At 46.8% G+C, this 72,089-nt stretch overlaps 1 protein-coding gene across 2 annotated transcripts; it reads left to right on the top strand.

The window, feature by feature from the left end:
* The first annotated feature begins 51,281 nt into the window (after window positions 1-51,281).
* Window positions 51,282-56,138, top strand: LOC125517972. 2 transcript variants are annotated; one of them, XM_048682934.1, is made up of 5 exons: window positions 51,282-51,521; window positions 52,765-52,908; window positions 53,011-53,070; window positions 53,204-53,254; window positions 53,503-56,138. In XM_048682934.1, the coding sequence occupies exons 2-5, from the start codon at window positions 52,780-52,782 to the stop codon at window positions 53,596-53,598; spliced, it is 336 nt and encodes a 111-aa protein (XP_048538891.1). In that variant the 5' UTR covers window positions 51,282-51,521; window positions 52,765-52,779; the 3' UTR covers window positions 53,599-56,138. The 2 variants fall into 2 exon arrangements, with proteins under 2 accessions (XP_048538891.1, XP_048538892.1); XM_048682935.1 differs by having other exon boundaries at window positions 51,283-52,908; window positions 55,572-56,060.
* The last annotated feature ends 15,951 nt before the right edge of the window (window positions 56,139-72,089 follow it).

The raw sequence follows: 72,089 nt of genomic DNA, 5'->3' as shown, positions 1-72,089 counted from the left end.
GGTATCTAATGATTGTTAGAATAGATATTATGAGTATAACCTCATGATTGCTATATGTTACTCTCATTTCCAGGATTTTTATAACAACGCATGTTATTGCTTAGAGTTGATATGATAACTGTAGTAAGTGCTATGGTAGAATATGAGTAGGCCCTGTCATATCTGTTTTCCTCTCATTGTTACATGATGTTGGAACCATGATATATTGCTAGAATATGAAAGCCATTGGCTTATTTTTTTTACTTGGGGTATGATTATGACCACGACATTGCAATTCTTTGTCTATGATATGTGTCACTGTTATAATAATCTTAATTCCACACACACTCTGAACATGATTGTTTATTTTTGTCATTTTGGTCTCCAATTTGAATTGTTGCAGCAGACGCAAATGCATTGGCCTTCATGATTCTAGCACCTGGAATCATACGAGCCGATGGGTGGTGGTTTATCGCTCGTTCAGCTGACGGTGGTCATTTGATGCTCATTTGCACATACCAAATTGACCAAACCATTTCATCAAACCACATGCAGTACAATGCCTGGGGCGTTTGTGACATTGATGGCTATGGCTGCTTCGTGTTCGAGAAAGATCCCAGCTCCGTTGGGCCAGGCGTATTCAACTGGAGGCGGGTTTGCAGCCTCGGCAACCATTCCATGTTCCTCAGGCTCAATTATCCGATCATCCAACCAATCATCGATCATATCACCAGTGATGATTACCATGCTATGCAAATTCCATTCGCCAGGGGGGACTATGTTTACACATCATACCATGGGTTTCATGAATCACCATATCCAGAGATTCGTCGACACAGCTTGTTGCGAGATAGTCTTCAGTGTGTGAAAGGCATCAAGCTTCCATGCGATGGATGGCTTTTGCAAACCCGACATGCGGCGATGTGGTTCATGCCAACAACAAATATGCACAACTTGATTCGTACTAATATGTAGACTGAGCCATGTATTCTGCTGCTGTAGCACGACCCGCTTTTGTTGGATATTATGTACTGTTGTTAGTTTGAAGCACTCCTCTGGTTTGAAGGACAGATACCTTTCTGGGATCAAGTGCATCCTAACTCACCTGCGCGGGATGTACTGATAATGATGATGGAGATGTTGTGACACTAAATATATCACTTAGGCTTCAAGTGCGTACTTGTTAGGTAAACCCATGGTTAAAATGTGACACTAAATACGACTAGTAAGTAGTACAGTAGCAGTACTAGTATATGTCGATCAAATTATTCATCATGTCCACACATTGAATTGACGTGACAACACATTGCGCGTGAGGTGACACAAGAATCCCGGTGGCGTGTTAGGGTATTCTGGACTTCAAATTTGGAGTACCACTTATCTGTCGAAATCTTTCATCATTCACTTAAAACAGTCGATTGATCATACATTGAGTACCATATAACTGGAATTAACCGATGCAAGTCGAAGAAGGATTGGACGGTGGTGCCGGCTGGTGTCAAGTTCGATCCCACGGATCAGGAGCTGATCGAGCACCTTGAGGCCAAAGTGAGTGCTGATGGCGCGAGATCTCACCCTCTCATCAATTTGTTCATACCAACCATCGACAGCGAGCACGGCATATGCTACACCCATCCTGAGAAACTTCCAGGTAAGACACCGATCGGCCGTCTACTTGCACAAACATTTTCCTTTGTTTATAGCTTTATTTTTCTTTTTAGACGTAGACCTGGTGAAGCAATTACAATTTGACAGTTAATAAAAAGTGAAACAAGTGACTGCAACATGCCAAAGATGTTATGAAAATGCCAACTACGTACACTAAAACCTGTATTCGACAATACTGCAAGTATCACACTGAGTGGCCTAAGCAAGTATTTCTTCCAGCGTAATTCCAGGGCGTTCAAAAGGGGCACGTGGACGCGTCGCAAGATACAGTCGGAGTGCGGCATGCACGCGATGTGGCACAACACCGGCAATACCTTGCCGGTGATGGTCAACGACCGACAGACGGGCAGCAAAAAGGTTTTGGTGTTGCACACCAACAAGAACTTCGACCAGCAGAGGACCAACTGGGTGATGCACCAGTACCACCTTGGGGACCTGGAGCAAGAGAAGGAACGGGAGCTGGTCCTCTACAAGATTTTCTACCAGACGAACACTAGGGCCAGGAGTAAAACGATTATAAGTTAGTTTGGTATTGGTACTTGTACTACCTTGTCGTCCACAAGTTGGTATTGTTGTTAACGATCTTTTGGTATGAACTTGGCATTTGCTTCCAACCATCATGCCGAGGGTCGACGTGGATATAAAGTTGAATCATTTGTTTTCGAAATGAATTTTCAGGCACCTGATTTTAATTTGATGGGTAGCATAAGCACCTGTCGTTCGAATTCCCAGTTCTCCTAATTTTTGAAACAAGTGCATGCTCTTATTATCATGATGAAAAAACAATATTCCAGCTGCATCCCAGTTATCAATCTGTACTTGCAGAATTCTCTCATTTATTGAGCACGTATATTGTTTTTTCAGGTCGAGCAAGTTTCAACTGGGCTGTAGACTGCCCAGGCTTGGTTTTGTTTTTAACAGGCCCAGCCAATGACGACAAACGGGCACAAAGATCCAGCAGGTATCTACTGGCCTCTGGCCCGCCAGAGTTAGTTATATTTTGTCTTACAACATCTGGAGGCACTTTTTTTACTGAATCAAACACACAGCCCCGTTCTATTTTCCTCTTGAAACGCATGTCCTATATCCGTTTTCTAATCTCTACCCATAGTTTTACTAGTTCAAATACACGTATCATTATATTTAAAATACATAAAATTCATTTTTCACATTTACATCCTTATTTTTGTTGTTGTTTTCCCTCCCGGCGCTGATTTTTTTACCATTGGTTTTCCCTTAAACCAACTCAATTGTCCCACGTCTTATTTTCTTACAAAAACAAAACGATTTTTTTGGCAAATCAATAAGTTCTTAAAAAAATGTTTATCATTTCGGGATTACAAAAGTTCGGACTCCACCAAAATATGCAAAATAAGGTTGAACTTTTTGACCGTAGTCCTGGGCAGAAAATGGGTTGTAATAAATTACTTAAGAATTAGCAAATGGGCTGCAAATTATTAAAAAATACAAATGGGCTCTATGTTGCCTACCACAGATTTGGAGGCTGACTTGTGGGCCTACTAAGTTCATGCGAACACAAGGTTTATCAAAAAAGAAACTTAGTCAACAATCGACTCTACCAGCGTCGGACCGTTAGATGTCAATCTAACGGCAATCGTGCTTCTTCAGTCTCTGATCTTCCTACCCCAGCCGCCCAAACCAGCGCCATTGGAACCGCCTGCTCCCGCCTCCCGTGGCCGGCTGTGCTGTCGGGCAGGCCTCACGGCCCCATCATATACTCGCATCCCTGGCCTGTCTATCCCTCTACTCACCCACAACTCCTGTTATTTTCCGGCGACGGCAGCCGAACCAGTCAACCCTCGTACTCTCCACCGCGTGGGCAGCCATTGTCGTGTCTTCCCCGCCTCTGTGCCGTTCCCTTCGTAGGCCTCGCCGTCATCCACCGCCCTGGTGCTCTCAGCGCGGCCTGGTCAACGCGACATCCATCAGAAGTAGATTGTACATGGAGAGGCTGACAACTGGGTCCACAGCCGCACACAAGGAAATGCCTCCTTATTACGCGCAAAATAATGATTCCTCCACCTGACATCAAGGACCCGCCGGAAGGGCCTCTATATTTCGCGAAAAAAACATTCCCTCCACTGACAGATCGGACCCACCAACTATATCTTTGCACGCAAGGAAGTGCCTCCTTATTGCGCACAAAAAATGAATACCCCCCTGCCAGCTGGGACCCACCATAGTGGGAGGCTGACTTGTGGGCCTACTAAGTTCATGGGGACGAAGGGCTTTGTCAACTTAGTCAATATGAACGATTCTAGCTCCAGTGACCGTACGATGTCCATCCAACGGCCTTAGTGCTTCTTCAACCTCTGGTCTTCTTGCTCCAGCCGCCCAAAGCAGCGCCGGTCGTGCCGCCTGCTCCTGCCTCCCATGGCCGGCTATGCTGCTGCGAAGGCCTCACCGCCCCCATACTACTCCCACCGCTGGCCAGGCCATCCCTCCACTCACCCACACCTCATGTTATTCTGCGGCGACGGCAGCCTCACACCGCAGCCGAACCAGTGAACCCTCGTACTCCTCTCCGCATGGGCATCCACTGCCGCGTCTTCCCCGGCTCTGCCTCGTTCCATTCCTAGGCCTCGCCATCGTCCACCTCCTTGGTGCTCTTGGCGCGGCGTGGTCAATGTGGTCAACGACCAACTTCCATCGGAAGAGTATTGTACGTGGAGAGGCTGACAGCTGGGTCCACAGCCACAGCCCAGTTTTTTTGTGATTTGCCAAGTAAGTCGCTTTCTCAGGCCTGTTGGGCTGCAAATCTTTCAAAACGAGGAGAGCTTCATTCGGCTGGCCGAGAAAATGTCCTATCAGTAATGAGAAATGGGTTGTACATTTTTAAAACACATCAAACCGGCAATTAGTTTCAAATTTCTTTTTCTCATTTCGAGATTTTAAATTGAATTGATTTTTATGCGTGGATAATTTGTCAGATTTTATATTGATGTACATTTATTTTTAAAATCAGTTTGAATGTGACTCGAAATTACGAGATTAAAAACAGTTCGGACCGCACCGAAATATACAAAATTTCGTATAATTTTTTAAGTGTGGCCACAATATGGGCTGTAATGCTAACAAAAAGAATATGGGCTCCAATAAAAACCTTAAGAATTAGCAAATGGGCTGTAAGTTATTAGAAATAATGGCAGATGGGCTTTATGATGTTTTCCACATATTTGAGGCTTTCCTAAAAAAAGGTTGACGCACAAGCAGTGACTGTTGGATGTCCATCCCACGGCCGTCATGCTTCTTCAATCTTTGTTCTTCCTACTCCAGCCGCTCAAACAAGCGCCAGCGGGACTGCCTGCTCTCTCCTCCCCACGGCCGGCTGTGCTTCTATGCAGGCCTCACCGCCCCACTGTACTCCCATCGCTGGCCTAGCCATCCCTCTACTCAACCACACCTGCTGTTATTCTCCGGCGACAGCAGACGAACCAGTAAACCCTCGTACAGTCGTACTCCCCTCCGCGTGGGAAACAACTGCCGAGTCTTCCCTGCCTCCATGTCATTCCCTTCCTAGGCCTCGTCGTCGTCCACCGCCCTGGTGCTCTTGGCGCGGCTTGGTCAACGTGGTCAACGACCAACATGCATCTGAAGTGGACTATACGGGAGAGGCTGCCAGCTGGGTCCACGGCCGCACGCAAGGAAATGCCTCCTTATTACGCACAAAATAATGATTCCTCCACCTGACATCTGGGACCCACCGAAACGGCCTCTGTATTTCACGAAAAAAACATTACAACCGCTGACTGCTTGGACCCACCAGCTATATCTTCGCACGCAAGGAAGTGCCTCCTTATTACGCACAAAAAAATGAGTACTCCCCCTGCTATCTGGGACCCAGTATAGTGGCAGGCTGACTTGTGGGCCTACTAAGTTGATGGGGACGGAGGGCTTTCTCAACTTAGTCAATATGCACGATTCTAGCTCCAGTGACCGTACGATGTCCATCCAACGGCCGTAGTGCTTCTTCAACCTCTGGTCTTCTTGCTCCAGCCGCCCAAACCAGCGCCGATCGTGCCTCGTGCTCCTACCTCCCGTGGCCGGCTGCGATGCGGCGGAGGCCTCACCGCCTCCTACTACTCCCACCGCTGGCCAGGCCATCCCTCTACTCACCCACACCTCCTGTTATTGTGAGACGGCGGCCTCACACCGCAGCCGAATGAGTGAACCCTCGTACTCTACGCGTGGGCATCCACTACCGCGTCTTCCCTGGATCCGCGTCGTCCCCTTCCTAGGCCTCGCCGTCGTCCACCGCCCTGGTGCTCTCGGCGCGGCGTGGTCAACGTGGTCAAGGAACGGCTTCCATCGGACGTGGACTGTACGTGGAGAGGCTGACAGCTGGGTCCACGGCCGCAGCAAGGAAGTGCCTCCTTATTATGCGCAAAATAATTATTCCTCCACCTGACAGCGGGGACCCACCGGACGGGCCACCGTATTTCACGAAAAAAACATTCCCCTTGACTGCTGGGACCCACCACCTACATGTTCACACTCAAGGAAGTGCATCCGGGCAAAAAAACGATTCGCCCCCTGACTATTGGGACCCACCAGCTACATCTTCGCAGGCAAGGAAGTGCCTGACAGTCGGAACCCACCTGGTCGAAGCGTACGTAGCGTTGTCATTCTGGTCGCGAACGTGTACGTACATACTAGTCAATGTAGAGGCGCGCACATGTCGTAGTAGAGGTGCGCACGTAGCATGTACACATACGTACAGCGGCCAGTGTGCACGAAAGAAAATACGGCCACGTACGTACTAATGCCTACTCGCGCATACGTACGGCTAGGGCTCGTGTACATGGCTGGGTCGGCATGGAGAAACAACGTCGTCGTCGTGTTCATGGGGAGCCAACCGGCTGGGTCGGAACAGAATGCGTCGTCGTGTTCATCGGGAGGGCTTGGACGGAACAGCCAATGGAAACGAGGCCTGGCGTACCGCAGAACAGAGGAAACAGCCTTGTGTTTGAACGGCCACGTTCGAAATGGGATCCTGTTCATCGGGAGGGGTCTAGCGTACCACAAAATGGAGGAAACAGACCTCCTATGGTCGAAACGGGGGTCATGTTGATCGGGAGGGGTGTGGCGTACCGCAAAACGGAGGAAATGGACTTGTGTTGGAGCGCTACGGTCGAAACGGGGGTCCTGTTCATCGGGAGGGGTGTGGCATACCGCAAAACGGGGCTCCACGGGATACTGTTCATCTACACCGTCGACCCCCTCCAGCCTCCACGGGCTACTGTTCATCCACCGTCGACCTCCTCCAGCCTCCACCTGCGACTGTTCATCCACGGGCTCCTGTTCATCCAGCCTCCACCGCGCGCTACTCCACCGGTTACTGTTCAATGATACGTCTCCGTCGTATCTACTTTTCCAAACACTTTTGCCCTTGTTTTGGACTCTAACTTGTATGATTTGAATGGAACTAACCCGAACTGACGCTGTTTTCAGCTGAATTGCCATGATGTTGTTTTATGTGCAGAAAACAAAAGCTCTCGGAATGACCTGAAACTCCATGGAATACCTTACAATAAATAATAAAAAAATCCTCGCCAAAGATGAAGACCAGGGGGCCCACACCCTATCCACGAGGGTGGGGGCGCCCCGCCCCCCCCCTAGGGTGTTCCCCCCTACCTCGTGGGCCTCCTGGACACCTTCCGAGGCCAACTCCAACTCTATATATTGGCTTTCGGGGAGAAAAAAATAGAGGAGAAGAAATCATCGCGTTTTACGATACGGAGCCGCCGCCAAGCCCTAAAACCTCTCGGGAGGGCTGATCTGGAGTCTGTTCGGGGCTCCGGAGAGGGGGATTCATTGCCGTCGTCATCATCAACCATCCTCCATCACCAATTTCATGATGCTCACCGCCGTGCGTGAGTAATTCCATCGTAGGCTTGTTGGATGGTGATGGGTTGCATGAGATTTATCATGTAATCGAGTTATTTTTGTTAGGGTTTGATCCCTAGTATCCATTATGTTCTAAGATTGATGTTGCTATGACTTTGCTATGCTTAATGCTTGTCACTAGGGCCCGAGTGCCATGATTTCAGATCTGAACCTATTATGTTTTCATGAATATATCTGAGTTCTTGATCCTATCTTGCAAGTCTATAGTCACCTACTATGTGTTATGATCCGGCAACCCCGAAGTGACAATAATCAGGACCACTCCCGGTGATGACCATAGTTTGAGGAGTTCATGTATTCACTATGTGCTAATGCTTTGTTCCGGTACTCTATTAAAAGGAGGCCTTAATATCCCTTAGTTTCCAATAGGACCCCGCTGCCACGGGAGGGTAGGACAAAAGATGGCATGCAAGTTCTTTTCCATAAGCACGTATGACTATATTCGGTATACATGCCTACATTACATTGTTGAATTGGAGCTAGTTCTGTGTCACTCTATGTTATGACTGTTACATGATGAACCGCATCTGGCATAATTATCCATCATTGATCCGATGCCTATGAGCTTTCCATATACTGGTTTACGCTTATTTACTCTCCCGTTGCTACTGTTACAATCACTACAAAATACCAAAAATATTACTTTGCTTTCGTTACTCTTTTGTTACCGTTACCACCACTATCATATTACTTTGCTACTAAACACTTTGATGCAGATACTAAGTTTCCAGGTGTGGTTGAATTGACAACTCAGCTGCTAATACTTGAGAATATTCTTTGGCTCCCCTTGTGTCGAATCAATAAATTTGGGTTGAATACTCTACCCTCGAAAGCTGTTGCGATCCCCTATACTTATGGATTATCATTCAACCAGCCCTCTCCACGGGCTCCTGTTCAACCACCCCTCCGTGGGCTACTGTTCATCCAGCCCTCCACCGTCTACTATTCATCCTGCCCTCCACGGGGTCTTGTTCATCCTGCCCCAACCGGCTCGATCGATCGGGGTCCTGTTCATCCAGAGGCAACACCACAGGGTCCTGTTCATCCACCCCCACCGGGAACTGTTCATCCAACCCCCCAGCAATGCTCACTATTCATCCAGAGGCAGCATCGATCGGCTTCAGTTAGCAGCAGTAGCGAAGCAATCGCTCGAGCGGGTTCAGTTAACAGCCATCGATCGATCGCTCGGGTTCAGTAACGCATAGCCTGCAGTGCAATTGCTCGGGTTCAGTTAGAGCCCAACGCCTCGCACCCACACGCGTGCATGTATGAGAGAAACGCGCATCGCTCGACCCCGACCACCCACCCTAACCGGGAGCACCCTGATATTTTCCTCGCCCTCGCTTCTACCACGGTTTTTTCCGTCATGGACGGCCCAAAGAATGTCATGCAGCTGCGTCTCCGGTCTGCCTAGGACGAAAAGCCCATTTTCTGCATGATATTTTGTCATAGAAGTAGGACCCCACCACATCGATGATGATACCGTGTTTTGTCACAATTATCATCATAGAAGTGTCATAAGTATGACGGAATTTTTTTTCGTTCGGCCCAACATGTCATGAATGTGTCTTTTTTTGTAGTGTTTGGGGTTGCCGGATCATAACACATAGTAGGTGACTATAACTCGCAATATCGGCTCAAGAACACAAATATATTGATGAAAACATAAAGGGTTCAGATCCGAGTTCATGTCACTCGGGCCCTAGGGACAAGCATTAAGCATAGCAAAGTCATAGCAATAGCAATCTTAGAACATAGTGGATACTAAGGATCAAACCCTAACAAAACTAACTCGATTACATGATAAATCTAATCCAACCCTTCACCGTCCAGCAAGCCTACGATGGAATTACTCACGCACGGCGGTGAGCATCATGAAATTGGTGATGGAGGATGGTTGATGATGACGACGGCGACGGATTCCCCTCTTCGGAGCCCCGAACGGACTCAAGATTAGCCCTCCCGAGAGAGTTTAGGGCTTGGCGACGGCTCCGTATCGTAGAATGCAATGAATCCTTCTCTCTGATATTTCTCCCCGATCGTGAATATATGGAGTTGGAGTTTAGGTCGGTGGAGCACAAGGGGGCCCACGAGGCAGGGGGCGCGCCCCCCACACTCGTGGATAGGGTGTGGGCCCCCTAGCCTTGATTCTTTCGCCAGTATTTTTATATATTCCAAAATAATTCTCCGTCGATTTTCAGGTCATTTCGAGAACTTTTATTTCTGCACAAAAATAACACCATGGCAATTCTGCTGAAAACAACGTCAGTCCGGGTTAGTTCCATTCAAATCATGCAAGTTAGAGTCCAAAACAAGGGCAAAAATGTTTGGAAAAGTAGATATGATGGAGACGTATCAACTACACCTTCAACCAAACGCATCCTAAGACAGTGTCACAGTTTGTACCTAGTATCTTAAATTGTTGCCATCTCATCAGCGGTGTCGTTAGAAAATTATTTGGCACCGCTTCAGCAGTTTGTGCAGCCAACTTTGGTCCACACTGTTGGATTCCAGGTTCCGGCAAAACCCTTGAGGTTCGAACTCTTGGGTGCGCATGAAGATCTCTCCTCCCCCTAGCTCACACCCTCACCATGATCTCAAAGCTCAGCGCGTCGAACTCATAGAACAAGAGACACAAGATTTATACTGGTTCAGCCCACCGATGTGGTGTAATACCCTACTACGGTGTGGTGTGGTGGATTGCCTCTTGGGCTGAGGATGAACAGTTACAAGGGAAGAACAGCCTCCTGAGGAGAGGTGCTCTTGTGCTTGGTGTGCTTGTGTGGACGAGGATGATCTGAATAGCCCAAGATCAATTTCCTCCTACTATGGTGGCTAGTCCTATTTATAGAGGCCCTGGTCCTCTTCCCAAATGTAGGTGGGAAGGGATCCAACAACGGCCAAATTTGAAGGGAGACAACTAGTACAAGTTCTCCTGACTAAAGGTGGTCTTCGCCTGCCAAAGGCTCTGGTGGTGACGCCATCTTGGGCTCCACGGTGACCTCCGTCCTGTCGTCCTGCTGGTCTTGGTCTAGTTGCACTGATGTGGAAACCTTTGCCTGATGCCTTGGGACTCCTCGCCTGCGCTTGCCTCTTTAGCACCAAAGAGGAAACGAGGACACTGTGCGCGCTGGCGCCCGCCTGGCCTCGGTCGTCATGGCTTGCATCACAGAAACCTCGCGAGGTGCCCCTCGCATTGATCTCTCCGCCCCTCGCGAGCCAGCCTGGTGAGGCCACCCCCGAGGAGGTCTTGCATCGTCCACCTCGCGAGGCTTGTCCCCTCGCAAGGGTCTTGAGCGTTGGTTGATGAACATGGGTCGTACGGGGCCGCTGGTGGTGCCACGCCATGGGCCGCAGGCAGGCAAGTCTAGGGACCCCCGTTCCCAGGATGCCGACAGTAGCCCCCGGGGCTAAGGCACGCTCGGGCTTGGCTTCGAGGCGAAGCCAAGGGGCAAGCACGGAGCCCCGCGGGCCCCAACAGACTGCGGCCTCGGTTGATGCATGGCAATTGATGGGACGTTGGTGTCTCCGCTTCCCCGCGCCGCCTTGGTATCCGCCTGGCGAGCGCAATGGCTGTCCTATCGACAGAAGCTTGGGACGCAGGCCAGGCCACCGTTCCTCCCCATTCGTTGAACCCGCTGGCGAGCTTCGGGCGAACCTTGTCCATGGCCTCCTGGTTGAGCACCAACGATCGACCGACGGCAGGCTCAATGGCCGGAGGTGGTCCGGCTGAGGACAGGGACTTCTTAACCTTCTCCGTTCGGTTCGGGACGACCTGGTTCCCGAAGGCCGGCCTACTTCCTCCTTTCTCCGCCTTCTTCAATGCCGTGCTCTCCCACTATCAGATCCATATGATGCACCTAGATCCCCAATCCATTGCCCTTCTTGCCGTCTTTGCCTTCGTCTGCGAGGCCATGGTGGGCATTGCCCCCTCCGTGGCCCTCCTACGCCATTGCTTCTCGCTGCACCTGACCGACCCTCGGCAGTGCTCGGGGTGCCTGAGCTTCTAGGCTGTGGCAGCGACGGCCGGCTCAGGGATTGACATTGAACTCCTATCGTCCGCAAGCGGGTTTCGGACTCGGTGGGTGTATGTGGATGTCGGAGTGCTCAACCCCTTGCTCTCACCTCCGTCGGGGCCCACCGTCCCCAGCTCCGGCTGGGGCCACAAGAGGCTCGCTGACCCGTGCCTCGCCTTCGCCCGGCTCCGGCTGAAGAGGCTGAAAGGCCTCGGCATAACTGCACCCATGGTGATGAAGGAGTTCATCCGGCGCCACGTCGCTCCACTTTAGCGCCATTCCCGTCCGATGTGGGACCTGTCTGGCAGCACGGACCGCATGAGGCTACAAGAGTCCAGGCTTCCCCTTGAGGCGCGATGAACGGTGCTCGAGGTCCTGACAGGCGATCCTTCACCCAGCCGACATGCCGCTGGAAGGTTGTCTTTTGTACTGCTGCTCGAACAGGGTGGAGTTCTCGAAGCAGATGCCCCCTTTCGATTAGTGGGGGCTGCGTCCGACCGGCCTTGAAGGGCCCTGCGAGAACCATGTCCCTGTGATTCCCCTCCTTGCCGCTAGCGCCGAGCTCATGCCGAGAGTGGATGTGGGGGGGGCGAACGCTTCTGGAGGCTGGAGGCGCGGCTGCTGAAGCGCCGACACCGTTCGAGGCTCCCAAGGCGTCATCCCCTCGAGCTCGTGACTTCCGCCTTGAGGTGACGGTTGAGGGGGCGACACGATCCCCAGCTCCTGAGGCCGAAGCTCCTGAGGCCTCAGCAGGTCATCATGAGGCGGAGCCCGAGGGCTCCCTCAGCCCAGCACTCCCGAGGTCGTCTACTCGGCTGCCTCACCAGCCGCGCCCTACACTGGTTGCCACATACGAGGCTTCGGCCGGCTCCGCCTGGACTTCGATGCGCTCCGCAAAAGGAAGGGGTCTCCAATCTACAGTGGTGATGCCTTCCGGCCATTAAAGCAGAGGAAGTACATTGCCATGGACGAGTGAGTACCTTATCCTTTTAGTTTCTTGGGTGCCATCTTCCCTCCTAATCATGGCTTCTCAGGCCCCCTTTCACCAGGATGACGAGGTCTTCTGAAGAGCAACCTCCTCCTACCTCGCACCCCTCATTGACTCTGAGCGTCCACGCCGGCCTGCCATGCTTGGTGCAAGATCGGCGGGGGAGACGGGCGCGTCGGTCTGGCGCCTTGATCCTGCGCTCCTGCTGCCCTTCCTTCGCGGCCCGGTCCGGAGTGCGGGAAGTGTGCCAAGGGCTCCACCCTTGGTTATGGACGGCGGCTGGGTGACCTCGATCCTGGCTTCTTCTTTGAGCAACGAGCCTCCGCCCATCCGGGCCCCTACGGAGGTCGGGACGGTGACTGGGGAAGCACCAGCCCCCAGCCCCCTGCTGGAAGGGAGTGAGCCGCTTCGGATCCCTTCGGCAACCCTCGCCGTGGGGGACGGACCTGGTCACGTGCTTAAGTTTGTGCACGACCGGGGTGTCGTCCGCCACGAGCTCTTTGAGGACGCAATGGGCACGCTGAGCCGACTCGGCGGAGAACTCGTGGATGTTAATGCGCGCCTTGAGGCCGAGGGTCTCCGGCTGGTGGAGGAGTGGCACCAACTGAAAGTGGCTATCAACCTTGGGTGCCTTCAGCATGAGCACGCCAATGCGAGGGCCGAGGCATCCCTGGCAACCTCGCGCGAGGCTAGCGCCCGAGCCTTGGAGGAGGCCAGAGGAGCGCGGGCGGGAGCTCCAGGCCTTGAACGCTTCCTTGGAGCAGCAGGTGGAGGTGCGCAGAGCTGCCTTGGCGTCGATGAAGGGTGCATCGTCCGATGAGGAGGAGATCTCGAGGCATGAGGAAGCATTGTTGCTGGAGGCCACGGAGCGCAGCCTCGAGCTCGAGTGGCTGGAGACGAGGGAGCGCCAGGTCACCCAAGCAGAGGATGTTGTCGGCGCGCGAGGCCAAGGCCCAGGAGGAGGTCGACCGCTGGGTGGCTGAGGCTCGTGCGGACCTTGTTGGCAGGTACGACCTAAAGCTGAAACTCGTGGAAGCCGGAGCTGTGGGTAGGACCACTGCCCTCAGGTCAGGGCTGGCTGAGGTGAAACAGCGCGAGAAAGCCGTCGTGGCTGCCCTGATCTCGGTGTAGGCTGAGCTAGCCTCCGCCCGTATCGAGCTGCTCTCCCTTCAGTAGTGGGTTGGCAGCGCCGAGTCCTTCGCGCAGCAGAGCAGGGAGGAGGCGCTTCGCTAGCAAACGCTACTGCACGAGCATGTTCCCATGCTTCGGGACCTTAGGACGAGAGCCAATCAGGCGCTTGGTACTATCTGCGATGAGCACACTCCCCACCCACACGCTGAGGACTATGCCGGCCATCTTTGCTTCTTCACCTACGTCGTGACGCGCCTGGAGAGCCGAGCTGAAAGGGCTTGCGAGCTTGTGGACAAAAAGAGCCGGGGCCTCCTCGGGCGCGCATTCGCTCACGTCTTCAGCCACCTTCTGAACACCAATCCTGACTTCAATTTTGACGCTGCCATTGCCCCAGTGCATGAGGTCATCTGGGACAACCTAGCACGCTGGGTGGACGACAATGTGGATGCCCTTATTAGGGCCTTTGCTTCCGATGACGACGCGGTGGTGGCTGCAGCGGATGAGGGCGACGTGGTTGATGGCGGTGGCGACGACGCCGACAGCCTGTCCGGGAGCGTTTCAGGAGATGAGGCGAGCGACATGTCCGACTGAGCCCGTGCTCCCTTATTTTGAACCTGAACGCAAAAAGCTTGGGTATTGCCCCTCATGATGTAAGAGCATTTTGTGGAGGGGGAGCCCCTCATGTAAATAGACCACCACTTGATTCCCTAGGCTAGGCTAAAAGTGTGCTTTTGTGAGCTTGTGACACCCCTTGCGGGCTTGCGGCTGTAACTTACTTTCGTTCAGTTGAGCTTCAAACTGGTTTGGCGGTTACGGATGTGCATTCCTTGGGAAGGGAGCCCCTCATGAGGTTTTGGTTTCCCGAGGGGTCCTTCGGTCCACCTAAGAGGGCCTCGCGAGAAGTGAGTGCTAGTAATGGCGAGGTGCGCGCGTAGAGTGTGCACGCCGCCGCCAGCCGCCGCTCGCGAGGCGCTAGGAAGGGGGGGAAATAGCAGATGCAAATCCCAAACAAAACACGAATCCAGAAAGTCACGAAATCAACACGAATGATAAAGGAGGCCCCCCTCCCCCCCCCCGACTGCTAATGGAAACACGACTTCAAGTTCAAGATCGAAAACTGCAAGTCTGAGCTACAGAAAAGGGAGCAAAAGCAAATGGCCGCGTCCTGCACCTATAGAGTCTTCTTGTCTTCCCACCAGCGCGGAGCTAAGTGCTTTCACTAGCTGTGAGCATAGTCATTGGGGGACAGTGTCAAAGGCCAGTGTGGAGCATGGTGCTTCCAGTCTGGGGCGTGTACAGCCCCACTCTGAGGCCCGAGGGAGGCACTTCGGAGACTCTAGGGCGTGTACAGCCCCACTCATTATTACGTGAGAGTGTCACGAGCGGAGACCTTCACAGGCGTGAGCCTTGCTTCATATCGCCAGACGAGGGCCCCGCCTTGCGCCGCCCTCGACCACCGTTGGGGCGTCCGGAAACCAGGACGATGACAAGGGGCAAAGGGGACGCTAGTGGCGCCCTCGGCGACCACGGGCCCTCTGCCGGGGGAAGGCTCGCCAGCGCCTCCCCGGCAGAGGGCTACCTCCGGGCGACGCCTTGCTCCGTGCGATGCGGGGAGGGGCCTTGCTCCCAGCTCCTCCCACACAGCCCCCAGTGCGCTTCTCCTGGTGGAAGGGGGGCTGTCGTGCTGGGGCCGTCGTCCATCGCTGTGACTTGATTCACTTGCGACCCATGGTTAGCGTAAGCCTGCTCCTAAGAGATTAGTGGTACCTTGTAGCTGTCGTCGCCGGCGTGGTCGGCGAGGCCCCCGGGTGGCTCCTGGAAAGCCTCAACTTCCAGCGTCTCCTCCTCCCACCCCGGCTCGAGGAACAAGCTGAGGTCATCTTTCGGCGTGTACTCCTGGTCCATCATGCGGGGCACATAAGCTTCCGGAGCCGTCGCCCCGGAAACCTCACTGAAGTGCCCCACGCAATACATCGCCCGGCCCGGCGTGCTGCTCTGAGGATGGTAGGGTGGCATCCTGCCAGGACCGTGGGTGGCAACACTCACGCCTGCGCCCATCGGGGAAGGCGCAGGAGCGGTCGGGTGTCCGGCACCGCTGGTCGCACCAATACCGACGAAACCTCCTGGTGCGCCTGGGGGCGCGCGGGCGCGTCGAGGCCCACCGTGCGTTCCTGCCGCAGCCTGAGGCGTAAGCACGGAGCAGAAAGGCGGCGTACCCCTGGCTGTGGCGTCCAATAGCTCGGCAACGCGCTCCAGCAACGCATCTCGACCGCTCTGCATCAGTCGGCATCGCAGCAGCTCCTGCGCCACTGTGAGCGCGGCCCTCATGTCCGCTTGTTCCTGTTGGGTGTGCGGTGTTGTCACTGCAGCATAGCTTGAGGCCCTTGCAGCGGCCCACGCGCGCCGCGTGGTACGGGTGGATGGCATCGGACCGCGCCAACCGCGCCCCGCAGTGTTTGGAGGCGTGCGTACCGCCTGAAGCGAGGAGTTGAGGTCTTCTTGGGCGCTCGACGCCGCCCGGGCTGGCCAAGCCGCTCGGCGGTCGATGTCGGCCCTCAGGTCACCAAACATCGGCGCCGTAGAGTACTGGCAGGTCTACTGATGGAGGAGAGGCTTCGGCGCACCCCTACCCGGCGCGCCAAATGTTGGATTTCGGGTTCCGGCAAAACCCTTGAGGTTCACCCATGTCTTCCCAAATGTTCTACTTGGCACAAACACTAATTAAAACGTAAAACCACATCTAACCAGAGGCTAGATGAATTATTTATTACTAAACAGGAACAAAAAGCAAGAAACAAAAATAAAATTGGGTTGCCTCCCAACAAGCGCTATCGTTTAACACCCCTAGCTAGGCATGATGATTTCAATGATGCTCACATAAAAGAAAAGAATTGAAACATAAAGAGAGCATCATGAAGAATATGACTAGCACATTTGAATCTAACCCACTTCCTATGCCTAGGGATTTTGTGAGCACATAATTTATAGGAACAAGAATCAACTAGCATAGGAAGGCAAAACAAGTATAACTTCAAAACTTTAAGCACATAAAGAGGAAACTTGATATTATTGCAACTCCTACAAGCATATATTCCTCCCTCATAATAATTTTCAGTAGCATCATGAATGAATCCAACAATATAACCATCACATAAAGCATTCTTTTCATGATCTACAAGCATAGAATTTTTTCTACTCTCCTCATAAGCAAAATTCTTCTCATTTGGAATAGTGGGATCACTAATTCCTAAAGTTGACACTCTTCCAAACCCGCTTTAGATGATAGTATTATTCATACTCCGAAGATATAAGTGAAGTTCATGGAGTATTCTAAAATTAATATAGACTAACCAATATCCAAGCACAAAATATATAAGTGAAGCACATGAAGCATTCTATAAAACCATACTCAAAAGATTTAAGTGAAGCACAAAGAGCATTCTATAAGGTCATACTCAAAAGATATAAGTGAAGCACATGAATAATTCTATAAATCAATGAAGGGACATCTCATACTAGCATGGTTCTTAAAGAAAAATAAAAACACAAAGGGCACAAATCATGTGAACAAAACAAAAACTGAGGTATACCGATAATTGTTGAAGAAGAAACATGGGATGTCAACCGGGGGCATCCCCAAGCTTAGATGCTTGAGTATACTTGGAATATTTACTTGGTGTTCCTTGGTCATCCCCAATCTTGAACTCTTGTCTCTCTTTATTCTTCTCATATTAATAGCTCCTCGATCTTCGAACACTTCATCCACACAAAAGTTTAACAAAAACTTTGTGAGATCCGTTAGTATAATAAAGCAAGTCGCTACCTTTAGGTACTGTTGCAAACTTATTACAATTTCATATTAGAACTATATCTACTGTATTCCAACTTCACCATGGTTCATACTCCCCGATACTACCCATAGATTCATCAAAATAAGCGAACAACACATAGAAAACATAATCTGTCAAAAATAGGACAGTCTGTAGTAACCTGGAAGTTTAGTAAACTTATGTAACTCCAAAAAAAATCTAAAAATATACGAAAATTTAGAAAATTTGTACAGAAGTAATGTGCAAAAAGTTTCAGACCCATTTGACTTTCCAGTAAAAAATGTAAATTCACGCACTACAGCCAAAGTTTCTGTTTTTGTACTGCACATAGTAAACAAGCAATCTAATCATCCTAAAACCAAAGCTTGGCACATTAGTTTTATAATAAAATGGATATATACAAGGGAATAATTATTTTCAGAGAAGCTTCCATGAAATTTTTTACATTGTTTCCATGAGCATGAACACAAGTGCTCAAGGTCAACCCTCACTTCTTCAATGCATAATCTTCCAATCACTTCTCTTATTGAAAAAACTTTTTAGGCATGAAAGGCATGTAAATTTTTTGTATTTTCATTCTTTTAATTTTTTTATATGTTTCACCCACAGCTAAACAGAAACAAGAAGGAAAAACAAAATCTACTTAGTGAAGAAAGCAAACAAGCACACACGAGAATATCAACCCCACGCTATTGCTCCTCGGCAACAGCGCCAGAAAAGAGCTTGATAATCCCCTAGTGAAGGGAATCATCGTAGCAATTCCCAAAGGTGGAAGTTATAAGTATGGAGTGTCGAACCCACAAGGATCTAAAGGTAAGATCAATATTCTCTCAAGTCCTATCTGCCACTGATATGACTCTACGTACACCGAACGTTTGCTTCCAACTAGAAACGAGAAATAAAACTACGTTGTGGGTATGAAGAGGATAACTTTGCATGATATCGGAGAGCTAAAACATAAAAGTAGGTGTTGTTATCATAAAGTTAGAATATATTACTAAATATTATAAATAGTGAGTGTGGAATAATTATGGGTCGTTGTGCGGAATTATCCTAGGCAATTGTTAACAAGACCGGTAGTCGTCGTTGCAATTTCATATGAGGGAGAGGCATAAGCTAACATACATTCTCTTCTTGGATCATATGCACTTATGATTGGAACTCTAGCAAGCATCCGCAACTACTAAAGATCACTAAGGTAAAACCCAACCATAGCATTAAAGCATCAAGTCCCCTTTATCCCATACGCTACAACCCCCTTACTCGGGTTTATGCTTCTGTCACTCAAGTAACCCACTATAAGTGAATCATGAACGTATTGCAACAACCTACAGCGGGAATCCCTCACGCTTGCATGACACGGAGGGCACAATAGGACAGCACCAAAATAAAACATACAACTCATACCAATTTAGATCATCAATCAACCCAAAGACAAAGGATATCTACTCAAAACATCATAGGATGGCAACACATCATTGGATCATAATATGTGGAATGAAGCACCATGTTCAAGTAGGGATTACAGCGGGGGGGATTTTTGTTTTTGTCACTCTAGATTTTGCCAATTTTCCTTATGCCACTCTAGAATTTGACATTTCACTTTCGCCACTCTTAGTTTTTGACAATTATCACAATTAACATTCCGGTGGCAAAAGCAAAATTTTCAGAGTGGCAATTGTGATAATTTTCTAAAGCTAGGACTGGAAAAAATGAAATAAAATTATTTCACTTTTGCCACATAATGGTAATTGTGATAATTGTCAAAAACCAAGAGTGGAAAAGGTGAAATGTCAAAATCTAGAGTGGCATAAGGAAAATTGGCAAAACCTAGAGTGGCAAAAACAATTTTTCCCTTACAGCAGGGTGCGGGAGAGTGGACCACGTAAAATATATGAGGATGGTGATGATGATGGTGATGTTGATGAAGACGATCACCACGGCGATGATTCCCCTCCCGATGGCACTCCGGCACCACCGAGAGAGAGGAGGAGAGTCCTCCTCCATGGCCTCCCCCTGGATGGGGCGAGGTTCTCCCTCTGGTCTTTGGCCTTCATGGCGATGATGGCCCCTCCGGGATCCTCCTCCATGGCCTCCGGTCATGATGGCCCCCTCCGGCAGTGTGTCGGAGAGGGCCTAGATTGATTTCTCGTGGCTACAGAGGCTTGCGGCGGCGTAACTTCTGATCTAGGTTATTTTCTGGAGGTTTATGTATTTATAGGAATTTTTTGCGTCGGTTTCACGTCAGGGGGTCTCCGAGTCGTCCACGAGATAGGGGGGCGCGCCCAGGGGGGTTGGGTGCGCCCTCCACCCTCGTGGACGGCTCGGGACTCTTGTGGTCCATCTCTGATGCTCCGTGGGCTTCTTCTAGTCCATAAAAAATCATCAAAAATTGGCACGTCAATTGGACTCCGTTTGGTATTCCTTTTTTTGTAAAACTCAAAAACAAGGAAAAAACAGAAACTGGCACTGGGCTCTAGGTTAATAGTTTAGTCCCAAAAATCATATAAAATAGCATATAAATGCATATAAAACATCTAAGATGGGTAATATAATAGCATGAATACTTCATAAATTATAGATACGTTGGAGACGTATCAAGCGGCATCAACAAGCCGTGGTACAAATTTTGTCCCATTTGGGGCAGGTTTGGGTATATGCTTCTCACAAACCGGAGCTTCTCACAACAAGCATGATGGTTTTTGATAGGGAACATCCCACCTTTGGGGACGAAACAATATCCATTGCCTCTTATTGCTTTCAAATTTTTTTCTCATGTCAACATAGAACACCAGGAGTGTTGTGTGAATTTTTGTGATTTTTCGGGGTTCGTTTGGACATTTTTATGCACTAACTGAGTTTTCAATGCTTTTATTTGCATAATTCTAATTTGAACTACATGCACATGCTCCAGTGCATATAAATTGGTTGAAAAAACAAATTTGTGTCCTTGGGTGCATGCTTAGGTCCCATGCAAGAAATGGGAATGAATTTCAAACACCAGGGCACCGTTGATTGCCGGCAAAACATTGAGATGCCTGGTTTTCAAATTCTAGTAAATCCAAAACTCGTCTGAAATTCATGAAACTTGGCATGCTATCATGGAGCGGCATCAACATGTCGTGGTACAAATTTTGTCCCATTTGGGGCAGGTTTGGGTATATGCTTCTCACAAACTGGAGCTTCTCACAACAAGCATGATGGTTTTCGGTAGGGAATGTCCCACCTTTGGGGACGAAACGATATCCATTGCCTCTTATTGCTTTCAATTTTTTTCCGTGTCAACATAGAACAATAGGAGTGTTGTGTGATTTTTTGTGATTTTTCGGGGTTCGTTTGGACATTTTTATGCATTAACTGAGTTTTCAATGCATTTATGTGCATAGTTTAAATTTGAACTACATGCACATGCTCCAGTGCATATAAATTGGTTGAAAAATCAAATCTGTGTCCTTGGGTGCATGCTTAGGTCCCATGCAAGAAATGGGAATGAATTTCAAACACCAGGGCACCGTTGATTGCCGGCAAAACATTGAGATGCCTGGTTTTCAAATTCTAGTAAATCCAAAACTCGTCTGAAATTCATGAAACTTGGCATGCTATCATGGAGCGGCATCAACATGTCGTGGTACAAATTTTGTCCCATTTGGGGCAGGTTTGGGTATATGCTTCTCACAAACTGGAGCTTCTCACAACAAGCATGATGGTTTTCGGTAGGGAATGTCCCACCTTTGGGGACGAAACGATATCCATTGCCTCTTATTGCTTTCAATTTTTTTCCGTGTCAACATAGAACAATAGGAGTGTTGTGTGATTTTTTGTGATTTTTCGGGGTTCGTTTGGACATTTTTATGCATTAACTGAGTTTTCAATGCATTTATGTGCATAGTTTAAATTTGAACTACATGCACATGCTCCAGTGCATATAAATTGGTTGAAAAATCAAATCTGTGTCCTTGGGTGCATGCTTAGGTCCCATGCAAGAAATGGGAATGAATTTCAAACACCAGGGCACCGTTGATTGCCGGCAAAACATTGAGATGCCTGGTTTTTAAATTCTAGTAAATCCAAAATTCTGTTAACCATCGACATGACGCACGTGTCTTGGTTTTAATGACTGTAGGAGGTGCCGTGCGGACAGCTGCTTGACCTTGACTGAACGGGAGGCGTGCGAGCGCCGTCCAGTGCGCAAGATGACCAAGAGGCGTGCAAGCTGTCCTCGAGTGCGCATGCTCACCGGGAAGCGTGCGAGCTGTACACTGCGCAGGCTCACTGGGAAGCGAGCCCATTGACTTCCATGGTCGCCCGCCTTCTCGCATCCTCTCCATTAATGGTGCCCAAGCCGTAGTTTAATTCACCTTTCAAATATAAAACAATCATCGCAAACGTTTTAGTTAGAACATCCATATGCAAACCGATAACTTCCCCACGAAGCGAAGAGAAAATGTGCCAAGCAGGATTTCTGCAGTTCTTGATCGCAAATGTTTTAGATAGAACACCCGTATGACAAGTGAGAGCAGCACAGGATTTGTGCATCCCTTCAACGCAAACGGTTGTTTTGGATGACCCATGTGCAACCACGTACAAACAATTTGGTAAGATTTGTCAATCCTTGTAACACTGCAATTTGTCAAAATATGAAACTAAAAATCACTAGCAGTATCTAATTTTTGCAACTAAAATTTAGTAATTAAGCATAGATTTCATTCATAGAGTAAGCAGTCGTTCCTAATTTATACAAACAGTTCAACTTGACAGCTGAACTGACCAAACTTTTCCCAATTGTTGCCAACCACGTACTGAAATAGCTACTTCAACTATATATACTAGCTAATTTTAAGTACGTTGTACAGTTCCACCATATCTATAGTCAGATGAACTGAACAAAATAACCCCTAAATACTACTACCACTACTACTACTACGGAGGGGCTTTGTACTACTTCCGGCTGCCTCTCCTCTGCCGAGCGCGCTCTGTAAGAGGCAGAGGAGGAGGAGCCTAACTGACGAGCTGGGCAACCGCAATGCGGTGCCTGCCGCTAATGCAGCTTCAACGACGCTCACCTCGAACGCCCTCTGCCGCTCCAGACGACCCCTCTCGAAGCGGTGGTTCTCCTCGTAGATCTTTTGATTCCTCGCCTCTAAGGCGGCGTGTGCTGCGGCCACGGCAGCGGTAAGGCTTTTTGCATGCTCGACGAGACGCTCCTCCTCCTCCTGCAGGAACTCAGTGTAGCGCGCAAGGTCGCTGACGCATGTGCAGGCATCCACCTCTGCCTCCCGTCTTCGGGCGGCGGTGGCGGAGCGGGTGATGGCCACGGTGGCCGGCAGTGGGGTGGAGGCCATGACGGCCACCTCCCGCCTTCGAGCCACGGCGGCGGAGCGGGCAATGGCCCTGGCTTTCAACGGTGGTGTGGCGGCAACGGTGGCCGGCTACAGCTGCCGACGGGCACCAGCGACGGAGCGTGTGGTGGGTGTTCCGTGCACACCCAACAGGGACGCCACGCGCACTACACTACGCCGGGGACGGTGCCACTGCCGCGATGTAGCCTCCCAGTTGGAGCTGTCCTCTGATGACGGTGGAGTGGCTGAGCGACGACGACGGACCGGTGCCATTGGCGATTGTGGGAGAAGCAGACGAGATAAGCTACAGGGATGGAGGGGGAAATGCGACGCAGGACTCGCCAGCTGTGAGGGTTTTTATAGCAGGCTGGTAAGCATTGGGATTTTGGGGGATTTCACCAAGTCGGGAGGGAAGCTTGCGCGGGAACCTGCAAGGTTGCACGGGAACGGGCTCACCCACGATTCATTGGCGCTACTGTTTGGCAAAAAGAACATCCCTGCGCGCTGCGCAAGCTTGCGCTGTAAGCCGCCTGCGGCAGCGGGGTGACAAGACGTGCGAGAGGAGGACGAAAGGCCACGTACACATAGTATTAATAAAAAAAATGTTTGCGATTTAATTACCTACTAGACCACCATCCTGGTTTATAAGTATGATTTAACTAATAAAATATGAATGCATGTCACCAAAGATTATATAGTTGGATTTGTATTTGAACATAGTTTCCAATTATATAATTTTTAAAACATGCATTAACATTTTGTTGGTTAAATTTGAGGGCAAAGTATGGCACGGAATATAAAGGAGACTATAGACTAGACGGAGGTGGTACCACACGGCCGCTCTCTACGTAGCGACGCAGTTGTCGGCCGGCTTGTAGGTGACCATTTCCTGCGTGTTCAACTGCTCTATGCGTGTGGTTGCTTGCGGTTCAGGCGGCCGCGGCGCGCTCTTCTCGCGTCCCTCCGGGTGCTCTGCCCTCGTCCCTCCACGTGCGCTGCCAATGTTTGGGGCCGGCGCACAATCATGCACGTTCATGTGCAAGCGGTTGCGCCGGGCGCGGCGCGACGATGCAGTTACCCGCTACAAAAACTGCCATGCGGACGTGCCGAGAATCCACGCCGCCCGGCCCCCTTTTATTCATGCGGCCACTTACCTTCATCTCTCGTCTCACACGACACAATACGCACACCCACGAGGACACATACAGAGAGGACATCCAACGGTTCCAATGGCACTCCCCGTGGCTCCAATGGTGCTCCCAGCGGCCGACGACGACAACAGCGAGTAGTTCACCATGCATCACGTAGTGGACACCCACGTGAGGGGGAAGGCCCTCTTGGTGGTGTACACGAACGATCCGGTCTCGGTGGAGAGCTCCATCCAAACTATGGAGCAGTTCCTTGCCGAGGACAAGTATCGAGTGGTCGGCTTCGACCTCAAGTACACCATCGGTCGTGCTGGGCACGATCAGAAGGTTGTCGTCGCCAAGTTGTGCGTGCGACATGATGTCCTTGTCTACCACTTCCACCTTGCCACAAGGCCTTGTGAGTGTTTCTCCAGGTTTATCAAAAGCTCCGACTACAGTTCGCTACGGTGGACACCACCAACGATCTAAAAGCGCTCATGGTTTCTGACTTGAAATGCCCGAATCTTGTCAACATCCAGCACCACTAAAAGGTCTGGGGCAGCGACAAAAACAAACTGAACTCCCTGGTTGACCTTGCCTCGGCCATCATCGACCCCTACTATGCGAAGATGAAGAATGAGAGCAATAAGGACAAGAACGCCTGGCATAGTGTGTGGCATAAGAGACTGGATGAGCAACATGTCAAGTACGCGGCCATGGACGCGTACACAAGCTACGAGATGTACAGGAGGATCGTTCACATGAGGAAGTGTGTTCTTCCTGACAAAGACTAGGGATCGATCCATATAGCAGTGGCGGGAGCGTCACAAGAAGTAGATGACTAGACAATCGTTTCTCCTACTTTAGAATGCATGCAATTGTTTATTAAGGTGTGTGCAAATGATCTGTATAGTCACTTATGAAGTTGGATGTTTATTTTAGTTATATATATATACATGTTATTCTACTATAGACAAAGCAATTCACACGGCTTATTAGCAGCAATTGAATGTGTTATTATTGGTCTTCGCACACATTTCAGATTACGGACCTGTTTGTCGCATATCACACACATCTTGTTCAGTTGATCCATTTCCATTGTGTTGCCTAATCACACACGGTTCATCTCAGTGAACCGTATGCTATATAGCGCACACGCCTTCATCTAGCTGCCCATTTCTTTTGTTCCTCATCATCCCAAACAGTTAATTGAGCTGAACCGTATGCCCTGCATCGCACACGCAACTAAAATCTGAACCGTGTTTGATGCATCCGTCATCGCAAACGTTTTGCACCTTTTTTGACGGTTTTTTGACACCACCGTTTGTGATTATGGCATCGCACACAGTTTTGTCAAAGGGTCTCTGATCATAGTGTCACGTTTAGACCATCCTACAGTAGTGTCCCACTTACTTTCTTGTAAATACAAGCTTCTCCAAAAGTCTGTATAAAACCATATGCTTTGATCACACTATCAAAACGTATATTCCAACTCCGAGAGGCTTACACTAGTCAATAAATGGATCGCTAGAGTTTGCACACCTTGTTAGCACCTTTAGGATCGACAAAACCTTCTGGTTGCATCATATACAACTCTTATTTAAGAAATCCATTAAGGAATGCAGTTTTGACATCCATTTGCCAAATTTCATAATCATAAAATGCGGCAATTGCTAATATGATCCGGACAGACTTAAGCATCGCTACAGGTGAGAAGGTGTCATCGTAGTCAACTCCTTCAAATTGTCGAAAACCTTTTGCAACAAGTCGAGCTTTGTAGACAGTAACATTACCGTCAGCGCCAGTCTTCTTTTAGAAGATTCATTTATTTTCTATGGCTTGCCGACCATCGGGCAAGTCAACCAAAGTCCATACTTTGTTCTCATACATGGATCCCATCTCAGATTTCATGGCCTCAAGCCATTTCGCGGAATCTGGGCTCATCATCACTTCCTCATAGTTCGTAGGTTCGTCATGGTCTAGTAACATGACTTCCAGAACAGGATTACCGTACCACTTTGGTGCAGAACGTACTCTGGTTAACCTACGAGGTTCGGTAGTAACTTGATCTGACGTTTCATGATCATCATCATTAGCTTCCTCACTAATTGGTGTAGGCATCAGTGGAACTGATTTCTGTGATGGACCACTTTCCAATTCGAGAGAAGGTACAACTACCTCATCAAGTTCTACTTTCCTCCCACTCACTTCTTTCGAGAGAAACTCCTTCTCTAGAAAGGATCCATTCTTAGCACCAAATGTCTTGCCTTCGGATCTGTGATAGAAGGTGTACCCAATAGTTTCTTTTGGGTATCCTATGAAGATGCACTTTTCCAATTTGGGTTTGAGCTTATCAGGTTGAAGCTTTTTCACGTAAGCATCGCAACCCCAAACTTTAAGAAATGACAGTTTAGGTTTCTTGCCAAACCACAGTTCATATGGTTTCGTCTCAACGGATTTAGATGGTGCCCAATTTAACGTGAATGCATCCGTCTCTAAAGCATAACCCCAAAACAATAGTGGTAAATTGGTAAGAGACATCATAGATCACACCATATCTAATAAAGTACGATTACGATGTTCGGACACACCATTACGCTGTGGTGTTCCAGGTGGTGTGAGTTGCGAAACTATTCCACATTGTTCCAAATGAAGACCAAACTCGTAACTCAAATATTCACTTCCATAATCATATCGTAGAAACTTTATTTTCTTGTTACGATGATTTTCCACTTCACTCTGAAATACTTTGAACTTTTCAAATGTTTCAGACTTATGTTTCATTAATTAGATATACCCATATCTGCTCAAATCATCTGTGAAGGTCAGAAAATAACGATACCCGCCGCGAGCCTTAACACTCATCGGACCGCATACATCAGTATGTATTATTTCGAGTAAGTTAGTGGCTCGCTCCATTGTTACGGAGAACGGAGTGTTAGTCATCTTGCCCATGAGGCATGGTTCGCAAGCATCAAGTGATTCATAATCAAGTGATTCCAAAAGTCCATCAGCATGGAGTTTCTTCATGCGCTTTACACCAATATGATCTAAACGGCAGTGCCACAAATAAGTTGCATTATCATTATTAATTTTGCATCTTTTGGCTTCAATTATGAATATGTGTATCACTACGATCAAGATTCAACAAAAATAGATCACTCATCAAGGGTGCATTACCATAAAAGATATTACTCATATAAATAGAACAACCATTATTCTCCGATTTAAATGAATAACCGCCTCGCATCAAACAAGATCCAGATAATGTTCATGCTCAACGCTGGCACCAAATAACAATTATTCAGGTCTAAAACTAATCCCGAAGGTAGATGTAGAGGTAGGGTGCTAACGGCGATCACATCAACCTTGGAACCATTTCCGACGTGCATCGTCACCTCGTCCTTAGCCAATCTTTGTTTAATCCGTAGCCCCTGTTTTGAGTTGCAAATATGAGCAACAGAACCAGTATGAAATACCCAGGTGCTACTATGAGCATTACTAAGGTACACATCAATAATATGTATATCAAATATACCTTCCACTTTGCCATCCTTCTTATCCATCAAATACTTGGGCAGTTCCGCTTCCAGTGACCAGTCCCTTTGCAGTAGAAGCACTCAGTTTCAGGCTTAGGTCCAGACTTGGGCTTCTTCCCGGGAATAGCAACTTGCTTGCTATTCTTCTTGAAGTTCCCCTTCTTTCCTTTGCCCTTTTCTTGAAACTAGTGGTCTTGTTAACCATCAACACTTGATGCCCCTTCTTGATTCCTACCTCCGCAGCCTTAAGAATCGCGAAGAGCTCGAGAATTGTCTTTTCCATCCCTTGCATATTATAGTTCATCACGAAGCCTTTATAGCTTGGTGGCAGTTGTTGAAGAACTCTGTCAATGACACTATCATCCAGTAGATTAACTCCCACTTGAGTCAAGTGGTTATGATACCCATACATTTTGAGTATATGTTCACTGACAGAACTGTTCTCCTCCATCTTGCAGCTATAGAACTTGTTGCAGACTTCATATCTCTCAACTCAGGCATTTGCTTGAAATATTAACTTCAACTCTTGGAACATCTCATATGCTCCATGACGTTCAAAATGTCTTTGAAGTCTCGATTCTAAGCCAAAAAGCATGGCACACTGAACTATCGAGTAGTCATCAGATTTAGCTTGTCAGACGTTCATAACATACGTAGTTTCTCCTATAGTAGGCCTTGCACCTAGCGGTGCTTCAAGGACATAATTCTTCTGTGCAGCAACGAGGATAATCCTCAAGTTATGGACCTAGTCTGTGTAGTTGCTACCATCATCTTTCAACTTAGCTTTCTCTAGGAACGCATTACAATTCAAGGGAACGGAAGCACATGCCATTGATCTACAACAACATAGATATGCAAAAACTATCAGGACTAAGTTCATGATAAATTAAGGTTCAATTAATCATATTACTTAAGAACTCCCACTTAGATAAACATCCCTCTAGTCATCTAAATGATCACGTGATCCATATCAACTAAACCATGTCCGATCATCACATGAGATGGAGTAGTTTTCAATGGTGAACATCTCTACGTTGATCATATCTACTATATGATTCATGCTCCACCTTTCGGTCTCAGTGTTCCAAGGCCATATATGTATATTCTAGGCTCGTCAAGTTTAACCTGAGTATTCTGCACGTGCAAAACAGTCTTACACCCGTTGTATGTGAATGTAGAGCTTATCACACCCGATCATCACGTGGTGTCTCGGCACGACAAAATGTAGCAACGGTGCATACTCAAGGAAAACACTTATACCTTAAAATTTAGTGAGGGATCATGTTATAATGCTACCGCCATACTAAGCAAAATAAGATGCATAAAAGAAGAACATCACACGCAATCAAAATATGTGACATGATATGGCCATCATCATCTTATGCCTTTGATCTCCATCTCCAAAGCACCGTCATGATCTCCATCGTCACCAACTTGACACCTTGATCTCCATTGTAGCGTCGTTGTCGTCTCACCAACTATTGCTTCTAAAACTATCGCTACCGCATAGTGATAAAGTAAAGTAATTACATGGCGATTACATTTCATACAATAAAGAGACAACCATGAGGCTCCTGCTAGTTGCCGATAACTTTTACAAAACATGATCATCTCATACAATAAAGCGACAACCATAAGTCATCTTGCCCATGAGGCATGGCATGCAAGTATCAAATGATTCATAATCATGTGATTCCAAAAGTCCATCTTCATGGAGTTTCTTCATGCGATTTACACCAATATGATCTAAACGGTAGTGCCACCAGTATGTTGCACTATCATTATAAACTTTGCATCTTTTGGCATCAATATTATGAATATTTGTATCACTATGATCGAGATTCAATAAACATCCAGATTGGGTGTATGATAACAGAAGGTTTTATTCATGTAAACAGAACAACAATTATTCTCTGACTTAAATGAATAAATATATTGCAATAAAAATGATCTAATCATATTCATGCTCAACGCCAAACACGAAATAACATTTATTTAGGTTCAACACTAATCCCGAAGGTAGAGGGAGTATGCGATGGTGATCTTATCAACCTTGGACTCACATCCAACACACATTGTCACCTCGCCCTCAACTAGTCTCTATTCATTTTGTAACTCCTGTTTCGAGTTACTAATCTTAGCAACTGAACCGGTATCAAATACCCAGGGGCTACTATGAACACTAGTAAAGTACACATCAATAACATGTATATCAAATATACCTTTGTTCACTTTGCCATCCTTCGTATCCGCCAAGTATTTGGGGCAGTTCCGCTTCCGGTGACCATTTCCTTTGAAGTACAAGCACTCAGTTTTAGGCTTGGGTCTAGCTTTGGGCTTCTTCATGGGAGCGGCAACTTGTTTGTTGTTCTTCTTGAAGTTCCCTTTTTGTCTGTTGCCCTTTTTCTTGAAACTAGTGGTCTTGTTAACCATCAACACTTGATGCTCTTTCTTGATTTCTACCTTTGTTGATTTCAGCATTGCGAAGAGCTTGGGAATCATTTTCGTCATCCCTTAAATATTATAGTTCATCACGAAGTTCAAGTAGCTTGGTGATAGTGAGTAGAGAATTCTACTAATCACTATCTTATCTAGAAGATTAACTCCCACTTGATTCAAGCGATTGTAGTACCCCAGACATTCTAAGGACATGCTCACTGGTTGAGCTATCCTCCTCCATCTTGTAGGCAAAGTACTTGCCAGAGGTCTCATACCTCTTAACACGGGCATGAGTCTGAAATATCAATTTCAGCTCTTGGAACATCTCATATGCTCTGTGGCGTTTAAAACGTCTTTGCAGCCCCGATTCTAAGCCGTAAAGCATGGCGCACTAAACTATCAAGTAGTCATAATACCAAGCTTTCCAAACGGTCATAACGTCTGCATCTACTCCTGCAATAGGTCTGTCACCTACCGGTGCATCAAGGACATAATTCTTCTGTGCAACAATGAGGATAATCCTCAGATCACGGACCCAGTACGCATCATTGCTACTATCATCTTTCAACTAGTTTTCTCTAGGAACATATCAAAAATAAAACAGGGGAGATATACGCGAGCTATTGATCTACAACATAGATATGCAAATACTATCAGGACTAAGTTCATGATAAATTAAGTTCAATTAATCATATTACTTAAGAACTCCCACTTAGATAGACATCCCTCGGGTCATCTCAATGATTACGTTATCCAAATCAACTAAACCATGTCCGATCATCACGTGAGATGGAGTAGTCATCAATGGTGAACATCTCTATGTTGACCATATCTACTATATGATTCACGTTCGACCTTTTGGTCTCCAGTGTTCCGACGCCATGTTTGTACATGCTAGGCTCGTCAAGTTTAACCTGAGTATTTTGCGTGTGCAAAACTCTCTTGCACCCGTTGTATGTGAACATAGAGCCTATCACACCCGATCATCACATGGTGTCTCAGTACGACGAACTGTCGCAACGGTGCATACTCAAGGTGAACACTTATACCTTGAAATTTTTAGTAAGGGATCATCTTATAATGCTACCGTTGTACTAAGCAAAATAAGATGCATAAAAGATAAACATCACATGCAATCAAAATATGTGACATGATATGGCCATCATCATCTTGTGCCTTTGATCTCCCTCTCCAAAGCACCGTCATGATCTCCATAGTCACCGTCTTGACACCTTGATCTCCATCGTAGCGTCGTGGTCGTCTCGCCAACTATTGCTTCTACAACTATTGCTAACGCATAGTGATAAATTAAAGCAATTACATGGTGTTTGCATTTCATACAATAAAGTGACAATCATAAGGCTCCTGCGAGTTGCTGATAACTTCTACAAAACATGATCATCTCATACATCAACATATATCACATCATGTCTTAAACATATCACATCACAACATGCCCTGCAAAAACAAGTTAGACATCCTCTACTTTGTTGTTGCAAGTTTTACGTGGCTGCTACGGGCTTCTAGCAAGAACCGTTTTAACCTACGCATCAAAACCACAACGATTTTTTGTCAAGTGTGATGTTTTAACCTTCAACAAGGACCGGTCGTAGTCAAATTCGATTCAACTAAAGTTGGAGAAACAGGCACCCACCAGCCACCTTTATGCAAAACAAGTTGCATGTCTGTCGGAGGAACTGGTCTCATGAACGTGGTCATGTAAGGTTGGTCTAGGCCGCTTCATCCAACAATACCACCAAATCAAAATAAGATGTTGGTGGTAAGCAGTATGACTATTATCACCCACAACTCTTTGTGTTCTACTCGTGCATATCATCTACGCATAGACCTGGCTCGGATGCCACTGTAGGGGAATGTAGCATGCAATTTCAAAAAAATTCCTACGATCATGCAAGATCTATCTAGGAGATGCATAGCAATGAGAGGGTAGACTATGTTCACGTACCCTCGTAGACCCAAAGCGGAAGCGTTAGGTTAACACGGTTGATGTAGTCGAACGTCTTCGTGATCCAACCGATCAAGTACCGAACGTACAACACCTCTGAGTTCAGCACACGTTCAGCTCGATGACGTCCCTCGAACTCTTGATCCAGCAGAGGGTCGAGGGATAGTTTCGTCAGCACGACGACATGGTGACGATGACGATGATGTGATCCGCGCAGGGCTTTGCCTAAGCACTATGTGAATATGACCGGAGGAGTAAACTGTGGAGAGAGACGCTGCACACAGCTTGGAACAATTGGTGTCACTCCAAGGGGTGCCCTGCCCACGTATATAAAGGAGGGAAAGGAGGAGGCCGGCCACCAGATGCGCGCCATGAGGGGGGAGTCCTACTAGGACTCCAGTCCTACTAGGATTCTGCCCCCCTTTTTTCCTTCTCATGGAGGGGGAAAGAGGGAAGGAGAGGGAGAGGGGGGAAAGGAAAGGGGGCTGAGCCCCCTTCGCCTTGTCCAATTCGGACATCCCATGGGGAGGGCGCGCACCATCCTTGTGGGCTCCCCTCTCTCTCACCTATGGCCCATGTTGGCCCATTACTTCCCCGGGGGGTTCCAGTAACCCCTCGGTACTCCGATAAATATCTGAAACATCTCGAAACCATTCCGATGTCCAAATACTACCGTCCAATATATCAATATTTACCTCTCGACTATTTTGAGACTCCTCGTCATGTTCGTGATCTCATCCGGGACTCCAAACAATCTTCGGTCACCAAAACACATAACTCATAATACAAATCGTCATCGAACATTAAGCGTGCGGACCCTACGGGTTCGAGAACTATGTAGACATGACCGAGACACATCTTCGATCAATAACCAATAGCGGAACCTGGATGCTCATATTGGTTCCTACATATTCTACGAAGATCTTTATCGGTCAAACCGCAATATCAACATACATCATTCCCTTGTCATCGGTACGTTACTTGCCCGAGATTCGATCGTCGGTATCCTCATACCTAGTTCAATCTCGTTACCGGCAAGTCTCTTTACTCGTTCCGTAATGCATCATCCCGTAACTAACTCATTAGTCACATTGCTTGCAAGGCTTATAGTGATGCGCATTACCGAGAGGGCCCAGAGATACCTCTCTGATACACGGAGTGACAAATCCTAATCTCGATCTATGCCAACCCAACAAACACCTGCGGGGATACCTGTAGAGCATCTTTATAATCAACCAGTTATGTTGTGAAGTTTGATAGGACACAAGGTGTTCCTCCGATATTCGGGAGTTGCATAATCTCATAGTCAAAGGAATATGTATAAGTCATGAAGAAAGCAATAGCAATAAAACTCAATGATCATTATGCTAAGCTAACGGAAGGTTCTTGTTCATCACATCATTCTCCTAATGATGTGATCCCGTTCATCAAATGACAACACCTGTCTATGGTCAGGAAACTTAACCATCTTTGATTAACGAGCAAGTCAAGTAGAGGAATACTAGGGGCACTCTGTTTTGTCTATGTATTCACACATGTATCAAGTTTCCGGTTAATACAATTCTAGCATGAATAATAAACATTTATCATGATATAAGGAAATATAACAACTTTATTATTGCCTCTAGGGAATATTTCCTTCACCTCTCTCTCACAGGCGGCAAGAACATCCCCGGCCGCCGCTTTGGCTGGCCGATTCCGTGTCGTCTTCCTCGGTTCTGTCTGGTGGGATCATTCCCCACCATCTCCTCTCGTCATGGACTCTGGTATTGCCCTCATTCGTCTCTCCTATGGTTCTCTCTTTTGAATCTAGGTTTCTAGAGCAATGCTTGTGCTCTTGGGGATTTTTTGGTAAATCTTGACTTGAGTAGGACGTGGAATGACTGCTAGATAGGAGATACGAAATTTTAGGTTGTCAAATTTTGAACTTGGGATCTCCGGTACTTATGAATCTGTGCACAACTGTACCGGGTGGTACTACCGCTCCCTTTTGAGCAGTACTACCGCTCCCCTTGGAACGGTACTACTGCTTGGGTCCCAATTTCCAGAATCTACCTATCACTTCAAATCTCACTTTTGTATCTCTTTGGCTTATGCAATATGTGTTCATTTGCTTTCCCTTGATGTCTCTGTGTCCTCTCTAGGTGGTAGTAGCTACAGAGGCCGTCGCAAGAATGTGAATCCCCCATCCAAATGTGGGTGCACCCACTTTGCTAGAGTTGTCTATTCCGAAGAAGAAGAATGAGAAGAAGAGGTGGCCCCCACACCTCCTCCTGCTCGTCGTAAGTCTGCCAGGAACAAGGGCAAGTCCAATGTCAAGTCAGTTGCTCGCAAGAAGAAGGAACGTGTCAAGACAACTGTTGAGTTGAAGCAAAATGAGTATTGGCAATACTATGAGCAGAACCCTTACACCCTTCATCAGGATCCCTCACTTATTGGCACCTCCTTCTGGAACAAGGATCAATCCCTTGTGTACTATGACCGGCTTAAGGGAAGGAAGAATTTGTTTGTCAAGACAAAGTCAATCAACATGGAACATATGGAGAAGTACCATGCATATTTAGGAGAAGCTCGTGCCCTCCGTGAATAGCTCAACATCGCGGCCCTCATGACATTCAACTATGACTTCGATGCAGAGTTAGTTGCGCAGTTCTTTGCAACCGTATGGTATGGCACAAATGTCGAGCGCACTATGGTCTGGATGACCAATGGCAGGCAGCTGCGCACCACTTGGGGTGCATTTTTGGAGCTTCTGGGTTACCCTGATGAGGGGCTAAAGCAGCCCCTTGGCCTTCATCCTCACCATGAGGGGGTCCTACTCACAAGGATAAGTTGCGTCCTCATATGATCATCACCAACACAGACAAAGGTATTAAGAAGGAACTGAAGCCATTCTTTGACATTATGCATCACATTTTCCTGCACACCCTCTTTCCTCGTGTTGGCAACTTGGACAAGGTGCATGGGAACCTTGTGGATATGTTACTGATGTGCCACCTGAGAAGGGCACAGATGCAGTCTTGGATGTCTCTCATGTCATGTGGAAGGAGCTGGTGAATGCTACTTATGGTGATCATTGCCCGATCTATGCCCCCTTCCTCTACAAGTTGATTCAGACTATCTGGAGCTCCACTTTCCCTCATGAGCCTCTTGAGACCGGGCCCTTGACTTCTCATGACGTTCTCAACTTGCGTCAGAAGGAGCTTTGGGCTCCTACTCATTGTCCAGAGGCGGTGATTCCTTCTGCTTCTATGGAGGATCATGGTGATGATGATTATGCTCCAGACACTGAGCATTCCTTCGGACAGTCAGGTTGGGCGGCTAAGCTCAAACACAAGGTGAAGAAACTCTTTTGCCTTCAGAATGATGTTCAGCACAAGATGTACTTGTCACATGTGGATGCCAGAAGGCACGTCAGGAGAGGAAAGCTATCATGAGGAAGCTTGAGATTCCGGTTCAGGATGGCTCTGAGGATTGTATCACTCCAGAGGACAAATGGATTTCTTTGTATTCTCATTGGACGGACTCGGAGGAGTCCAATGGTGCTACATCTGCTCCAGCTCAGGATCAAGAGATCGAGGAGGAGTCCAAGGAGCACGAGGAGTCTGCTGATGGGTCTGATTCTGAGGAGTCTGACGAGTACATGGGAGGAGACTAGTGCCACCTGGAGTTGCGTTAGGTCACTCTTTGCCCCTTTTGGTGTCTCGATGCTAAAGGGGGAGAGAGGTCTAGGACCTGGGATTTGTCTTTCTGCAGGGTTGCTGAGTCACAGGCTTGCCTTCTTTTCTTGATCTTTTATCGCTTGTGAACTCTTTATCTTCATTTGCTTTGGGATTGTGTGACCTGTGAGACCTTATCATATGGTGTGAGACATATGCTTCCTTATCTAAATATTTATGTCTTATTATGTGTGAGTTCTCTCTTATTGCTCCCTAGTTCATTTTTATCTCACATATGCATGTTCTATTGCTTCTTTGCTTAGCTTTTTTATCTTGTAGTTGCATTGTTTCCCTTTCTATAAAATATAGGGGGAGTGTTGATCCTCATGTGTGCACTTTGCATTCCAAAGGCATATTTAATTAGTGCACACACCTAGGGGGAGCCCGTCTATATTGTGTGGTTTGGGGTTTCCTTATGTGCCTATTGCTTTCCTATGAAAATCCCGTATTGTCATCATTTCACCAAAAAGGGGGAGATTGTTAGGGCATATTTCTCCTTTAGTGGTTTTTGTGATTTATGACAATACGCTTTGTGGACTAACCATGTGCATCGAGATTTTTCAAAGTTTACTCTAGTTGGCATAAGATGGTGTTGCCCCTCATAGACTTCCACAGAAGATGAAGTTTTTCCTATCGATTACTTTTCGATGGTTTGAGTTCTAGGAATCCCGTACTATTAAGAGGGGGTCCGCGCTGGAATGGTATGGGTGGAATCATCATGTACACAACCTCTCTTTCACCATCATTACCTTTTCGCTTTCCCGGAGCTCGTCTGACCTGTTTTCTAAGTCAAGTAAATTTAGCACTAACGGTAGTACCGCTTGCGACCAGGGTAGTACTGAAGGAAATATGCCCTAGAGGCAATAATAAAGTTATTATTTATTTCCTTATATCATGATAAATGTTTATTATTCATGCTAGAATTGTATTAACCGGAAACATAATACATGTGTGAATACATAGACAAACTTAGTGTCACTAGTGTGCCTCTACTTGACTAGCTCGTTAATCAAAGATGGTTATGTTTCCTAACCATGAACAAATAGTTGTTATTTTATTAACGAGGTCACATCATTAGTTGAATGATCTGATTGACATGACCCATTCCATTAGCTTAGTACCCGATCGTTTAGTATGTTGCTATTTCTTTCTTCATAACTTATACATGTTCCTATGACTATGAGATTATGCAACTCCCGTTTACCGGAGGAACACTTTGGGTGCTACCAAACGTCACAACGTAACTGGGTGATTATAAAGGAGCATTACAGGTGTCTCCAAAGGTACATGTTGGGTTGGCGTATTTCGAGATTAGGATTTGTCACTCCGATTGTCGGAGAGGTATCTCTGGGCCCTCTCAGTAATACACATCACGTAAGCCTTGCAAGCATTACAACTAATATGTTAGTTGTGAGATGATGTATTACGGAACGAGTAAAGAGACTTGCCGGTAACGAGATTGAACTAGGTATTGGATACCGACGATCGAATCTTGGGCAAGTAACATACCGATGACAAAGGGAACAACGTATGTTGTTATGCGGTCTGACCGATAAAGATCTTCGTAGAATATGTAGGAGCCAATATGGGCATCCAGGTCCTGCTATTGGTTATTGACCGGAGATGTGTCTCAGTCATGTCTGCATTGTTCTCGAACCGTAGGGTCCGCACGCTTAACGTTACGATGACAGTTATTATGAGTTTATGCATTTTGATGTACCGAAGTTAGTTCGGAGTCCCGGATGTGATCACGGACATGACGAGGAGTCTCGAAATGGTCGAGACATAAAGATTGATATATTGGAATCCTATGTTTGGATATCGGAAGTGTTCCGGGTGAAATCGAGATTTTACAGGAGTACCGGGAGGTTACCGGAACCCCCCGGGAGCTATATGGGCCTTAGTGGGCTTTAGTGGAAAGGAGAAAGGGGCAGCCCAAGGTGGGCCGCGCGCCTCCCCCTTCCCCTAGTCCTATTAGGACAAGGAGAGGTGGCCGGCCCCCCTCTCTCTCTTTCCCCCTCGGGGAATCCTATTCCAACTAGGATTGGGGGGGGGAGTCCTACTCCCGGTAGGAGTAGGACTCCTCCTGCGCCCTCCTCCTGGCCGGCCGCCCCCTCCCCCTTGGATCCTTTATATACGGGGGCAGGGGGGCACCTCTAGACACACAAGTTGATCCTTGAGATCATTCCTTAGCCGTGTGCGGTGCCCCCTACCACCATATTCCACCTCGATCATATTGTAGCGGTGCTTAGGCGAAGCCCTGCGATAGTAGAACATCAAGATCGTCACCACGCCGTCGTGCTGAGGAACTCCTCCCCGATGCTTTGCTGGATCGGAGCCCGGGGATCGTCATCGAGCTGTACGTGTGCTAAGAACTCGGAGGTGCCGGAGTAACGGTGCTTGGATCGGTCGGATCGGGAAGACGTACGACTACTTCCTCTACGTTGCGTCAACGCTTCCGCAGTCGGTCTGCGTGGGTACGTAGACAACACTCTCCCCTCTCGTTGCTATGCATCACCATGATCTTGCGTGTGCGTAGGAAATTTTTTGAAATTACTGCGTTCCCCAACAAGTACCGCCCTGCGGTACTACCGGTGGTCACTACTGTCCTACTACCGCTTAGGGGATTTCTTTCTCTACAACTTTCGGTTGCCTCTTCTATAATTAGCGGCACTGGCACAACAATAGACCGGTAGTACCGCTCGCACGGTACTACCGCGCCTAGTACCGTTGCCAGTACCGCTTAGGGTTTCCCCCTGTGCTACTTTCGGTTGCGTGTTTTTCCTTAAGCGGTACTAGAGCGTTAATAGTGAGGTAGTGCCGCTTAGCGCGATACTGCCATCCTAGCACACCCGAGTACTGCTGCTCAGTGCTGGCCAGATCGTCTAAGCGGTAGTACCGCTTAGGGCTCCGGTAGTACGGCTCCTGCGGCACTACCACCTCTGTCTCCACTGGTTTCTGTGCTGGACTGAGTAGTACCGCCGAAGCAGTAGTACCGCTTAGATGCAGGCTGAGGACATAAAACGGTTGGATTTTCCCCACTATATATAGAGGGTCTTCTTCTCTAAGAAGACTCGCCTCTTTTCCCCCAAGCTCCATTGTTGCTCCAAAGCTCATTTTCGCCGGATATCTCTCCCTAGCCAATCAAACTTGTTGATTTTCTAGGGATTGGTTGAGAAGGCCCAGATCTACACTTCTACCAAAAGAAATTTGATTCCCCCTACCAATCCCTTGCGGATCTTGTTACTCTTGGGTTTTTGAGCACCCTAGACGGTTGAGGTCACCTCTGAGCCACATTCCATTGTGGTGAAGCTTCGTGGTTTTGTTGGGAGTCTCCAATTCGATTGTGGAGAGAGCCCCAACCTTGTTTGTAAAGGTCCGGTCGCCGCCTTCAAGGGCACCACTAGTGGAATCATGGCATTCCGCATTGCGTGATGGCGTGAGGAGAATACGGTGACCCTAGTGGCTTTTTGGGAAGCATTGTGCCTCCACACCGCTCCAACGGAGACATACTTCCTCTCAAAGGGAAGGAACTTCGGTAACACATCCTCATCTCCCCCGACTCCACTTGTGGTTATCTCTTAGTTTTACTTTGTGCAAGCTTTACTTGTGTCATATCTCTTGCTTGCTTTTGTTACTTGTGTTGCTTGCATCATATAGGTTGCTCACCTAGTTGCATATCTAGATAGCCTATTTGTTGCAAACCCTAATTTGTTAAGAAAAGCTAAAAATTGGTAGTTGCCTATTCACCCCTCCTCTAGTCAACCATATCGATCCTTTCAACATGGAAGAACACGTGGCGATGAAGAAGGTCAAGTTCGAGGAGAGAAATCTTGAGATGAAGGCCACTTTCGAAGTTTCGAGAAGTATGGTTTAATTTGGGATCGATGGAATTAAAAAAAATGTTGAACATCTGGTATTTTTATTTACATGCATGCTTGAATTGTTATCGATCAATGGCTCAAAGTGATGCTACATGGCGGACATTTGATTTAGTTTTATTTCATCTTTAAGAAAAGGGATATACATTTGATGTATAGGCTTACATGTCCGGCACCGCTAGCACTGTCCGCGGACACGTTCAGACATGCCTATGGACATTCAATTGTCCATTTTGATAGATGGCACGCGAGATGCGCCAACTCATGTTTGTAATGAAAGGAGGCGAAAGAAATCATGCATACAAAACTTGTGCTTGTGAAAGGTGGCAAAAATAGAAAACCGATATTAAACACCTAAAGGAAAAATAAGAAAACCATACAAAAGAAACCAAAAAGACAAAGTCAGCGCGAATATGCCGGCGCAGCTCGCAGCATCATGTGCAGTGTGCACTATGCCGGCAATCTGCTGCATTGAGCGGCAAACTGGAAATAGCCCATGGCATTGCTGCAAGGAGTTGGAGTATTATGGAGAGTGCGTATCTAGTGATACGGCACATCACATGATACGGTGATCCAGTACTATATGGAGCGTCAGATCTGTACCAGAGGGACAGGATGAAGTAGACTCCTATCCCATTGCACAATATGCATACTGCACCCTAGACTATCTTGTAATTGAGCGACAAGTCTGGTTCCCTTCGTCATCTTCGCCTTTGTATTCTGTCCTGCTCGCTCCCCCGTCGCCGCCACCGCCGGGCACGTGAGGGTTGTTCCACGGCCACCAGCCACCATGACGGCAGTCCCATGCACTCTTTCTAACCTAGCCCCAATAATACACAACCTATTCATCTCGTGCGCGGTCACTGAGTCCGTTGCTCAGATCCGATACAAACTCTAAACCTAAGCAGGCTGAAATAAACCTCTCTCCACCACCGACGTAGCTGGAGAATGTACACAGCAAGGATCGGGAAGAGGCAGCGCCGTCTTCTTTGTTGCATCGTGGGCCATTTTCTCTTGTTTGATTTCTTGATTTTGCTTTAGTTTTAGCATTGGATGTCTGCGCTGGGGGAGTCATCGATTGGGTGATTCCTCTCCGAGCCGCTGGAGTGGCGTACCATGGCGCAAGTCCACGTTGTGCTGCCGACTACCATGAGATATGTCCAATCATCACCAGTGTCTGAGCTGAATCTATTGGTGCAAGGCAAGTTATCTGTGTCGGTTGTAGAGGTTGAAGTTCGATCTGCATCCTCCAAATGTGTTTGGCATCTGCATCCTCCAGAGTTGTACTCCATGCTTGTTGGCAATCCGTTCCTCGAAAAGTGCAACACATATCAAAGGTGTCGAGCTCTATCTGGTTACTTTATCCTCTCATCCCATAGTGTTTGTCCAGCATCTACTTTTTCAGATTACATAAGATTGTTTTCTGAGTTTTCTCTCCACAATGTAACCCCTGTGACATTCGCAAAATAAATGTAGCACTTAATCAGTGGAAGCCATCCATGAAAATATGTACAGAAGTCTTTATGTTGTAATGAATTTTCAGTGGGAAATAAGTTTGACCACATATAGACACACAAGAATGTGCTTCTTTCTTTGGCAAATTCCTTCCACGGGACTTGAGTGTCACAACACTTACACTTGATGTGGCTAACTAATTCAAACTCAAAGACAACTGAAGTTATTCTCAGTTCTTAGCAACACGAATTAGAAAAGTTTGAAGGCTAAAAATAAGTTATTTACGTCGTAATAAGCAGATTTACTTTAGTTGGAGTTGCACTTGATGATCTCCTCTTCTATGAAGGGCAAGCATCAGAAGCGATAATAATAAGAATCATCTATCTTATGATCAGTTAATAAAAAATCAGTCCTGAAGCAATTCTATTGTCTTCCTATGCATAGTCCAGTACTCCCTTTTCCTTGATCCAATACTCATTTTTCCTTGATGCAAGCAAAATTGTGTCACACACTAAAAGTCCAAAAGCATTCTAGTAGAAAAATGTGTTTTGTCAGCTACCTATCAATTTTAAAACTTAGTATAACTACTTGATTTGGAACAGTTATTTCTAGAAATTGTCTGAGCCTGTTACATGTATCTTTTAGTTATTTGTAGAGAAAACTTTACGAAGCAAATTTTTGCTACAACTCAAACTCTTGTGCATGGAAGAGAATTTACATATTCCTTACTCTGTACTAATCAAAACATATGTGTGGATACTCTACTCATTTTGGTTCATGCTGCTACTTAATTATACGGTCTTCTTTATGAGCTTCTATCTTACCCAAATAATGTACTCCCTCCATTCACTTTTGTAAGTCCTTTCAGACAACTCAAAATGATCTATTTTATACATTGTCTGAAATGTCTTCAAGGTCTTATAAAAATGAACAGAGGGAGTAGTAACTATTTAGCAGCTTGCTTTCATGGCTTTGGATTTTGCTTGAAAAAATAATAAGTGTAAGTGTTTCTTGCAGCAGCAGCCGCTATGACCCCAATCTCCGGATTACTGTAACCAGAGGCTGGTTGTGCAGGTGGTCAAGCTGCTCGTGCACAAGGCCGAACTTGATGCCCTCAACGCCACCATAGAGGAACTTGCTCGATATCGTCTTTGGATTACTGCCATGCCATAAGTAAAAGAAACATTGTTGAATCTGTATGAACTTGTAAACAGAGTGCTTACTTTAGCCATATTGGATTTTTGTTGTCGCTTGTTGTACCAATGATTGCATATTTTAGATGATTTTTGTTGTCGCTTGTCATACTGGATTACTTTATGAACTTGTAAACATTGTTGCTTATTTGTTTCAGCCGGGCAAGATTTCATCTTTACATTTCTTGGTTGATTCATTTTCTGTTGACTAATCCCCTATGAAGTAAGCGAACATGGCCTAATTATGTGATTTAAGTTTGATCAATCCACGCCTCTTGGTTTGGTGCAAATAAGAGCAACCGGGCTACAATATTCAATACTTGTAGGTAAAACTCAAAACTATTGGGATCTTGAGGAGAGATGTGGAAATCTGTTATGAGTTTGCAAAGACAGACTATTTTCGAGGGTGCAGATGCAAATGTATCAAGGGGGCATGTGTAAATGATGAGCGAGTTGATCCTGTCCGTTGCATGCAGATCCAACGCAAAACACAATCCTGAAGCAGCGTATCATGTGGTGAGCCGTATCACCCGATATTTTCCCGTATTATGGAATCATGGAACCTTTTTTCCCTTGCAAAAGAAGTAAATAGAGGAGAATCTTTTTTAAGAGATCATGGAACCTTTATGTGCAGTGGAGCAACAAACAAGACGAGGGGGGAGTTGAGAGGGGAGATGGAGGCGAGTGCACTCCCAACGGCTCCTGTACGGATAGGAGGCAGCGGCGACTCGCTCGGCCTGTGGGTGGAGGAGGCGGTCTGCTCCGAGGAGGAGTGGACGGCGGTGCAGAAGGGCCTGGGGGGCAGGGCGGCACACGCTGCGCCCCTCCTCCAGCCGGCGTCATCGGGCGGCAGCCGCTTCTGGGCGTTGGCAGGGGAAAGTTCTGAGGACGACGAGGTAAGCCAGGTGAGTGATGGTGGGAGTGCGGGTTCGATTTCGACGCGGGCACATTCATCGTGCTCGCTGCCTGACTTTGTCGCGCACGTCGAGGAGCAGGGAGCCTCCGGTCGGGCGGGCCGTCGCCGGCGTTTTGCGCCCGGTGGCCGCGGCACGGGTCGCCATGCGGCGTCGCGTGGCGGGGTGCCATGGGGTCGCTAGGGGGCGGATGCCCTTGCGCTCCTGACGGCAGCGAGGGAGGCCGCGGCGCAGGAGCTGGCTCAGCTGGACGTGGAGCATCGGCGGCCGGTGGTGGTCGCGCAGGGCGGCGGCGGCAGACCGGTGTCGTCTCCACTCGGAGGGGAACTTGCTATGGTTCCCGTGACTGGGCCGCTGGCGACAGTTGGGCCGCCCGGTCCAGTTGGGGGCCCCGCTACGCTCCCCTCGGTGCCGGGCTCCACAAGGGTGGGGTCGGACCTGGTGTTGGGGGCTGGTAGTGTGGTGGTGGCGGCCCAGGAGGCCCAGGGGGCGCTTTTGCGGCCCGAGGCCCGGTCGAGCGAAGAGCCGCTAGGATTGCCTCCCTGCCTCCCCTATAAATGGATGTGGGTGCGCCGGGGCGCGCTAGATCCCTCCTTAGGGTTTCCAGCCACCACTGCTCAGATCCGCCGCTACGGAAAACAAGCCCGTCGGCTGCCCCGCCTATCACATCCCCCTCCTCTCCGCCGCTCCTTCGTCGAGGTGGTGCGGATGGGCTCGCGCGGGGAGCGGCGCGGGGAGAAGCCATCGATGTCGCCTCCCCTGGATCTGGAAGCAGAGAGGCAGCGCAAGCGCGACCTGCGCGCCAAGGCCAAGGTGCAGCTCGCAATCCAGGAAGCGGAGGCGGGTGGCTGGGGGCCGCCGCCTCCGTGGTGGATCAAGGAGTAGGAGCGCAAGCACCAAAAGAAGGAGGAACACCGGCGGCGCGGTCTCGAGAAGAAGGAGTTGAAGCGCAAGGAGATGCAGCATCCTCTCGGCGGCGACCGGGTCCGCGACCCCTACGCCAAGAAGCAGAAGCAGTGGTCGGGGCCCGCGGCGGATCTGCGCCGGGCTGCGCCTGCGCTGCCGGGGGCGCCATCTTCGTCCAAGGGCACGGCGGCCGAGCCGATCCCGGTGGAGGTGGAGGCGGCGGATGGGCCGGAGTGCTTCAAATGCGGGCGGGTCGGCCATTTCCAGAACGAGTGCTCGTTCAAGCCCCTCTGCATCCTCTGTCAAGAAGAAGGCCACGCCTCGGCCTACTGCCCCACCCGTTGCAAGCCGCTGCACCTGCAGATCATGGGGAACGCGATCCCGAGCCAGGGTTTCTTCTGCCTTCTGTTCGTGGAGGGCCCGGAGGACTATGCTGCGGGAGAGGGGCTGGGCTCGGACACGGCCTTCATCTCTGCCGCTCCGGGCCTGCTCTCCTCTGCGATTCTGGAGGCAGAGCTACCACACCTTTTTGAGGGGGAATGGGACTGGCAGGTGATTCTGGTCGGCGTGGATCAGTTCTTGGTGGTGTTTCCCAACAAGGCGATGCTAAGGATGGCGACGCGAAGCGGAAAGATGTTCCTCTCCCTCAACAATATCATGGCAGAGATCTGGGAGGCGCGCGAGGAGGAGCCCAAGGCCATGTCCAAGCCCGAGGTGTGGGTGAAGCTGTGGGGCATGCCTCCCAAACAGCGGAGGGCCGATCGGCTCATGGCGGCCACCACCATGATCGGCCGCCCCATCGCGGTCGACGAATTGTCCCTGATCCGGGTGGGTCCGGTGCGGATGCGGTTCGCCTGCCGTGCCCCTGACAAGTTGCGTGGTCGCGTCGAGCTTTGGTTCAACGGCGAGGGGTATAACATCAAGCTAGAGCCAGAGCTGGCGGCGCCGGGGCGCGGCACGACTCCTCCCCCGCCCCCACCTTCCAATGGCAAAGGCCCCGGCGATAAGGACAAGGATGCGGACCACGACAACAACGAGAGCATGGGCGATGACTCCATCGACACTGCGGCGTGGGACAAGCTGGGCATCCACGACAAGTCCCTGGACAAGACGGTGGGCCCATCCAAGGGCAGGGGGCTGCTGCGGCTGCGCCTCCCAGTGTGACGGGCGCCCTTCTGGAGGTGAACCAGTACGGTTCCAATCTGGCCCTCGACTCCGAGGCGGAGCGGGGAATGACGACCTCATGCGACTCTGGGCGTCGCTCCTCTCTCCTGCCTGGTGTGCGTTCCCCGGGGCTTGGGGGTGGAGAGCATGGGGGCGGCTCCGCCATGTGGCTGCCCCCCTTCCGGAGGTGTGAGCAAGAGCGGCTCGATGAGGCAGGCAAAGAAGACCGCGGGCCGCAAGATGGCGTCGATCCCCCCGATGGAGAACCTAGGCGCGCCACCACCTTCTAAGCAGGCGGTAATGGCTTTGGCCTCTCCGCTGGCCCCGGCTGGTGGCGGATCTGCGTCTGCCTCGTCGGGCCTGGCCGCTACCCAAGGCGGTGGCTACAGATCCAACCCCGACGCGCACCAGTGGACGCCCCAAGGGAGCCAAGGGCAACATGCCATCGCTCCAACGCGCGCAACTTCTGCAGGCCAAGAAGAACATGGAGATTGACGGTAATCCCCCTCCTCTCGTTTTACGATTCTTGAATCCTTCTCGGACACGCATTTGGGGGTTATTTTGGGGGGCAGTGGGGTGGACTTGGCGTGTGAGGGAGATGCCCGTTCGCTAATATTGTTAGTTCGTTCGAAAGAACTTGCGCAGGCAGCCCTTGCTAGTGCTGCAGCTGCGCGCGCGGCCGCACCGGCAGAGGGAGCAGGGGCACCCTCGACCGTGGCTGCGCTGCCCAATCAGAGCGCGGTATCCGCAGGGGATGATACCGCCTCTCCCCCTCGTCTGCCCCAAAGGACGAGGTGTGTGGCAAAGGCGGTGACCTCACGCGGGATCCGCCTCCGTAACCGCAATATTTGATGTGTTTCCCTTTTTGGAACATCCGTGGCTTCGGCCACGCTGGGAGACGGACCCAGCTTAAGGAGTACATGCGCAATGAGGGCATTGACGCGATAGGCATCCAGGAAACCATTAAGGCTGAGTTTCGCCACCATGAGTTGCTAGCGATTGATCCCCTGGAGCGCTTCGCGTGGCATTGGTCCCCGGCCCGCGGCCACTCGGGTGGCATGCTTATGGGCTTAAGCAACCTATGCTTTGAGGTTTTGTCTTGGGAGACAGGCACCTTTTTTATTGCCCACGTTAGACATAGGGCGTCGATGCGAGAATGGGTGATGCTTGTGGTGTACGGACCCGCTGATCACTCGCGCTCGCTCGAATTTCTAAACGAGCTCCAGGCCAGGGTGGGTCTTGCGGAAGCCTAGCATTTGCCGTTGGTGATGCGGGGCGACTTCAATTTAATCCGCTCGCGTGCGGACAAAAACAATGCTAACATTAACTGGAACAGAGTCGCCATGTTCAACAATGCGATCGCAGCCATGGCACTTAGGGAAGTGGCCAGGTCTGGAGCGCAGTTCACCTGGACCAACAAATAGCTATCGCCGATGCGGTCTGTTCTTGATAGGGTGTTTTTTACGGCCGACTAGGAGCTGTGGTTCCCTTTGTGCTCGTTGTTCACCGAAACTAGGATCGGGTCTGACCACGTGCCTCTGGTCCTGTCCACCGGGGAGGACAGGATCAAGCGTAGCCCATGTTTCTTCTTTGAAACTGCTTGGTTTGAAATTCCTAATTTTGATCAGGTATTCAGGCACAAGTGGGAGGCCTGTGTGAACAGGCTCGGCCCCCAGCGGGGCCCCATGGAGTTGTGGATCGCGTCCGGGGCGGGCCTGCGCGCGTCTCTTAAGGGCTGGGGGCCAACCAGGGACGCGAAGACAAACTTCGCCGGGCTCGTCTTGTCCAGGAGCTTGCGGTTTTGGATGCTCAGGCCGATTCCCGCTCTTTCTCTGAGCCCGAGTGGGCCCATCAGTACGACCTGGAGGGACAGGTGGAGTCGCTCCTCCGTGCCGAGGAGGAGTACTGGCGGCGGAGAGGGGGACTTAAATGGACCTTGAAAGGCGACGCGAACACGAAATACTTCCACGCTTATGCGAACGGCCGCCGCCGCAAATGTGCCATCCTTTGACTGCAATCCGACCAGGGGCTGTTGTTGCGTCAGGATGACATAATGCGACACGTTTATCAGTTCTACATCCAACTGAGATGGGCACGTGCGAACCTCAGTTGGCTCGCCTTCGCGCGGACATGTGGGGTCCGGATGGCAGGGTGTCCGAGGCCGAAAACGACGCGCTTGGCCTCGCCTTCACCACCCAGGAAATCGACACCGCCATCCATAGCATGAAGTCTGACACGGCCCGCGGCCCGGATGGCTGGCCGGTGGCCATGTTTAAATGCTTCTAGGCTCTCCTTCAGGACCAGATTTTCGGGGTCTATAATGGTTTCATGCGTGGAGTAGTTGACATCTCGCGATTAAACTTCGGGATCCTCTCCCTCATCCCCAAAGTGCAAGGGGCTGATAACATTAGGCAGTTTAGACCCATAGCGTTGATCAACGCCCTTTTAAAAAATCTGCTCCAAAGCCTGCTCGACGCGTTTATTCCCAGTGGCACGTCGTATTATTAGTAGGAACCAGTCCGCGTTCATCCGTGGGCGCCACATTTTGGAGGGGCCTCTCGCTTTGCTTGAGATTGTTCACTCACTCAAACATACTCATGAGCCCGCGATTCTTCTTAAACTAGATTTCAAAAAAGCGTATGACCGTGTCAATTGGGACTTCCTTAGGCAGGTCCTCTTGGGAAGAGGTTTCTCGCCCGTTTGGGTTCACCGCATGCTGCAGCTGGTCTCGGGGGGCCAGACAGCTATCGCGGTTAACGGGGAAGTAGGCCAATACTTCCGTAACAAACGAGGGCTGCGTCAGGGCGACCCAGCTTCTCCACTTTTGTTTAACTTCGTGGCTGACGCCTTGGCTGCAATGTTAGACAGGGCATGTCTGGCTGGCCACCTTAGAGGGGTTGCCTCCCAGTTGGTCCCGGGAGGAGTTTCCCACCTGCAGTACGCAGACGATACGCTACTGTTGTTCGAACCTGACAGACATAGTATTGCTACGGTCAAGGCTATATTGTTGTGTTTTGAACTAATGTCAGGCCTAAAAATCAATTTTCACAAGTTTGAAGTGGTCGCCATGGGAATGGGGCCCGACGAAAGTCAGGAGTTGGCAGATCTGCTTAATTGTAAGTTGGGATCTCTGCCACTCCAATACTTGGGGCTTCCGATAGGGGATCGGGCTCCTACCATCCAGGATTGGGCCCCGTTATGCAATACGATGGCCGGCCGGGTCGGCCCGTGGCGAGGGAGATTTATGTCGTCAGGTGCACGGCTTATTCTTACTAACTCGAGTCTCTCCTCGCTCCCTATGTTCACCATGGGAATGTTTCTGCTGGCCAAGGGTGTGCATGCCAAGCTGGACACGCCACGGTCCCGCTTCTTCTGGGAAAGAGCCAGCCCCAGACGGAAGTACCACCTAGTCAAATGGACGGCTGTGTGCCGTCCAAAGTCCCAGGGGGGATTAGGGGTGATGAACTCCAGGCTGATGAACATTGCACTAATGTGCAAGTGGATTTGGAAGCTGTCTCAGGGTGAAACTGGTCTTTGGGTCCACCTTCTTCAAGCCAAGTACTTCCCGACGGGCAATTTCTTTGCTGCAACTGGACGGGGGTCTCCCTTTTGGAACTCTATCCAGGAGCTAAAACCAGTCTTCGCCATGGGGGCGAAGTTCCTAGTTAAGGACGGCTGCTCAACGCGTTTTTGGACGGACCTATGGATTGGCGACCAACCTCTCTGGTCCCGTCTCAGATCGCTGTATAATATTGCGCTCGATCCGCACTCTTTTGTGGCGCAAGTTTTGGCCGAGTCCCCCCCTGTACTGCAGTTCAGGCGGGAACTCACTGGCCCAGAGACGGCAAGTTTGGGAAACCTGCTAACTCTGCTGGAAGGGGCGGCCCTTTCTCAAGGCCCAGACGTGGTGTCTTGGCGCCTTAATGCCTCTGGCAAGTTCTCGGTTAACTCCCTGTACCGAGCACTCGCTAGAGGTACACATCAGCAAGTTGCGACCGGGCTATGGAAGGCTCGGCTCCCTCTAAAAATCAAGATTTTCATTTGGCAATTGTGTCTTGACAAATTCCCAACTTCGGTAAATATTGCCAAACGCAATGGACCGACTAACGGGTCGTGCGCGGTGTGTGGGGAGCCTGAAACTGCTAACCATGTGTTTTTCCATTGCCATATGGCTCGGTTTGCGTGGACTGCGGTCCGAGAGGCCGCTGGCCGGGATTGGGATCCTAGGTCAGGTGTTGAGCTATGTGCTCTCCTGTCGTCAGTGTCTGGTTCTGCTAGACGTGTCGTGTGGAGCTGTGTTGGGGCATTACTTTGGGCACTGTGGCGCATTAGGAACAAACTTACGATTGAGGGCGTATTCCCCTCACATCCGGCTGATGTTATCTTCAAATGTGTTATCTTTTTGCAGCAGTGGGCGCCGCTGGCAAGGGGCCAAGACGTTGAGCTGCCGCACCGTGCTCTCGCCCGTCTTCGACAGGTCTACACTCTTGCGAGAGCTCCCACGCCGCCTTCGTAGGGTCTGGGTGGTCCTTTTGGCTTCATTGATGCGAGCCTGCGTGCTCTGGTCTTGCCGCCTCCGGCATGTAATCCTGAACTTCTGCCCCCGCTTAGCTAGAGCTTTTGTGGGCTTTGACGTGTTGTAAGACTTGACTCTTGTGTACGCTGCCTGTTGTTGGCTTTATTAATTTAAAGCCGGACGCGTCGAGCGTCTTCGTTCTAAAACAACAAACAAGACGAAACTCGGCCAGGGAAAGAGGCCTACGCTCCAGCCCATCCAGCGAGCGTTGCCTCCGAGCGGCTTTGATCGAGTCGACGCCATCGTCCGTCCGTGGCACCGGGAATCAAGCGTGTAAAGTTTACGGATCTGCTAATTTACATCCGGATGAAAACAATTCGCTTTCATCTGTTTTCTGTGCCCTGCGATCTGTGTGCTGAGATTCGTGTGTGACCCATTATTTTGTCTTGTTTCTCTTATCGGGCCCGTGTGGTTGACCTTTTTCCATCGCAACCCATGTCACCCTCCTCCTCCCGGGAGCAACTAGTTAACGAGCGTTCCTTCGGGAGCCTCGCAACGATCAGCGTCACTTGGCGCGCTCTCAGCCATTTGCCACGTGTCGCGCTCTGGACGCTCCCTTCGGATTTTGTTTTTTTATTTTTCCGCACGTGTTTTCGGCTTTTTAAACGGTTTTTTCGGGTTTTTTCGACGTTTTGGTTTTCCCCCGGTGTTTCTTAGCTTTTCCATAAAAAAATTCAATTTTTTTTTGCGCGAAAAAACGCGTTTTCTTTTTTTCCTTTCGCGAAAGTCACGGTTTTTCTTCCGCGAGAGGCATGGTTGTGCTTTAGCAAGAGTCACGACCGTGCCTTTCGGAAACGAAAAAAAACACGTTTTCTGTTTTTTTTTCTTTCGCGAGAGTCACGGTTTTGCTTCCGCGAGAGGCACGGTTGTACTTTCGCGAGAGTCACGGTCGTGCCTCTCGAAAAGGGAAAAACAAAACGCGTTTTTTGTTTTTTTTCTTTCAGGAGAGTCACGGTTTTGCTTCCGCGAGAGGCACAGTTGTGCTTTCGCGAAAGTCATGGCCGTGCCTCTCGGAAAGTGAAAAATACGCGTTTTCTGTTTTTTTTTCTTTCGCGAGAGTTATGGTTTTGCTTTCGCGAGAGGCACGGTTGTGCTTTCGCGAGAGTCACTCGGAAACGGAAAAAAACGTGTTTTCTGTTTTTTTTCTTCCACGAGAGTCACGGTTTTGCTTCCACGAGAGGCACGGTTGTGATTTCGTGAGAGGCACGGACGTGCCTCTTTCGGAAAGGGAAAACCATGGTTCCGGTCCGGTTTTTTCGCCCGGTTTTTTCATCCGGTTTTTTCGTGAAAAAAATTCGTCAAAACCTATCAACATGGGATCTAGTTTTGAAGATCTCAACGCGAGGAATCCAACGGTGAAAACGGTTCAAGATTTGGACGCATGGTTTAAGAGATAAAATGTTTTGAATAAACGGATCTACGAAAAAAGAGAAAACTCCCAGGTTGCGACAAGTGGCGCGCTGCATGTGCTTCACTTGTCGCGACCTGGGAAAGTGGAGTGCTCTTTGCAACGAGTACTGCCTCCTCCCAGCCCCTTTGTGACTTCAAACACGCAACCCCGAACAGAGTCGAGCGAGAGAGAGATAGCCATGGCGATTTGGAGCTCCGCCTCGCCGCTCGATCTAGTGTTTTGGTGGTGGCTTGTCCGTGCTCTCCGTCGTGTTGCCCCGCTTCCTCCGCCTCCCTTCTGTTCCCGCCGTCGGGATCTGCGGCATCTCTCGGCCCCGCACCGACCCGTCCCCATTTCCGCCGCTGGCGATTTTGTTCGTCGGATTCGCCCCCCCCCCCCCCCCCCCCCTCCCTTTTTGTTGTTCCAGTGATCTGTTAGGTTGGGAGTTGGTTTTGTCTGTCAGATATGATGATTGTATCCATCCCCCGCAGCTTTTTTCCGTGTAGATTTGTTTAGGTTGTGCCGTTTCTGGGATGCGTTTGATTGATCTGCTAAGCGCGGTAGCTGGGATGTGCGTCAGTTTGATATGCTTATCTGTAATTGATTGGTTGTTGGCATTCGAGTTGTTCATGTGAGGCTGGCTTGCTTAGTTGTAGTAGTCTGATGTATTCAGTCAATTCGAACGGATGTATTCTGTTCCCGGGCCTTTAATCCCTAGACCATTTCTCTTCACTGGTATCGTTTAGTGCGTATGTGGTTTACCCTGTAATTCCTTTTTTGAATTTACAGTGATTTACAGTGCAATCCCCATTGTTTTTTAGAGTGATTTTCAGTGTATTTTATACTGGATTTTCATTGTAACTTTCTAGTGGATAGGTTGAATATTTGTAGTGTAAATCCAAAGAAATTTGTAGTGTAATTTCAGTGTATTTTGTCAGTGGATCTGCACTGTATTTGCTAGTGGAATACCAATGTATATGTCCTAATTGCAGTGTATTTTTGTCAGTGGGGTTGCACTGTATTTGTTAGTGGAATTACAGTGTATTTGTCAGTGATGTACAGTGTAATTTGATAGCTGATTTATAGTGTAATTGCCATGGATTTGCACTGTATTCGCTAGTGGAATTACAGTGTAATTCACTTGAATTTTTATAGTGGAATTGCGTTGTGCATTTACAGTGTAATTGATAGCTGATTCTACAGTGTAAATTCAGTGTAATTTACACTGTTATTGGTAGCAGAGGAATTGTGACTGTTCTTGTGATGCATCGCTAGTTTGTAAGTTCTTGTGATGCATCTGATTCCAGTGTATTTTCTTAGAGGATTTAGACTGTAATTATATTCAGATTTACACTGTAATCTTCATCGGAATTCCAGTGTATTTTTCTTAGTCGGTGATTACAGTGTACTTACAATGTAATTCTCAGTTGGTTTCCACTGTAATTCGCAGGGGATTTCTACACTGTAATTCTCAGTGGGTTATGTAGTGAAATAAAAGAGATGTAGACTGTAAATGCTATCAATGAATTTCTTCTTTATATTTTTGTTATGTTTTATCCCTTCTGCCGTTTCATCTCAGACTTTTTGTCCTTCTCTTTGTGTTTGTACATATTTAGGTTATAGATTAAAGTATGGGGAAACTCATGAAGGCTTTTGGTAAGGGCACTTCTGCTGCTTGTGTTGAAGATTGTGAAGATTCAGATGGGGATCCTTTTGTCCCCAATGATTTTGTCGAGGATGATCCTTTTCAAGCTTCGGAGGTTATATTTCTAATTTGATTTTTTATTTCTTTTATTTCTTGCTTGGTAGCTTATTTGTTCCGGGTTTTTAGTTCATTCATTTGTTTCATCTGTTAACTGCAGGAAGGTCATATGGATGATCCTGATTTGGAGAAAGCTTTGTATGAGTTCTACGTGTCTCATGTAAGTGTGGTGCTGTAGTTAACGCTTTTGTACCAGTTTCTTCTGTTAATGCTTTTTTGTACCAGTTTCATTTTTGTATCAGTTAATGCATGTTTGTAGTTAATGGATAATTCCTCTTTTTATGTTTTGGCAGAAAGTGAATTGCTTAAAACGGAAGATTACAAATGCTGGAGCTCGCAATGTGGTATTTTATTTTTTGTTGTTTATATTTCCTTTTTTTGCATGCAACTTCTCTATGATAGATATGGATATAAGTTTTAGATAACTCCTTTTGTAATCTTCATCATATCTATTTTTTTGTGGAATGGCTATTGATGCACAAGAACCTAGTTCCATATAGTTCTAGTTGTTGCTAGATGTCTTTCTTTTGTTTCTTTTTAATGTAATTTATCTTGATTTTTTCTTTTGTTTGTGTTTCTTGTTGTGTTGTAGAAGCGCAAGAGGTCTTCTGATTTTCCTGTAGCCATTACATTCACTAGATACTCTGGCAAGTTGTTCTCCACCGTTATTGGTGGGCTTGTCTCTTAGGCAAGTCCGTGTTCTTCAGAGCTACAGGGCAGATTGCCTTCTCAAATTTGTGAGGACAGAGGTGCCTCTTAGGTTTGTCAAATGGTAGTGTCCAAATTTGATCTTGCTTCAGAGATTCAGATTAGGAAGAAGTTTATTCCGATTCCCAAATATGTCAAACATGACATCTTAGATGTTCCTGTTGATGGTGAGCCCATTATGTCCGATGCTGAGGCTGGGCGTGAGTTTATCTTGTCCCATTTCAATGTGACCAGCATCCCATCGGTTTCTTTCTTCTACAATACACTCAAATCTGAAGAATTGCCTGATGAAGACATTTTCATCTGCTTCATGTGTATTTCCTTGTCCACTTTCTTGTGTCCAAATTCAAGCCTTTCTCCTAGTCCCAAATATCTCCATATTTTCAGAGATTGTAGTTCTGTGATGAACTATGATTTATCTAGATTGGTATATGAGAGTCTCCTTGGCAATATTAAGAAGTTTAAGGATTCTATGAAGGTTGCTTCTATGAGATCAATGACATTTGGCGGTTGTCACTACGCATTCGCTGTGAGTCTTGATTTTTACAGTGTAAATTTAGGTAGAATTACAGTGTAATTGTAGGTACATTTACACTGTAATTCCTACTATATTTACACTGTAATTGTAGGTCGATTTTACAGTGTAATTCTAGGTCGATTTCACAGTGTAATTCTAGGTAAAATTACAGTGTAATTCCTACTATATTTACACTATAATTGTAGGTCGATTTTACGGTGTAATTCTAGGTACATTTACACTATAGTTCCTACTATCTTTACACTGTAATTGTAGGTCTATTTTACAGTGTAATTCTAGGTACATTTACACTGTAATTCCTACTATATTTTACGCTGTAATTCTAGGTAGAATTGCAGTGTAATTCCTACTGGATCTACACTGTAATTCCTACCGGATTTTCAGTGTTGTTCTTAGTGTAGTAGATTTTACAGTGGATTCAAACTGGATTTACAGCGGTATTTATAGTGTAAATCTTAATGTAATTTTAGTTGATTTTATAGTGTAATTTTAGTGGTTTTTGTCATTTCCTTTTTAATTGTGTGTGGTTAGTTTTAGATTAGAGATGGGAAATTTTTGCCTTGTAATGTTGGGTTCTTTTTCTCCTTTCTCGCTGCTTTGCCTGTGTGGGTTGTAAAGGAGGCTAGGGGAGCTTGGCTTTGATGTAATTTTCACGGACCTTTTTTAGGTGAACTTGGTTCAATCCGTACTTCTGTAACATGGTTTGTACTTTGTCTTCCTTTTGGTTAAGCTATTCTTGTAGCAAAGAGATTGACAATTTTGGTGTATTTACACTGTAATCTTTATTGGATTACAGTGTAATTCTTAGTAGAGTTACACTATAATTCTTTGTGGGTTTTACACTGTAATCTTAGTGTTTTTAGCCTGATTGTGTTACTCATTTTTTCTGATAATTTCTATTTTCAGTGTTTATGTTAATGCTAATCAATATTCAGTGTAAACAAGTATCAGTTCATAGCAGTTTACACTTCCAAAGTTACTTATATTCGGTCATTCAACAGGAAGTGTCTAAACTAGTAGATCAAAGTTTCTTAACAGTGTTTTAGTTTTTTAGTTTCCAAAGTTTGTGGAAATAGTCACATATTCTCTCAACTGCAGTAATCCTCAACCTTGTATATTTTCAACTAGTTTTACCTAAATGGAATTGCTAGCCTAGTAGTGTGTTTTTGTCCCTTGTATTTTCCCCTAAATGGAATTGCTAGCCTAGTGATCTTTGAGTGTGTTTTTGTCCCCTGTAGTGTGTTCCTATTCTGCAAATCTAGAAACCAATGATCTGGGCATCTAGTTTTCAGTATATAGTGTTCTTGTGATCATAGACTAGTAGTACTTGCGACCATGTTCTAGTTGTTCCTAGGATTTGTGCTGGTTCTTTCTTAGTGTGCTTCTGTTCTTTTTCCATCTGTTCTTTCTTCCAGATTTCTTCAGGCAGGAGGGAGACGATAGGAGGTGATGAACGCATAGGAGGGGGCGAGAAGGGGTGTTTACCTATGTTTTTCCTGCTTCTCTAGCCATGTTGTTGAAGTTTGTGTACCAGATCTTGGAGGAATCACCCTCTCTGGTGGTGCTTCTTCATGTTCGTCCACGTATATGTGGTTGTTCCAGTGCATTTGTCAATGCAGTTAACTTTTTTGAGTGGATTTTACACTGTAAAACTGTTGAAATTACAGTGTATTTATTAGTGGTTTACAGTGTTTTTTATAAGTGGATTTGCACTGTAATTTCTATCTAGATTTACACTGTAATTCATATCTGGGTTTACAGTGTAATTCCGGCTGGTTTATAGTGTACTTCTTTGTCGATGTTGCAACTTCGATATGATTTACACTGTAAATCTTAGTTCAATTTTGGTGTACTTTTAGGTTATTTTACACTGTAATTCTCATTGGATTACAGTGCATTTTTAAGTGGACTTTCCTTTGTAATTCATTAGTGTATTTTGTTAGTGTAATTTTAGTACTTCCTCAGTGGAATTTTTACTGTTATTTAAGCAGTATTTACAGTGTAATTCCTTTTGTGTATTTCAAGCGAAATTTGCACTGTAAATCATTGGTGGATTTACAGTGTAATTTTAGTGGATTATACACTTTTTTGCAAGTTTCATTACTAGTGAAATTTCAGTGTTTTTAGTGGAATTACTGTGCTTTTTTAGCGGTTTCTACTCTGTCATTATCAGTGGTATTGTTAGTGTATTTTTAGCCCTTTGTATGTAGTTCATTCACAGCAACAACTGTAATTATTCAGCTGTGTGGTTAGATGTCATCAGATTGGTCCTTTTCCTCTTGTAGTTAGCTTAGCAACCCTTGTTGTGTGCGGGTTTGAAAAGCTTGGGGTGTCGACCCGTTTAAAGTTTGCAGTGTGGTCCTGTTTTAGAAGTGAGGGACAGAAAGAACAGGGGACATGGGGCACGGGGAACATGGGACTAGGGGAACAGGGGACATGGGGCACGGGGAACATGGGACCAAACCGCCCGACAGGGAAACCGCGGCCACACCACCAACTCCTAGTCTGCACGAGGGACCCAACACCTTTGGCCAGCTCCAGGACCGCCTGCAACGGTTGTCACCCACTTCAAGGGATGGCCTTGCGACTATCAGACCTGCCTCTACATGAAAAGACCTAGGCAGGCACCACCAGGAGAGCACCACCGCTCGCCATGCCGCACAGGGTGACCAGCCGCTCGATGCTCACAAGACTCCATCTTGATCGAGCCAATGCAGCGCCGTCACCAACCTGCCTGTGGGAACGCGCCGCCGCCTCCAGCAGGCGCCAGTGCCACCAGAGTGTGCCACAACTCCTCAGCCAGAACCTGCCAGGCCCGCCGTAGCAACCCACCTACCATGCGTCAGCCACCAACCCTCACCTCCGGCCAGCACAGATCTGGCCAGTCACGAACTCTGCCACGACGAGGATCACCAAGCCGCCATTGCCCTGCACGTTCCACCGCGACGCGCCACCACCAGCAAGCTATGCCGCCTCCAGGCCGCGCGCGCCCCGTGCCCTGACGTGCCGGCCACTGAGAACCACCACCAAGCCGAAGAGGAGGACCACCGCAACATCCGCTCCAGGAGAAGGCAAAATGGGTATCCTGTTGCCGCCAACACCACGCGGGCTTTGCCCGGCAGTGGCGGCGAGGGGGCTGGAAGAGGACCGGAGTCCGTTGGCTAGGGTTGGAGCTCTCGAGTCGTCCGCGGGAGGGGGGGGACATGAGGCCAAGCCTTTTTCAACAACTGAAATCGGGTCTTTTTTTTCAAGCTTCTTTTGTATTCACTACTGAAATCGAGAAGTTTGCCTAGTGCACAACAATCTATCGAGTTTCTTCTATCAGGAACTTGGTAAAGCAACGTAAAGCCAAGTGCAAGGTTAAAAAATTCAGTAATGACGTGGAACTTAGCAAAGCGGTATCTTTCAGGAGTGCGGGAAAAAAACTTGGCAAAGAGATAGAACTTCGTAAAGGTTGCTCTTTGCCGAGTGCCGGGCAATATTTGGCAAAGACATGAAAAACGGGACCACCCAGCTTAGGGCTTCGTGACGGCGGGGGGCGGTTTGTCTAACAGTCGGCATATATTGCCTTTGTCGAGTGCACTCGGCAATGCTTCTCAGTGGTACTTTTTTACACTTTGTTCCCCAAAAGACTTACAATTCAAAGATGTAGCAATTCATATATACTCCCTCCACTCCATAATAGTAATGGTTTTAGTTCGAACTGAAATCATGATAATTATTATGAAACGGAGGGAGTACATATCAGGACATCACAAGTTTATTGTCTCACATATCATCATCATTCACATCACATGTCAAACATCATCAATTCACACACATACACTGCAAGTTCGTTGTCATAAAAATAAACAAGTTCACCATTTGACACACAATGACACAAACTTATATGCCGACACGACCTCAGGGTTATAGTGGTGGCAGAGGAGGAGGAGGAGAGGAGGAGGAGGACGAGGAGGGGGGATGCGACCTCGACGAAGCCTCGAGACGGTCAAAAGAATCTATAGTTATTTTTGGTTGCATTATCAGCAAAGAGTTTTATCGGATAATACTATAGGTGATGTATGGAAAAGAACTAATGGAGCGCACTTTCAGTGCACGGCGGCATTGGCGCACTTTATCTAGGCCGTGTCATGCATGCTTCGAGATGGATACAATGAGTGCCAACGTGTAATATGAATGATATACCGGTTCCCAACTGTAGCGCTATATACACAAGGTACGGTCCGGTATCGCAATAAAGTGCAGCCATATTGCCGCTCCTATTTGTGCCATCGTATTGGGATCCGATGCCAAACTCGGCACAGGTCCAACTTTCTATGCGCTGAGCTTGTACTGCACAACATATGCCTGCGTCAATGGATGCATCCTCATGTCTGCTTGGCCCCGCTCATTTCAGGTGAAACAATGCATGAGATCTACACATATTTAATGAATTTTGGCCTCACATAGCACACGAATGACTCGTCCCTAATTTTGGCCCGGGCATTTTGTGTTTGTCTGCATGACCTACATGAATTTTGGCCTCGCATAAGTCTAGGCGCTGGTGTTTAGTGTCTTTAAATGAAGGACCTGCCCGAGCTGTCGTACATCTCTGTGTGCATGACCAGTGTTGCTGGCCATGACAACTAGCGGTCTATGCGAGAACTCTAACCTGGTGATTGATTAATCGAACTGTTAATTTGAAATTTGCTGAATGTAATGCTTTGTGTGGGATAAGTCCAGTGTTTCCACGGTTAAAAATTGTAAAACTGTGTTGTATAAACTGTGCAGGGTTGCGTGTGCTGTTGTAAACGTGTTGGAAAGGTTAGGATCGATCTCATAGCTCTATATGTTAGTATCATGTAGGAGTATCTGTTAACAACTTAGTGTGAGATCAATCCTAACTAGCCGAGGGTAAGTCGAGAAGGGTCGTCTAGTCTGATCAAAACAGATGGTTACAGTGCTACGTACCAGGCGAGTGTCGGGGCAATTAGTACGTTTGATGGTTAGTAATGGAAATAATTAAGTTTCATAAACAAAAGTTGCTTGCGTAAACCCGCTTAGAACTGCTCCGTGATTAGCTAAAGTGCCTCAAGTAAATACCAACTAATGGTTGCATAAACATCTATGAAAAAACTTCTACATGGTCAACTTATATGTGCAGAAGAATTATTTTGCTCAATCAGACAAACAATCCAGCTGAGCGAGTTGGCAAACTTTTCCATGCCCTGACCCGTGCCCGAAGTTGGTACAAGATGCAACCTATTCTGAAATGTGGGCTACCATGATGCTTGCCGCCGGACATATGCTGCGCATGCAGGAGGAATCCAAGACCAACCCTGCTGGATTACGCGGCCAATACAGTCTGATGAATAACAAACACATCACTCCTATACATTGTTCCATAAATGCTAGATGATGATCCACATGAAACCTTTACTTGGTCTTGGAGGTTCTTATTTCCTGCCTCATTCCTTCTCTTGGATTCCTCACTTTTGTCTCATTTCTTTCGCCAACTCTGTCCCGTGCAGCTCTTTCTGCCTCCAACTTGGCCGATATTATGCCATCGCAATCTCAAGCATATGTTGTAGTGCAAGAATGTAAAGACATGGGTATGAAAGGTACACACCTGGAGCACGACAGTCACAGCCGCACTAGACATTAGGCGAATCCGTACGGAAACACTTGAGCTCGTGCTTTGTACATGGAGCTGAGAATGCTGGGGATTTGAGGAGTGGAGATTGAGCCGTCGACAAGGTAGTGGTGGCCATCCTTGTTCCCGCCTCCTGTTAGGTTGAGGCTATCCTGAACGAGTCAGCCCTGCATCAGTATTTGTTTTCTTCATGTGCTGCTCCTGCCACACTGGGGTGCACCACATATCCGCCAACCTCTCCCAACAATACGCTGGTATCCATTTCTCCATCACCTACATAGAAAAAAATACATCATATGAGTATATGACGAAGAAAAGAAACAAGTAATGGTAATCTGAGGGAGTAGCAAGCAGTGATGTTACTTACTGACAAGTACTGGTCCTGCTCTAGATTTGTGTCGTGGCTTCATTATCGGCTTCCCATTTTCACCCCTACTATAAAATCTAACCACAGACTTTGTAGTGCACATCATGCAACATGCACGTCGGGGAGATTTTTCTTCGCAACTCTCTCCATGTGCAGGCATGTGTCAGCCTGGAACCCATCCTCGCAGATAAAGTGATCCTAGCATATATTAGTTAAATATAATTATCTGGCTTCTGATATGGACCAACGTAGTACTAACCCAAAGATCTCGATGTATCCACTCGGCTTTGTTGCCATACATGGGATCCATGGAAGCTTGATAGTGCGTGCATGAGAATCTTGGTGACTGCTTGCCGATACGTCCCCGTCGTGTCTATAATTTTTTATTGTTTCATGTCAATGATATTTCTCTAACATATCTATAATTTTTAATTATTCCATGCTATTATATTATTAATTTTGAATGTTTTATATACACTTTCAGGCAACAATATATCATTTTTTGAAACTAATCTATTAACTAGTGCCAGTGCCAGTTGTTGTTTTTACTTGTTTTTGACTTTGCAGAAATCAATACCAAACGAAGTCCAAATGCCATGCAATTTTTTAGAGATTTTTTCTGACAATAAGAGACCCTGGAAGCTTCGGAAGGGGACGAGAAGCCGGAGCAGTAGCCCACAAGGTACCAGGGTGCACCCTGGGCTTGGGGCGCACCCTGGTGCCTTGTGGGGCCCACGAGGCTCCGTTTGACCTAACCCCGCATCTATAAATTCTTAATCATAAAACCAACAGAGGAGTACACGAAATACTTTTTTCGCCGCCGCAAGTTCCAGAACCACGAGATCCCATCTGGAGGCCTTTTCCGGCACTCTGCTGGAGGGGGAATCGATCACAGAGGGGTTCTTCATCATTCTTGCTGCCCCTCTGATGATGTGGTAGAGGCAAAGGTGTTCCGTCTTCCGATGAGATGGTGGCTATCGTTTTAGAGGAAGTCGATTTTGACGATCCGACTACGAACATGCGAGGACGTCGCGCCTTAGCAATCGCTAAACCAACTCCGAGAGGTTATTGACCACACCGGAGCACGATCAACCTGACCACGAAGGTCTGTTTCCTGCAGGCAAACGAAGAACAAGCAAGAAACTAAGATTGCAATCTGGATATTGCGAATATAAAAGGAAAGTTTAATTGATCAAGGTGGGGTTCTGTGACGCCTTTGTCTGGTCGCTGAACAAAAGTGGAGTACACGAAGTTGCAGCTATGGCGAACTTTAACCTAAACAAAACCCAAAGTCTAAACGAGGCCCTAAGGGCTGTATATATGGAGGAAGAGGGGGGAATTTCGTGGCCCTTAGAGGAGGGGTCCGAAAACCAACCCTAACTCTTGTTTCCCCACACATACGGACTCCAAAATCAGCCTATACTCAAGTATTCGAAATTACATGAGCCTGGCCCAATAATAAGGTGACGCAGCACCTATAATAGCCTCTGGACGAAATTTATGAAGTGGCATCTTGTATATTTCGTCCAAGGCTTCACACACTCATTATGGTGGCTTCAAAGTCCTGAAATCATTATTTGTAACTCCGTTCTTGTTCCCCTTGCGCATGCCATCATCTCCATGCTTTATCTTGCTCCAATGATCATCCTTCTTATCCAAGCTAGGCCCTTCATTTGTAAGCAAGACAAATGTATCCAATTTAGGCAGCATCATATTCTCACGAACATTAGAACCATTACCAAGAAACAGAAGTACCTGGTAATTTAATTGGCGTGCGCGAGCTCTAGTAATTGGTCCTGTATATGTATCAGTAGGGGCTGTGGGTGTAACTTTGTTAGTGATGTCCTCATCATCCTCCCCTTCTTGAATTGAAGTCGTCCTCGAAGGAAGCTCATCTTCCTCACCCAAGTAAGGCTTCAAATCTGCAATGTTAAAAGTGGGACTAACCCCAAAATCTGCAGGGAACTCAAGTTTATATGCATTATCTTTTATATTTCTAACACCTTAAAAGGACCATCAGCACGTGGCATTAGCTTTGACTTGCGCAAATTAGGAATCCTATCCTTACGCAAAAGTAACCAAACAAGATCTCCAGGTGCAAATACAACACGTTTTCCACCCTTATCTCCAACAAGTTTATATTTAGCATTCATGCGCTCAATGTTTTCCTTAGTTAACTCATGCATTTTTAAGATCAATTCAACACGTGTTTAGCATCAAAATTAACCTTCTCCGAAGATTGAAGAGGCAAGAAATCAATAGGTGCACGAGGTAGGAAACCATACACAATTTCAAAAGGGCACATCTTAGTAGTAGAATGCAACGACCGATTATAAGAAATTCAATATGGGGCAAGCATTCTTCCCACTTTTTCTTGTTATTCTTAAAAACAGCCCTAAACATGGTAGACAATGTTCTATTGACTACTTCAGTTTGTCCATCAGTTTGGGGATGACATGTAGTACTGAAAAGTAGTTTAGTCCCCAGCTTAGCCCATAAACATCTCCAAAAGTGGTTAAGAAATTTAGTATCACGATCAGAAACAATAGTATTTGGCACACCATGCAAGTGAATAATTTCACGAGAGAACAAATCGGCGACATTAACAGCATCATTGCTTTTATGACATGGTATAAAGTGTGCCATTTTTGAGAACCTATCCACGACAACAAATATGCTATCCCTCCCCTTCTTTTTTCAAGGTAAACCTAAAACAAAGTTCATAGATATATCCTCCCAAGGAACACTAGGTACAGGCAAAGGCATATATAAACCATGAGGATTGAGTCGTGACTTAGTTTTTTGACATGTAGTGTAGCGAGCAACAAAACGCTCAACATCCCGTCTCATCTTTGGCCAAAAGAAATGTGTAACAAGTATATCCTCAGTCTTCTTCACGCCAAAGTGTCCCATTAATCCTCCTCCATGTGCCTCCTGCAACAACAAAAGACGAACGGAGCTAGCTGGAATGCATAGCTTGTTAGCACGAAACACAAATCCATCATTAACGACGAACTTTTTCCAAGTTCTCCCTTCCTTACAATTCTGCAAGGCATCTTTAAATTCAGCATCATGCACATATTGATCTTTGATGGTCTCCAAACCAATTCTTTTAAAGTCAAGTTGTGAAAGCATAGTATAACGACGAGACAATGCATCAGCAATAACATTTTCTTTACCCTTCTTGTGTTTAATGACATAAGGGAAAATCTCAATGAATCCAACCCATTTAGCATGTCTACGGTTCAATTTTGCTTGACTTTTAATGTGTTTGAAAGATTCATGATCAGAATGTATAACAAATTCCTTGGGCCATAAATAATGTTGCCATGTTTCTAAGGTCCGAACAAGAGCATATAATTCTTTATCATAAGTAGAATAGTTCAGACTAGGCCCACTCAATTTTTCAGAAAAGTATGCAACAGGTTTGCCATCTTGTAATAACACATCTCCTAATACAATTCCACTAGCATCACATTCAAGCTCAAAAGTCTTATTAAAATCAGGAAGTTGGAGTAAATGAGCATGTGTTAACTTATCTTTCAATACCGTGAAGGCTTCTTCCTGTGCGGTACCCCAAACAAAAGGCACACCCTTCTTTGTAAGCTCGTTGAGAGGTGCAGCAATGGTGCTGAAATCTCTCACAAAACGCCTACAGAAACCAGCGAGGCCAAGGAAACTCCTCACTTGTGTGACCGTTTTGGGCTACGACCAACTCTCAATAGCTTCAATCTTGTCTTTATCAACTTCAATTCCCTGTGGAGTAACAACATAGCCAATAAAAGATACTTGATCGGTGCAAAAGGTGCAGTTTCCAAGGTTACCAAACAAACGTGCATCACGTAGAGCAATAAAAACAACGCGTAAATGTTCCAAATGTTCCTCCAAAGATTTACTATAAATCAGTATATCATCAAAATAGACTACGACAAATCGTCCAATGAAAGAACATAAAACTTCGTTCATTAATCTCATGAAAGTACTAGGTGCATTAGTTAACCCAAAAGGCATGACTAACCACTCATATAAACCAAACTTAGTTTTAAATGCAGTTTTCCATTCATCTCCCAATTTCATACGAATTTGATGGTATCCACTACGCAAATCAACTTTGGAGAATATTGTAGAGCCACTCAATTCATCAAGCATATCATCTAGCCTAGGAATAGGATGACGATAATGAATAGTAATATTATTAATGCCTCTACAATCAACACACATACATGATGTACCATCCTTTTTCGGCACTAGAATAATAGGAACAGCACAAGGACTAAGGGATTTGCGAATATAACCTTTGTCGAGCAGCTCCTGGACTTGACGCATAATCTCCTTCGTCTCCTCTGGATTGGTACGGTATGGTGCACAGTTGGGTAGCAAAGCACCGGGAATTAAGTCAATCTGTTGCTCAATCCCTCAAATAGGTGGTAATCCCGGTGGCACATCTTATGGAAAGACGTCAGCGAACTCCTGCAAAATGTTAGTAACAGCAGGAGGCAAAGAGGAAGGCACGTCCTCAAATGAAAATAATGCCTCTTTGCACACAAAAGCATAGCAAACAGATTTGCTGAAATCTAGATCATCAATATCAGATTTGGTGGCAAGTAAACATGCACTTTTCAATTTAATTTCAAAAGCAACACTAGAAGGTTTATTATTAGGCTTCATTTGTTGCTTAAATTCTTTTGCCACAATCTGATTTTCACTCTTGTTGTGCTCCTGTTTTGCTTTATTAGCTCTATTAATATCATCTTTCAAAATGGAATCAAGAGTCATAGGAAGCAAAGTAATATGTTTATCTTTATGAATAAGGAGCCATGCCATCCCTCTACCCACCCGCACCTCCTGTTATTTTCCGACAATGTCAGCCTCACCCCACAGTCGAACAGTCATCCCTCGTACTCCCCTCAGCATGGGCATCCACTTTTGTGGCTTTGCCAACTCTGGTTCGTTCCCTTCCTGGGCCTCGCCGTCGTCCACCGTGTTGGTGCTCTTGGCGCGGTGTGGTCAACAAATGACAACCATCGAAAGAGGGATGTAAGTGGAGAGGCTGACAGTAGGGACCCACACAATCAAGTGCCTCCTTATTACACGAAAAAATGATTGCTCCTACTAACAGCTGGGACCCACACAATCAAGTGCCTCCTTATTACACGAAAAAATGATTGCTCCTACTAACAGCTGGTACCCACCGGCTATATCTTCGCACGGAAGGAAGTGCCTCCTTATTATGCGAAAAAACTATTCCTCCTGATGACAGTTGGGACCCGACATATTTGGTGCCTGACTTGTGGTCCTACTAAGCTGACGCATATGCAGGGCTTTGTCAACTTAGTCAACAAATGATTCTAGCAGCTGAACCGTTGGATGTTAATCCAACAGCCGTGCTGCTTTTTAACCTCTATTCTTCTTGCTCTAGCCGCCCAAACCAGCGCCGGAGGGTCCGCCTACTCCTGCCTCCCGTGGGCGGCAGTGCTGCCACGTAGGCCTCACCGTCCCACCCTAATCCCACTGCTGGCCAGGCCTTCCCTCTACTCACCCACACCCCCTGTTATTTTCTGGTGACGTCAGCCTCACCCCGTAGCCAACCAGTTAGCCATCATACTCCCCTCAGCGTGGGCATCCACTGATGTGGCTTCGCCGGCTCCGGGTTGTTCCCTTCTTGGGCCTCGCCGTCATCCACCGCGTTGGTGCTCTCGGCATGGCGTGGTCAACATGGTCAAAAAACAACAACCATCAAAAGAGGGATGTAAGTGGAGAGGCTGACAGTAGGGACCTACACAAGCAGGTGCCTCCTTATTACGCAAAAAAATGATTTCTCTTGCTAAAAGCCGGGACCCACCAGCTATATCTTTGCAAGGAAGGAAGTGAAATGCACAAACAATTATGTCCATGAATGCATTGAATACCCTGTCCCTCGACTTAGCAACAAGAGGGTTTGTGACTCCATGAACTAGTGCATGATGTCGAAGTTGTTTGCACAAGTTCTTGCCATGAATGAATATAAGTGAAGTTTGTTGGCAGAGTCACCCTCAAGAACTCTCTAGTTCTTCTTCTTTGGGACCCACGTCAATTTGATGGGGACCCTCAGAGTTGTAATTGTATTTGATGAAGTAGAATTTGACATAGTATTGGGAACCCACTTGAGTAAGGCTTGAGGTGGTTCTTCAAATGAGTCGATCTCTTCTTGAAGCTTGTCCTTGTCTTTTTGCTTGTGTTCTTGTGGTGGAAGATCATCTTGAGCTTGTGTTCCCTTGAAAGAATTAGGTCATACTTTTCTTGTCGAGGAACAAACTTCGTCTTGGAGCATTGATCTTATTCCCACTCAACTCCAATGGCATTGAACTTTCATTTAAAACCAACACTTTGGTTCTTCCGATGCCATCCTTGCTTGCGAATAATCTCATCAAATTGCTTACTCCCAGAAAGGCTCTTGTAGACACCCTTTTCTATAATTCCTTTCAATAAATTATTTTCTTGCTCAAGTGTAACTTGGCTAAGAGAATCATTAGTGAAATCAGTAGAACTACTAGAGGTAACAACATTGGATTTAACATTGGTATTGTTACTACTAGAGGTAGAACCTTTCTTACTCTTGTTATTAGATTTCTTAGATTTAACTTGCGGCATAAATTTGATAAGAGGATACGTTTAGCAATGTAGGAGGAACTCTTCTTTTGAAGATCATCATTGATTGATATTAGAAACTCATGCTCTTGCTCTAAATTTAGCTTCTCGAAGCGTAACTTCTCATGAGTTCTTTGGAGCTCTCTATGATCCTCTTGAGTTGTTTCATGAGCTAGATTAAGAGTGTTTAATTCTTTAGTTAAACTCTCAATCTCCCTCATACCATTATCTTTATTCATTTCATCTTGATTATCATGATTACTAGCAAGTTCACTATAGCTAACATCACTAGTTTTATCATTCAGCATGTCATCATCACCTAGCAAATTATCCTCATCACTATTAAATTGGTACTCGGGGTGTGATACCTTGGAGCCTTTAGACATGAAGCATCTTCCAATCCCCTCATTTGGTGAATCAAATAGGTCATAGGAGTTGGAGGATACGAGAGCTAGTTCAGCAACACCTTCATCTTGACTATAGTCAGAGTTGGAGTGATAACTTCTCTCAGATTGGTTGTCAGAGTCGGAGCCGGAAACTCATTCATCAGCATGAGCTTCATGTCTTCTTCTAGAGTAGCTCTTGGTCTTCATTCATAACAGTCATCTCTACTCCTTCTCTCTCTATGAGGTGCTTCATCTCTTCTACTCTTTCTTCTTGGTGACTCGTCTATTTCTTATGAGGAGTTGTACACTCATTGGAGTAGTGTTCGGGTCTTCCACACTTGTAGCAATTTTAATCATGACTTGATGATCTTTGCTCATAGTGTCTTGAGTTGGAACTTCTCTCTTTGCTTCTATTCTTGTAGAACTTGTTGAAGTTCTTGAACATTAGGCTTATCTCTTCATTGGGCGCTAGCTTGTCACTTGATGTTTTGGGAGCATCGCTTGAGGCTTTGTAAGCACCACTTGACTTGTTGTGGAGCTCCTCTTTGTCCTTGAGTGACATCTCATGAGCAACAATCCTTCTAATGACTTATGCGAGCTTGAGATCTTTGTAATTTGGCATCATTTGGATCAATGTGCACACGGCATCATACTTCCCATCCAAGGCTAGCTCTAAGTATATTCTTGATGATGAATTTGTCATTCATCACTTTGCTTCCTAAGCCGGCAATCTCATTTGTGATGACATCAAGCCCTACAGCACATTTCGGCGACTCCTTCACCATCCTTAATCTTGAACTTGTCAAGTTGACTTTGAAGCACACCCAACTTGGATTCCTTGATGGACTCAGTACCTTCATGCATATCAACCAAAGTATCCCAAATTTCCTTTGCATTCTCGAGGTGGCTAATCTTGTTGAACTCCTCGGGACACAAACCATTGAAGACAATGTCACATGCTTGAGCATTGTATTGCAACAAATTCAACTCTTCCTTGGTTGCTTCATGATCTAATTCTTTTTCATCCTCAAAGAATTCACCTTGTAAGCCAACACGAACAACAACCCAAACAACAGGGTTATGACCAAGAATATGCATTTTCATCTTATGCTTCCAACTAGCAAAGTTTGTACCATCAAAATATGGACCTCTACGGTGATAGTTTCCCTCACTAGACGTCGTACTCTGATGGGTTGTGAAACTAATACAATGGAGACCAAAGCTCTGATACTACCTGTAGGATCAAAAGTATTTCTAGAGGGGGTGATTAGGCTACTTTACCAAATAAAAACTTATCCTTTTCCCAATTTTAGTTGTAGGCCAGTTTTAGCAATTCTACCAAGTCAAGAAACAACCTACACATGCAAGTATAAGAGTTAAGCAACGAAAAGTAAAGACTTTGCATATGAAAGTAAAGGAGGGATCGGAGAAATCAAACATAATGAAGACACGGTGGTTTTTGGCGTGGTTCTGCTAGGTGGTGCTATCGTACATCCACGTTGATAGTGATTTCAACCCGTAGATGGTAATGGTTGCGCGAGTCCACGGAGGGCTCCACGCACGAAGGGTCCATGAAGAAGCAACCTTGTCTAGTCCACCATGGCTTATGTCCATGAAGGACTAACCTCACTCAGGGTAGATCTTCACGAAGTAGGTGATCTCCTTGCCCTTACAAACTCCTTGGTTCAACTCCACATGATCTTAGAGGCTCCCAAGTGACACATAATCAATCCAGGTACACCACTCTCCAAAAGGTAATAGATGTTGTTGTTGATGATGAACTCCTTGATCTTGTGATTCAAAAGACAATCTCTCCTCAAAGCTCAATAATTCTCTCATAGATTTGGCTTGGGTAGGAGAAGGACTGGAATGGAAAGCAACTTGGGGAGGCTAGAAATCAAGGTTCAAATTGTTGGATTGGAATGCCTTGATCTCAACACAAGTGTAGGTGCTCCTCTCGAAAATGAATGGTGGAAGTGTAGTTTCGTTCTGATGGCTCTCTTAGAGAGTAAGTGGGGGTGGAGGGGTACACTAGTACGCGTCGGTGCTATACAAACGGTTTTTAACCCCTTTCCGTGACGGCATTTGGAACCGTCGCCTAGTGAGTGACGATGATTGGGGGGGTCCTTCCCACACGACCCAGAAACCGTCGAGGATAGGGACCCTATAGTACTCCTACTCGTTTCTGCTCGCATTGCCATCATAGTCGGTATTCTGTGGTGCTACGTTTATGATGTGCGGCCCATCACAAATGGTCCACTATTATAGAACATGTATGATGCGCGACCCATCACAAACGGTTCACTATTAAGAAGATTAGCTAATTGTCGTACGAGTGTCAGACAGGATTACGAAACGTCGGACCATCGTAACATCGTCGTACATGACAACTATCGCACACGCTATTCTGTAGTGCAACATTTATGATGCATACTTCATCAGAAACAGTTCATGGTTGCGAATCGTGTACGATAAGGCAACTAACGCAAAGGTTTAGTTTGCCCGCACCATTTGTGATATTGTCTCACATCGCACACGCTTTGCAAACGGCAACTGTGTGCATGGTTGCACACATTTCCTCTCTGTGAACCATCTCGGATTATGCTGTATATCGCAAACGTTTGTGTTTTACCAACCGTGTGTGCCATAACAACCTGGAGAGCGTAATTTCACTGTAATTTAATTGCTGCTATTTCAAATTGTACCGGATTTGAATTTTAATTTGAATGTATGTTGTAGCTTTATTCATATCCATCAGGTTCAAACAACCAATGCATTATTCGATTACATATGTTCAAGAATTACATAAGAACCAAATAAAGAATGATGAACCACAGTTGTATACTTGTACTATTAAAGATGGTAAAGAAAGAGGCGAAATACATTCTGGTTGTTGAACAAGGTGAAGCGGAATGCCCATATTGTGCCCTCCTCCATGCAGAAGGCACGCACGACTCTAGTCCAACCCCTTGTGATGGCCGGCCGCCCATCCTTCACGGTCTTCATGAAAACATCTAGATAATCATCGTGTTCTGGCAGAAATACTTTAACCTTTGCATGCCCACCAATCATGTAGTTTGAGAGGTAATCTTGAGTAAACTGCTTTGGCAACCACTGCAAAGGAAAAAGATTCAGACATTGTCATCTAACACAACTCATTATGGGAAGTAAAAAGAAGTTTGCAGAGTTCTTACTTACCATCCTACAGTTCACTGTTGTCTTGGATAAAGTGTAAACAAATAGTTTAATTGCCATCTTTGGACCCATTTTACTAACAATCTTTATCAGCTTCCTCACTTGATGTTGGTTCATCGATATCTCATTGCCCCATACGCAGAATGGGTTGAAGCGCGGATCTTTACTAATGACATATGTACCTAAAAGCAACAAGTTAATATTAGAAGCTAAACAGCAATTGCACAATGATGTAGTACAACACTCTTTTAGAATACTCCCTCTGTTCTTAAATATTTTTCTTTCTAGCGATTTCAACAAGTGACTACATACGGAGCAAAATGAGTGAATCTACACTCTAAAATATGTCTATATACATCTGTATGTGGTAGTCCATTTGAAATCTCTAAAAAGATAAATATTTAGGAATGGAAGGAGTATCTTATAACATCCAATATACTCACATATTAGATGAATTAACATCTTATATTATGGGTCGGAAGGAGTTTAGTGCATTCATACAAATTATTGGCTGATTAACTACCGCTGTAGCCATGGGTTACAGTTAGTTTGAGCTAGTCCAGGCTCAAATAGCCCTAAAGTATATCTAAACATGAGGGCTAGTTTGAGCTAGTTGCATCTATAACCCACCCAAAAAAACTATCCAGCCCAAGAGGTGCTAATTGGAGCTAGTTCTCCTAGTGCATTTATTGTCAATCTAACCCTGGCATCCAAACAACTCTTTGGATGGAGTTAGTTCAGGGTTAGTCATGAGCTAGAAACTAACTCTAACCTCTAGCTAAGTTGAGTATCCAAACATGGCTGTGTTGTTGTTGTTGTTGTTGTTGTTGCTGCTGCTGCTGCTGCTCTTCTGTGTATATCTAGACATCATTAGAACATTAATGTAACAGTCTTCCGTGTTGCTATGTAGCGTAGGATTGCATATTTAGACATTAAGTACAGTGCATGTTGCTATGTAGTCTCAGATATATTACATATGACCCTAGTTAACCTAACGATAAATGGGTTGCAGATATATTCTGTTAAAAGTCCGATTCACCGATTAGTCCCTTATCAGCCCTGACCTATCTGGTACCAGCTACCAATATCTTGAACAGTGAGCAGATATAAGCCATGGGATGAAACTAACCTCGATGGAAAACATCAGTCGTTCCCAAAATTGTCCTGTGTAGGTACATCGAGAAGCATGTTAAGCAAAACAGGCTAAACATCAACCAAAATTATCCATGGCAGACAAAATAATCTCCAAAAGATAGCTTCAGTGTGCAGGTTTAAGCATGCTAGTAAAGCAAAACAAGTGGAAAGGTGTGTTAACTGCAACATGCCTAACATTTAACAACAAGCAAACATAGTCATTCAAACTGGTATTGTGCTGGTCTAAGTACACTTGTTATTGTTAAATAAAAATAGAAAGGTGTGTTAACTACAAGATACAACAACCAAATGTAGTCATTCATAGTGGTATTGTTGAAACTGGTACTGATGAAATTGAAATGCATAGTTCATGCTTGCACATATATAACATCACGTTGTGAATAACTAGAATAAACAAGGCATACTACGAACAACCAAAGATATCATTTGAAACTGGACATATGCTAACTACAAACAACCGAACAATCAAAAAACTTTAAAAGAGGCATATGCTAGCTATAACAGGCTTAACAGCAAGCAAATATATGCATTCCTATCGGTATGTTTAAAACTGGATTGATGAAATGTA

Source organism: Triticum urartu, chromosome 7 (assembly GCF_003073215.2).
Source record: "Triticum urartu cultivar G1812 chromosome 7, Tu2.1, whole genome shotgun sequence".
NCBI classification, from domain to species: domain Eukaryota; kingdom Viridiplantae; phylum Streptophyta; class Magnoliopsida; order Poales; family Poaceae; genus Triticum; species Triticum urartu.
Note: the sequence above shows the minus strand (reverse complement) of the source record. Positions and strands in the feature narration are given on the sequence as shown.

Excerpts from the sequence above, each read along its gene's own strand:
- LOC125517972 (XM_048682934.1), top strand. The coding sequence starts at position 52,780 with ATGGGGAAACTCATGAAGGCTTTTGGTAAGGGCACTTCTGCTGCTTGT. Across the intron at positions 52,909-53,010 it reads ATCCTTTTCAAGCTTCGGAG|GAAGGTCATATGGATGATCC; the intron begins GTTATATTTCTA and ends TGTTAACTGCAG. Across the intron at positions 53,071-53,203 it reads ATGAGTTCTACGTGTCTCAT|AAAGTGAATTGCTTAAAACG; the intron begins GTAAGTGTGGTG and ends ATGTTTTGGCAG.